The sequence below is a fragment of the Eleutherodactylus coqui genome, chromosome 4, assembly GCF_035609145.1.
Source record: "Eleutherodactylus coqui strain aEleCoq1 chromosome 4, aEleCoq1.hap1, whole genome shotgun sequence".
NCBI classification, from domain to species: Eukaryota; Metazoa; Chordata; class Amphibia; order Anura; family Eleutherodactylidae; genus Eleutherodactylus; species Eleutherodactylus coqui.
The window spans coordinates 291,180,064-291,252,152 of NC_089840.1; the positions used below are offsets into that span (position 1 = coordinate 291,180,064).

General features: G+C 47.1%; 1 protein-coding gene across 1 annotated transcript; it reads right to left on the reverse strand.

The window, feature by feature from the left end:
• Positions 1-2,780: 2,780 nt before the first annotated feature.
• On the reverse strand, positions 2,781-36,969 carry LOC136626784 (alpha-2-macroglobulin-like protein 1). The gene is made up of 8 exons (XM_066601788.1): positions 36,882-36,969; positions 33,346-33,421; positions 32,058-32,241; positions 31,693-31,858; positions 25,629-25,681; positions 4,516-4,536; positions 3,585-3,738; positions 2,781-2,785 (listed from the first exon to the last, which is right to left on the reverse strand). The coding sequence occupies exons 1-8, from the start codon at positions 36,907-36,909 to the stop codon at positions 2,781-2,783; spliced, it is 687 nt and encodes a 228-aa protein (XP_066457885.1). The 5' UTR covers positions 36,910-36,969.
• Between the last annotated feature and the right edge of the window lie 35,120 nt (positions 36,970-72,089).

A 72,089-nucleotide genomic window follows, 5' to 3' on the forward strand; every position in this document is an offset into this window, starting at 1 on the left:
TTGCCGGCTCCATTGAATTCAATGGGCTAACATCGTTCTTCTCTGCCACAGCTGTTGCAGCTGTGGCAGAGGAGAACGATCTTCACGCTGACAGTGGGGGGGGGGGGGTCTCACTCTTGCCGCTATTGTGGCTTAATAGTGGGACCTGGGAACTTGAGATGCAGCCCAAAATGTAGCTCCTCGCCTGCCCTATTCGTTTCTGTGTCGTTTCCATCACTTTCTTGTGTTTTGCAGATTTTCACAAATGAAAACCTTAGCGAGCATCGGCGATATACAAAAATGCTCGAGTCACCCATTGACTTCAATGGGGTTCGTTACTCGAAACGAACTCTCGAGCATCACTGAAAGTTCGACTCGAGTAACGAGCACCCGAGCATTTTGGTGCTCGCTCATCTCTAGTTATGATAGACCCACACACACTTTATTATGTGGAGGCTATCAGCCCTTGATTTACATATTCATGTTCAACATCTCAAATTGAGGGGACTGAGTATTGGTCTGATGGACTTAGATTTTTTACCCATCAGGACTCTCTCTAACCCCTTTTTTTTATAGTCATATTCAACATCCAAAATTTAGGGGATTGAGTATTGGTCTGATGGAATCAGATTCTATCATCCATCAGGACTCTCAATAACCCCTTGTTTATCCCTATAAAACACCATCAAAGTTCTGGGGATTGAGTATTAGTCTGATGGATTCAGATTTTATAACCCATCAAGACTCTCAATAACCCCCTATAATTCATATAGAAGTGATGGTATAGCTGGTATAGGGTTATGATAGACCCACACACACTTTATTATGATTATCACTTTATTAAGTGATTTATTATCATCAACGCGTTTCTACAGCTATCATTGATAGAGCTGCTCATCAGGATGGTATAAAGTGCTGTAGATGTGAACAGCCTGACCGGCTGTGAATGAATGAGCAGAGATGGTCTGTAGCCTCACTAACAGGCTTTAAATAGCTCAAGCCACGCCTCCCTTAGCAGGGGGCTTGTCACTGTTGCTCCAATGAGCTCGTTCTGTCAGAAGCAGAGCGCAGGACTTTGTTAACCCCTGATGGGATGATATTATTAATCTGTATGTATGATAAAACTCTTCACTCAGACAAGCACTTATGTTGGATATACTGCCTTTTCAACGCACTGCCGATGTTGTTATTCAAAATGCATTTATAGCACCACTCAATTGATGTAGTTATGAATATGGGGGATTCCAAAGCGAGTCATTCATTGATTATCATGTCAACTTTAGAGGAAATACTGAAGCTAATAAATGTCTCTTATTTGTAGAACTTCCGATTATTATATATACTGGATTGTACAACAACATGCATAATGTTGAGGAGTCTATAAAAATCATTCTAACATATAAATGCATGTTTGGCAATAATGTAGCCACTAAAGATTACCGTGTCATGTTTGCATGTACTTTGTTCGAATGCATCTAGTGACACATATTGTATTATATTCTATTGTATCACTGGAACATATAATCCCTATAATTATTCTAATATCATTGCTACATGTTCAGTCAATCTGACAGTTGCAGGTATATCGACCACGGATGTATGCAATAATATCCCTATCTATTATTGATTGGGACAGATCACTGATGTCCTATATTGACACATGTGATATATGATATCACATATATTATAGATGGTTGATAGATTGTATTGAATGTAATGGGCATTCCGTTTATTCACATGATGCATGAAGTATGCACTTATCTGAGAATCACATTATGGTCATCTCCACATATTAGGGCCGTTACATAATGCCATGTCAACAGTATATGTTCTTGGAAGTCAAAAAGCTCCACTAAATAAAGAGTCATATCAATAATCCAGTGCTATGCATGTATCCAACACCGTGTTCATGTACCCTGATTAATATTAAGCCCTCGGCCATAAGATGGCATAAGTTGACTGTACCTATCGGGCACTTACGCAGAAGGTATGAGACATTTATATAAAGGCTGCGAATGACAGTTTCTCATTTAAACCTCTAGGAGAACAGCAATCCATTCTGTGGATCCATCGCGTTTCTTTTTTTAATAATTTTTGATCAACATTTCCTCTCCTTCCATTGTCCAGGATTTTTTCAAGGCCCTGAAATTTTATGGATTCTGGGTCATTATTATGTTTTTCTCGCACGTGTATGGCCAAACTTGTATTATCTCCCCTATTGATGTTTCCGACGTGCTCTAAAACACGTCTCCGTAGTTGGCGTATGGTCTTGCCAATGTAGTCAAGTGGGCAAGTACACGTGGCTTTATGAATGACCCCTGTTGTTCTACAATTTATAAAGTCTCGTATTTGGTAAACTTTACCAGTGGACGAACTGGTAAATGAGGCATCACGTTTAATAAATCTGCAGGCTTTACATCTGGTGCATCGATATGTGCCTTTAGGAAGTTCGGAGCCTAGCCAAGTGTTAGTTGCTGGTTGAGATGTGAAATGACTGTGCACCAGTCGGTCCCGCAGATTGCGTCCACGTGTCTGGTCTATATTACACTACAGTCTTTGACCAAATCACTGGTGGAGTGAACATATAGAATAATCGGTGACTGATAATCTGCTGTTCACTAGATAAACCCAAGATGGTGAACAGAGCCTTTATTTACGAAATAGAAGAATAAAAGTAATAAAGGAATTTTTCTTGTTCCAACGCAACTAAGTTGAGTGTGGGGTATCTTCTATTTCCAAATTCACAGTGAGCGTCAAACACCAGGACATAAACATAACAAAGAAATATCAATATATCAGTGTTACCCTAGAAAATAAAAAAGAGGCACACAATTCACGAGTTTGATCACGCACATTTTTTAATTTTATTTGAATAAAACTTATATTTTAGTAATCATTGGTTCCCTTCGGTGAGACAGTTCTAATATATTAAGCTTAGGGAATATTGGCTGTCACGGTGATAAATCAAAGTAACATCGTCAGAAAAAAAAGAAAGAACGCTACAAATGTGCTTTTTTGGTCACCATGTCTGCAAGAAAAAATGCAATAAAAAGCAATCAGAAAGTCGTATTCCAAAATAGTACCAGCGCAAACTGCAGGACGTCCTGCAAAAAAATGAGCGCTTCAAAATCTATTGTGTGCAGAAGATGGCGGCAGAAAAGAATTACAAAAAATTAAATATCTTCGAAAAAAATACAAATACTATCGCAAAAAAACCTATATAAATTCGGTATCGTAGTAATCGTACTGGCCCATAGAATAAAGTTATCATGTCATCTTTGTTGCAGTTTGTGCACCATAGAAAACGGCGGAATTTCATTTTTTTCCATTTCTCTCCACAGAATTTTTTTAGTTTTTCATTATATGGTACATTAAATAGTAGCATTTAAAAATACAACTCGACCCGCAAAAAACAAGCTTTCAAACAGCGACGTCGGTGGATAAATAAAGGAGTTACGACTTTAAAAGTGGGGAGGAAAGAAAATGGGAAAACAAAGAAAAGCTTGGTCACTAAGGGGTCAAGGGATTATGACGATACGCAAACAGTTCAGCCCCACCGTCAGACACAATCAGCTCTGCTTCATTTGTGATCCACGTGTACTTACCATATTTGTCCACAATGAACTGCATGTTTGTACCATCAGCCTTTATTGCGTAAGTTCCCAGCGCTGCATCAGGGGACAGCTGGTATGAGAGGTCTGTAATCCCTGAATCATCGCTGACATTTTTCCATTGGGCTAAACGGTTTTTTCGGGAATCCTGCAGATCAGTAATAAAAATAGAACAAATGGAATATTGAGGGGTTTAGATGGAACAACTGCCCCCTACCCAGATAATAAAACTACCCCCCCCCCCCTGCAGTTCACTGAGACAACTCTCAGCCCAGGAGCAGCGCTGTCTGCCTCTCTCAGAGCAGTATATCCTAGCACAGCCTGAACCACCTGTCAGACACAAACACCAACACCCCCCCCCCCCACACACACAATCACACCCAATCAGCTGCCTGTAAACCCAAGGCTCTATAGGGCAAATTTATCAAGGGTTGTGCACCAATTTTCTTGTCTCAGAAAAGTCGCATGTTTGACGTTTGTGGGTTTTTGCTTAACAATGTGCAACTTTTAGCTGTTCTGCACTGCAGCGGCGAGAACAAGGGACATGGTTTGCGTGGTGTAAGTTTTTTTTAGACATATTTAAGAATGGTGAATCTTTAAAAAGTCGTAAGATTAGCCATAAATACAATCCAGTAAGTGGGAAGCATAAAATAGACTCAAAATGTCTAGAAATAAAGATGCAGCACTGTGATAAACTTGGTGCAAATAATGCAACATGGTGTCCAACAAAGAAAAATCATACACAATAAATCTTGCCTTCTGTGTACAGTGGGGGCGGAGCCTAGAACTATCAAGGAAAGAATCTATGAAGTTTATGTCTCTCAGTGCTCCCCTCTATGATATCATCTCCTGAGTGTGGCTCCCTCTATGTCGCCTGTGTGTTATGTGTGATGACATAGCCAAGACTCCACTGATAATAACTTACCAGGAGTTCAACCAGCTGATACTGAGGAGACAAAATATAAAAATCACATTAAACATGAGACAATGAGTAATTACATGCAGCAGAGTCATATATAATGCGTTCAAAGAGACAACGAGGTCATTATGTACAAAGGGGTTTTAGACAGAGCCGAGTCACATTATTATGACCACCAGCTAGTATCCAGAGTAACCACCGTGTGCCGCACAGACAGCAGCTAGACATGCTAAGAGAGACTCAGTAAGGTGGAGGTAGGTGGTCTCAGATATCTGGAGCCATACTGACTGCATCCCACAATTGCTGGAGGGTCTATAGAGCGAACATGATGATCGGGGTCTCATAGAGGCTCAATTGGGTTCAAGTCTGAGGAATTAGGGGGCCAGGTAAGTACTTGGAAGTCTTGGTCATGCTCTTCCAATTACTGTCGGACATTTCTAGCCGCGGACATGTTGAATTGTCTTGCTGGAAGATCTCATCTGCTCCAGGGAAGACAATCAACATGTATGGGTATAGGTGATCTGCAAGGATGGATCCATAACTAGAGATGAGCGAGCACCAAAATGCTCGGGTGCTCGTTACTCAAGACAAATTTTTCGCGATGCTCGAGGGTTCGTTTCGAGTAACGAACCCCATTGAAGTCAATGGGCAACTCGAGCATTTTTGTATATCGCCGATGCTCGATAAGGTTTTCATTTGTGAAAATCGGGGCAATTCAAGAAAGTGATGGGAACGACACAGAAACGGATAGGGCAGGCGAGGGGCTACATGTTGGGCTGCATCTCAAGTTCCCAGGTCCCACTATTTATAAGTGTGTCTGCCACAGGAAAAGCAGGCACACACTGCAGAGGGTTGGCACGGCTTGGCAGCGACCCTCTTTAAAAGGGGCGGGGCGATAGCCCACAATGCTGTACAGAAGCAATGAGAAATCCAATCCTGTGCCACCTCCATCTGGAGCTGCACACGTGGGCATAGCAATGGGGAACCTATGTGCCACACACTATTCATTCTGTCAAGGTGTCTGCATGCCCCAGTCAGACCGCGGTTTTTTATAAATAGTCACAGGCAGGTACAACTCCGCAATGGGAATTCCGTATGCACCCACAGCATGGGTGGCTTCCTTGAACCCACCGGCGGTACATAAAAATATCCCATTGCAGTGCCCATCACAGCTGAGGTAGTAATGTCATGTTTAATGCAGGTGGGCTTCGGCCCACACTGCATGCCCCAGTCAGACTGGGGTTCTTTAGAAGTGGAAACAGATGCATTTACAACTCCCTGTGGACCCACAGCATGGGTGGCTCCCTGGAACCCACCGGCGGTACAAAAAAATATCCCATTGCATTGCCCAACACAGCGGATGTAACGTCAGCTGTAATGCAGGTGGGCTAAAAAATCATTTGATTACACTGTAGGCGAGGGCCCACAAAAATTGCTGTATCAACAGTACTAATGTACATCAGAAAAATTGCCCATGCCCAACCAAGAGGGCAGGTGAAACCCAGTAATCGCTTTGGTTAATGTGGCTTAATTGGTAACTAGGCCAGGAGGCAGCCCAGTTAAAATAAAAATTGGTGGAGGTGAAAGTTTCAACGCTTTAATGAGCATTGAAACGTATAAAAATTGTTTAGAGAAATTATATGACTGAGCCTTGTGGGCCTAAGAAAAATTGCCCGTTCGGCGTGATTATGTGAGGTTTCAGGAGGAGGAGCAGGAGGAGGAGGAGGAATATTATACACAGATTGATGAAGCGAAAAGGTCCCCGTTTTTGATGGAGATACAGAACGATGCTTCCATCCGCGGGTGCAGCCTACCTATTGCTTAGGTATCGCTGCTGTCCGCTGGTGGAGAAGAGAAGTCTGGGGAAATCCAGGCTTTGTTCATCTTGATGAGTGTTAGCCTGTCAGCACTGTCGGTTGACAGGCGGGTACGCTTATCTGTGAGGATTCCCCCAGCCGCACTAAGCACCCTCTCTGACAAGACGCTAGCCGCAGGACAAGCAAGCACCTCCAGGGCATACAGCGCGAGTTCAGGCCACGTGTCCAGCTTCGACACTCAGTAGTTGTAGGGGGCAGAGGCGTCACGGAGGACGGTCGTGCGATCGGCTACGTACTCCCTCACCATCCTTTTACAGTGCTCCCGCCGACTCAGCCGTGACTGGGGAGCGGTGACACAGTCTTGCTGGGGAGCCATAAAGCTGTCAAGGGCCTTAAAGAGTGTTGGCCTGCCTGTGCTGTACATGCTGCCTGATCTCCGCGCCTCCCCTGCTACCTGGCCCTCGGAACTGCGCCTTCGGCCACTAGCGCTGTCGTATGGGAATTTTACCATCAGTTTGTCCGCCTGGGTCCTGTGGTATAGCAACACTCTCGAACTCCTTTCCTCTTCGGGTATGAGAGTGGAAAGGTTCTCCTTATACCGTAGGTCGAGCAGTGTGTACACCCAGTAATTCGTAGTGGCCAGAATGCGTGTAACGCGAGGGTCACGAGAAAGGCATCCTAACATGAAGTCAGCCATGTGTGCCAGGGTACCTGTACGCAACACATGGCTGTCCTCACTAGGAAGATCACTTTCAGGATCCTCCTCCTCATCCTCCTCAGGCCATACACGCTGAAAGGATGACAGGCCAGCAGCATGTGTACCCTCACCAGTGGGCCAAGCTGTGTCTTCCCCCTCCTCCTCATCTTCCTCCTCCTCCTCCTCACCGCGCTGAGATATAGACAGGAGGGTGCTCTGACTATCCAGCGACATACTGTCTTCCCCCGGCTCTGTTTCCGAGTGCAAAGCGTCTGCCTTTATGCTTTGCAGGGAACTTCTCAAGAGGCATAAAAGAGGAATGGTGACGCTAATGATTGCAGCATCGCCGCTCACCACCTGGGTAGACTCCTCAAAGTTTCGAAGGACCTGGCAGATGTCTGCCAACCAGGCCCACTCTTCTGAAAAGAATTGAGGAGGCTGACTCCCACTGCGCCGCCCATGTTGGAGTTGGTATTCCACTATAGCTCTACGCTGCTCATAGAGCCTGGCCAACATGTGGAGCGTAGAGTTCCACCGTGTGGGCACGTCGCACAGCAGTCGGTGCACTGGCAGATTAAACCGATGTTGCAGGGTGCGCAGGGTGGCAGCGTCCGTGTGGGACTTGCGGAAATGTGCGCAGAGCCGGCGCACCTTTCCGAGCAGGTCTGACAAGCGTGGGTAGCTTTTCAGAAAGCGCTGAACCACCAAATTAAAGACGTGGGCCAGGCATGGCACGTGCGTGAGGCTGCCGAGCTGCAGAGCCGCCACCAGGTTACAGCCGTTGTCACACACGACCATGCCCGGTTGGAGGCTCAGCGGCGCAAGCCAGCGGTCGGTCTGCTCTGTCAGACCCGGCAGCAGTTCGTGGGCCGTGTGCCTCCTATCTTCTAGGCTGAGTAGTTTCAGCATGGCCTGCTGACGCTTGCCCACCGCTGTGCTGCCACGACGCGCGACACCGACTGCTGCCAACGTGCTGCTGCTGCTGACACATCTTGATTGCGAGACAGAGGTTGCGGAGGAGGAGGAGAAGGGTGGTTTAGTGGAGGAAGCATACACCGCCGCAGATACCACCACCGAGCTGTGGCCCGCAATTCTGGGGGTGGGTAGGACGTGAGCGGTCCCAGGCTCTGACTCTGTCCCAGCCTCCACTAAATTCACCCAATGTGCCGTCAGGGAGATATAGTGGCCCTGCCTGCCTGTGCTTGTCCACGTGTCCGTTGTTAAGTGGACCTTGGCAGTAACCGCGTTGGTGAGGGCGCGTACAATGTTGCGGGAGACATGGTCGTGCAGGGCTGGGACGGCACATCGGGAAAAGTAGTGGCGACTGGGAACTGAGTAGCGCGGGGCCGCCGCCGCCATCATACTTTTGAAGGACTCCGTTTCCACAACCCTATACGGCAGCATCTCCAGGCTGATAAATTTGGCTACGTGCACGTTTAACGCTTGAGCGTGCGGGTGCGTGGCGGCGTACTTGCGCTTGCGCTCAAACACTTGCGCTAGCGACGGCTGGACGCTGCGCTGACAGACATTGCTGGATGGGGCCGAGGACAGCAAAGGTGAGGGTGTGGGTGCAGGCCAGGAGACGGTAGTGTCTGTGTCCTCAGAGCGGGGTTGGATCTCAGTGGCAGGTTGGGGCACAGGGGGAGAGGCAGCGGTGCAAACCGGAGGCAGTGAACGGCCTTTGTCCCACCTTGTGGGGTGCTTGGCCATCATATGTCTGCGCATGCTGGTGGTGGCTCCCCGGCTGATCTTGGCGCGACAAAGGTTGCACACCACTGTTCGTCGGTCGTCTGCACTCTCAGTGAAAAACTGCCAGACCTTTGAGCACCTTGGCCTCTGCAGGGTGGCATGGCGCGAGGGGGCGCTTTGGGAAACAGTTGGTGGATTATTTGGTCTGGCCTTGCCTCTACCCCTGGATACCGCACTGCCTCTTGCAACCTGCCCTGCGGCTGCACTTGCCTCCCCCTCTGAAGACCTGTCCTCAGTAGGCGTAGCAAACCAGGTGGGGTCAGTCACCTCATTGTCCTGCTGCTCTTCCTCAGAATCCTCGGTGCGCTCCTCCCTCGGACTTAATGCCCTTACTACTACCTCACTGATAGACAACTGTGTCTCATCGTCATCGGCCTCCTCACCCACTGAAAGGTCTTGAGACAGTTGCCGGAAGTCCCCAGCCTCATCCCCCGGACCCCGGGAACTTTCCAATGGTTGGGCATCAGTCACGATAAACTCCTCTGGTGGGAGAGGAACCACTGCTGCCCAATCTGAGCAGGGGCCCAAGAACAGTTCCTGGGAGTCTGCCCGCTCCTCAGAATGTCTCATTTTCATGGAGTGAGGAGGCTGGGAGGAAGGAGGAGCAGCAGCCAGAGGATTCTGAGTTGCAGCAATGGACGGCGCAGAACTCTGGGTGGATGATAGGTTGCTGGAAGCACTTTCTGCCATCCACGACAGGACCTGCTCACACTGCTCATTTTCTAATAAAGGTCTACCGCGTGGACCCATTAAATGTGCTATGAATGTGGGGACGCCAGAAACGTGCCTCTCTCCTAATCCCGCAGCAGTCGGCTGCGATACACCTGGATCAGGAGCTCGGCCTGTGCCCACACCCGGACTAGGGCCTCCGCGTCCTCGGCCGCGCCCACGTCCTCTAGGCCTACCCCTACCCCTCAGCATGCTGTATTACCAGGAATGCAGAAACACAACACTGTAATTAAATGTGCCGCTTATTGGCCTGTGGTTGGAGACTGAGTTCGCTTACGGAACGCCAGGAAATAATTTGGCACAAGCCTGCTGTAACACTTAGCTGGCTGCGTATTTATTTGGAGAAATACTACCCCCAGCAGACACGGACCCAGAACACTGAGCAGAGTGACAGGCAGGCCAAATAGATTTTTTCCAAATATTTTTTTCTAAAGGACCACTGCGTATATTCAATCTATAATATATGTCTTCTGGCCCTGCCTACACAATTCTATTCCTGGAGTATTACTGCAGGGCGCAATGCTCTGCACGGCCGATATACCAAAAAAAAAAAAAAATGTGCAACACTGCTAAAAGCAGCCTCAACACTACTGCACACGGTTAGATGTGGCCCTAAGAAGGACCGTTGGGGTTCTTGAAGCCTACAATAACTCCTAACGCTCTCCTTGCCTCCACACTTCTGTCCCTGGACTATTACTGCAGGGCGCAATGCTCTGCACGGCCGATATACCAAAAAAAAAAAAAAGTGCAACACTGCTAAAAGCAGCCTCCACACTACTGCACACGGTTAGATGTGGCCCTAAGAAGGACCGTTGGGGTTCTTGAAGCCTACACTAACTCCTAACACTCTCCCTACAGCAGCTCCAACACGATAGCACTGTCCCTCAGCTATCTCACAACGCATCTGTGGCGAGCCGTGGGAGGGGCCGATTTTTATACTCGGGTGACACCTGATCTCCCCAGCCACTCACTGCAGGGGGGTGGTATAGGGCTTGAATGTCGCAGGGGGAAGTTGTAATGCCGTCCCTGTCTTTCAATTGGCCAGAAAAGCGCGCTAACGTCTCAGAGAGGAAAGTGAAAGTAACCCGAACATCGCGTGGTACTCGTTACGAGTAACGAGCATCTCGAACACGCTAATACTCGAACGAGTATCAAGCTCGGACGAGTACGTTCGCTCATCTCTATCCATAACCAAATGGGTTCAGTGCCTTCCACATAGGTGAGTGTAGTGGCCCAGAGTTGGGGTGTCTATAGACTAGATGCATGCCCGTTTTGTGTAAACTGTCTTGTGTATATTTGTGTGCTCTTGTTTTGGTTCCTGTTCTGTGCAAATGCTAACAAGCTTTGTTGGGGCAAACTGTCTCCCCCTAACTAGTTGTTGAGTGTGGTATTGTGGGAGTTTAGGAGAAGTTTGGGGGCAGAGTTCAGAGTAGCCAGGAGAGAGAACAGATATGTAGTCGATGTAAGAGGACGTGTCAGCGAGAGTCTGAAGCTCCTTCTTGCTTCTGCCTGTTTGTAGCCGTGGGCCTATCTCATTTGCCGTGGGATAATTTCCCCTCCGGGGACTGAAGCACTGAGTAATGGCTCTAGCATTGACAAGTCAAAAGGAGTAACTAACAAGCCAGAAAAGGCAATAATTGTGTGTTGATCCACGGTGTCAGGAGTGTTTATCCCCGAAGATCGTCAATCAGATAACTTAGGACACCTAGATTACAGGAAGAAAAGTGCCTCCTAGAAGAACGTGTAACAGAGTTGAGTCAAAAAGGAAGCCTGCCAGAAGTGTTGTGTCTGGGACTATTGTTTACATCTGCCTGTTCTTTTTTTTGCACCGTGCATAGCTGGGCTGGGCCACGTTCCGCCATTGCTGAGAAAGGGATCACAGAGCCACCCATGACAATCCATCTTGAGAATCCCATGGTCTCACCCGTAATGTCCGGCCTCCGCTTGGACACTGCACGAGCGACCGATAAAATACTAGGAAAAACTCCCATAACGCTGCCGCCACCGGCTTGTGGTCTCCCAGCAATGGTTGCAGGGTGTTTGTTCTCTGATATTTCTCGCCAGACACGCCAACGTCTATCCATTTGAGGAAACAGAAAACGTGACTCATTGGAGAAGGCAACCATTCACCAATCAGCGGTGGTTCGATTTCAATACTGACGAGCAAATTGGACTCTTTTCTTCCGATTGGCACAATGACCATCAGAGGTAGTGTTTTCTGATCTGTTGTGTTAGACACGTCTGGTAGCCCCCCCCCCCCCCCGGGTTCATGGTGAGTGGCTCCGCTGTAATGTATCAGTCAGCCTTCCGGGATTACTTTGCGGGGGTCCAATGACGTCCCTCTGTGAGCCCTTCACATGCTGCGATCTACATAGATGTGGTGTCCCGATGTATCCCCGCTGTTGCAGTGGGAGGTTGGCTATCGGTGACAGCTGGCTCCCGCTGTCGGATAGCACAGGATCTCTGCTGATCTCACGCTACCCACAGGATGTAAGCGTATGTCCTGTTGTGATAAGTACCCCGCAGCCAGGCATATATATATATATAAATGTTCTGCTGCCATAACTTTATCTTCATTAATATAGCTGTGAGGAGCTCATTTTTCGTCAAGATGACCTGTAATTTATATTGGTACAGTTTTGGAGTACATACGGGTGTTTCATTACATTTTTTTCTTGGAGACACGGTGACTAAAAAATGCAATTCTGATGTGTATTTTTTTTCTTTGCTGATGATTTTTACCATGTGGGATAAGTACTCTTACTGTGATAGATCAGACATTTATGGATGCAGCGATACTAAATATGCTTTTTATTTAGAGTATTTTTATGTATAAATATATAGGAAAGGAAGGGGCGTAAAAAAATCTTTTTACCACCTTTTATTTTTTTCTAATTGATACTTTTGTTTTTAACTTTTAAATTTTTTTTAAGTCCCCACAGGGGATTTACACTTGCGATTTATTTTATCACTCATACAGTATAATATAATACCATAGTGTTACATTATACCACATCTTGTCAGGCAATCTATTTGGCTGCTATGGCCTCTATTTGGCTTCTGAAGGCCCCCATGACTAATTGTCTATGAATCCATACCTCTGACATGGCTTGATAGACTGCCTGTCAGGATGCAGTATAGTGCATCACAAGTTGAAATCCCCAATAAGGACTAAAAATACGTTTTAAAAAGCTTTATCAAACTTTTACAGAAAATGCTCTTCCATATTTATAATAAAAAAATTTAAAAAATCTAACATCTTGGGCCCTATGGTTACTGAAAAAATGTTGTCAAAGTCATGAGTGAACCGATTGGTTTCCTCAAAAGTGAAGGAATTAAAGGGGTTCTGACACAAATAATGTTTTTATGCTTTAGCAGCCATTGTTCCCTGGTCTGCCTAATGGACCCAGGGAACCCATGGTTTAATGGCTGCTAAAGCATAAAAAGATAATACTTACCTGTTCTTCTGTTGTTGTTGACATCGGAGGGTCATCTCCCGGCAGGCCCTGCTCCTCCTCTTCTGTCTGCACGAGCCGCGCCGCTCCGGGATCGCGCGCATGCGCAGTGGAGAGGTGCCCTCTGACAGGAGTCAGGACGGGCTGTGTCTCCACTGCGCATGCGCAGCACTCCGGAGTTCAGCCGGACGGACGGGCCGCCCACAGCAAGCACTGCTTGTGACGTGCTTGCTGTGGCGGTCCGTCTGTTGACCTCGGAAGTGCCTGACGGACGGAGCAGAGCAGGAAGCAGTCTTTTTGACCGCTCCTGCTCTGCTTTAAAGGCACAGAAGAAGATGCCGGCTGGAGGGGACATGCCTGGCGATCGGGCCAGGCCAGGCAAGGTGAGTACAATTTTTTTTTTTTTTATGTCAGAACCCCTTTAATATAATTACTTAGATGATTTGTTAATAATCTCAAACAATTCCCGCACGGTGGAGCTACACCTGGGGGAGATGCTCAAACTTATCACCCAGCTAGGGTTGCTTATAAATTTTGTAAAATCTAGCCTAAAACCAGATACTAAGATAGGTTTTTCACAGAGTTCTTTTGGGCTCTTATAAGGCCGCCTGCAGACGGGCAGAAATTCCGTGACAGGATTTCCGCCGCTGGAAGCCTGCATAGGATTGCGTTAACAAAAGAAGAAAGAGCTGGCAGCATAAATGGATGTAAAAAAATACAAAACTGTAATTTTATTACCCCATTACATGTAACATGTTAACAAACGCAATCCTATGCAGACGGCCGCGGTTTGGCCGGACGAAATCTCAGGCCGCAAACAAACCACGGCATGCTCTATTTCTGTGCGGGGCTCGCAGAGCGCCGCACAGAAGCGTCACTCACCCGCCGCCGGCCCCGGTCTGCGCATGCGCCGGCAGCCGGCACATGAAAGAGCTGGGGCCGCGGGACGAGGGTGAGTACGTGCTGTTCTCTGCAGGCGCTCGGGTCGGGTCCCGCGGCGAGAATTCTCGCTGCCGAATCTGACCCAGCCGTCTGCAGGCGGCCTAAATGTTACTCTTTTTTACCTCCTACTAAGGCCGCCTGCAGACAAGCGGGTCGGATCCGGCAGTGAGAATTCTTGCCGCGGGACCCGACCCGAGAGCCTGCAGGGACGAGCGCGTACTCTCCCGCGCCTGGCGGCCCCGGCTCTTTCATGTGCCGGCTGCGGCGCAGCCGGCGCATGCGCAGACCGGAGCCGGCGTGAAGCCTCCAATACAAGTGAATGGGTGCGTTTTTTCACGCAGTACATTCGCAGTGCAGCTGCGGATGGAGTCACTGGTTGCTATGGCTGCAGGAAGTAGGCATGGTAGGAGGCGTCCCAACACACAGCACAGAGCTTCACAGGCAAATTTGTAGAGGGAGATAGGTAGTATTTCTTGCCAATGCAGGATGTAAGAATGCAAAATCTGTAGTAATGAATTCCTCTTGTGAATTTTTTTGCAGTGACTGAAATAAAGTCACGCTGGAGAAGTGCCTAAAAAAAGTTACATGGATCAACCATGCCCACAAAGACATCAATAATTTAACAGTGCTCGCACAAGCAAGAGGGACAAGACGGAGTCTGGGTGTTGGTTTCTCCAGGGAGAATCCGTAGCGGGTCCCTTCTGCCCCGCGGACAAGAGGGCTGAAAATAAGAATAAATCAGAATAAACTTACCTCTCGCACGCTCCGGATACTTCCTTCAATGCGGCGTCATCTTCTCTGCGTCACGGCCGGATCTTCTTTCTTCGGCCCGGTGGATGCGCAGGATGATGTCGGTGACGTGCCCTGCGCATGCGCCGTCCCGAAGCAAAATGATCCAGCCGCGACTGAGAGAAGATGACGCGGCGGCGAAGAGAAGAAACGAAGCGGGTGAGTAAATTCTGATTTTTGTCTCCCGCGGATCCGGATGGCTTCCATAGGCTTCAATAGAAGCCCGCGGGAGCCGTCCCCGCGGGAGACCCGCATGAAAATGGAGCATGGTCCAGATTTTTTCATGCTCCATTTTTTTTAAAATCACTTTTATTGACCATCCGCGGGTATTTATCTACCCCTCGGGTGGTCAATGCATCCCTATGGGGTGCGGATCCGCGTGCAGGAGAAGAGTTAAAATCTGCTGCGGATTTTAATTCTTCTTTTGCCCGTGGACATGAGCCCTAAGGGGTGTCTGCTGGTTTTTCTGCACGTTTTTTTCCGCAACACATCCGCGTATATATCCGCGCGTGATTTTTCACGCATCCGCACCTATCCGCAAGCACATTTAGGTACCATACGCGCGTGAAAATCTGCTAGCGGAATGCGGAACGCTCGTGTGCAGGCGGCCTATAAGAAAGGATTTGATCCTCTCCGTTAGTAAATTTAAGAGAAAGGACTTGGTCTCTATAAGAGAGAGCATGAAGGTCCTCGGGCAAATGGCGGCTTGTTTGCCAATGGTCCCTTGGTCTCAAATCCATTCCAGACTCTTAGGCCGCCTGCACACGGGCGGAAATCCCGCGGCGGTATTTCCCGCGGGATTTTCGCCACTGAAAGTCTGCATAGGAGTGCATTACAATACGCATTCCTATGCAGACGGCCGCGGTTTGGCCGCGCAAAATCTTGCGCGGCAAAAAAAAATGTGGCATGTCCTATTTTTGTGCGGGGCTCGCACTCACCCGGACGCCGGCTCCGGTCTGCGCATGCGCCGGCTGCGCGGCAGCCGGCACATGAAAGAGCCGGGGCTGCCAGGCGCATGTGAGTACGCGCTCGTCCCTGCAGGCTCTCGGGTCGGGTCCCGCGGCGCGAAAACTCTCGCTGCCGGATCCAACCCGCTCGTCTGCAGGCGGCCTTACAGCAGGAAATTTTGTCGGCCTGGGATAGGAGGCAACTCTCACCAGATAAAAAAGTTTAAATTGTCAGCTATGGGGAAAAAGTCTTTAGATTGGTGGTTAGCACCTCAAAACCTTAAAAAGAGGGGTGCGGTGGTCCCCATCCCTGTCCATTGTGGTAAATACCGATGCTAGAAGGTCAGGTTGAGAGGGCAAAAATAGCGAATGAGAACCTGCAAGGTTCCTGGTCGGTCTATGTCAGCTCTCTATCTTCTAATTATAGAGAGCTTAGAGCAGTGTGGGAGACTTTAATTCAGGCCGTAGACATTGTACATGAAAACACGTGAAAATACTATCTGACAATATGACAACAGTATCCTTTATTCGTCACCAGGGCAGTACCAGACACCCTCATCTACAGCAGTTGTCAGAGAGAATATTCTTCTGGGCAGAAGACAACATAAAGTCACTATCAGCAGTGCATCTAAAAGGAGAATGGACTTTAAACATGGACGTGTTCCAGTTCTTGACGTCTTAGTGGCGGTTATGTGATCATCAGATTGCTTAGTGAAGTCTTACTTTCACTTTTTAGTGCATAGCTCTCATTAAACGCTATGTACCCGAGAAAGGAGAAGGCAGAAGTGGTTAAAAACTGCTTCTCCTCCAGATTCTCAGCTGTAACTATCATCGAAGGACCTGACCTGCTCATGCTTGATTGCAGAACAGAGGCTTTAATCTTGCACCTTTGTTTTTTTTGCCATCTGCAGGATTAAAGCCCAGGAGCAAGCGCTTTATATTTACCAATTTACCACACTTGGTCCTTAACCCCTTCGTGACGAAGCCTGTTTGCGCCTTAATGACCAGGCCAAATTTTGGAAATCTGACATGTGACACTTTGACATAGCATAACTCCGTAAAGGTTTTACATATCCAAGTGATTCTGACAATGTTTTTCCACCACATGTTGTACTTCATTTAGGCGGTACAAATAGGCCGATACAATTTGTGTATATTTAATAAAAGTGCCAAAATTGGGAAAAATTTGAAAAAATTGTATTTTTTTCACATTTTTAACCGCAATATCTCAAATATGTGGACAAATACTGTACAAATTTTTGATAAGATATAAATTCCCATTTGTTTACTTTATTCTTGATACACATTGGAAAAACGTCAGGTTTTTTAATGATTTAAGAGACGTACAAATTTAACAATGATTATTAACGGAACACTTTGTTTTCCTGCACTGAGCCAAGATGGCAAAGGCTTATAGGTGTAAGAATTATAGACACCCCCACAAATGACCCCATTTTAAAAACTACACCCCTTACTCTATTCACTGAGGGGGTCGTGTGTATTTTTACCCCACAGTTTTTTTCATTAATTAATGCAAGTTAGAGGACAAAAAATAAAATTTTATATTTTTGCAAATTTGCCTCTTGGAAGACAGGATTTTTTTTCCTATAGTGCACATGAAATGAGTATTTGCACCCAAAATGGATACCCATGTTTGTCCTGTATTCAGAAACATCCCCATTGTGGCCCTAATCTTATATCTGGATGCACAACGGGGCCCAAACCGAAAAGAGCAGCCGGTGGCTTCCAGAACAGTCATTTTGCTTGAAGGTGTTTTACGCCCCATTGCCCACTTGAAGAGGCCTTGAGCAGCCAAAACTATAGAGAACCCCCACAAATGACCCCATTTTGAAAACTAAACCCCTTAACGCATTAATCTAGGGGTGTACTGTGGAATTTGACCCCACAGATTTTGAATGAATCTAAGCAAAGCAGGAGGAAAAAAATACGATTCATTTTTTTTGGCAATTATGTCACCTTTAAAACAGTTTTTTTTGTACAGTGTACATAGGAATGAGGACTTGTACCACACAATGGAACTTCCTGTTTGTCTCATGTTCAGAACCATACCTATTGTGGTCCTAATATGTACGTGTGCACAACGGGGCCCAAAGTGAAAGGAGCAGCCAGTGACTTTTAGAACAGACATTTTGCTTAAGACGGTTTTAGGCCCCATTGCCCACCTGTAGAGCCCTTGAGAGGCTAAAACGACAGAGAACCCCCACAAATGACAACATTTTAAAAACTAGACCCCCTATTACATTCCTCTAGGGGTGTACTGCGTATTTTTACCCCCACAGTTTCTGAATGAATCTAAGCAAAGCAGAAGGAAAAAATTATGATTTTAATTTTTTTGGGCAATTGTGTCATTTTAAAACCATTTTTTGTACAGCACACATATAATGGAAGACTTTCACCCCAAAATGGATCCCCCTGTTTGTCCCGTGTTCGGAAACATACCCATTGTGGCCCCAATATTATGTCCGTATGCACAACGGGGCTCAAACCGAAAGGTGCATCAAACTTTAACTGTCTGAACCTTTACGTAATCGCCATTATCCATTGGATAGCGGCAATCATGTTATCGGGGACCGCTCACTGCCGCCCTCAGTCACTGCTCTAGGCTCACGGCTACCTTTAGTACCCAGGAGCAAGAAGACTTTAAATTTCCCGGGCCCTCCGTAGTTTCTGCATTTGCGTCTGCCATTTTGCTGATGGGCACATGTGCCAAAGTTGGGGAAAGGTCAGCGGATAAAGATCCCATCGGTGACATCGCCAGAAGCTTTAGGTAAGTAATTTTACTTCCCCTCATGTATCTGACCCGTGACTGGAGGTGAAACTTTTAACTTTTTTTTACTTTTACGTGATTGCCGTTTTCTATAGGAAAGTGGTGATCACGTGACCAGGGGCCACAAACTACGGGCTCCCGTGTAATGTCCAAGCTCTGGGCTATGTTTGGTAGCCAGGCGCGGGGAGATTTTAAATTACCCTGGCAATCTGTGGCTTTTGCACATGCGTCCGCCATCTTGGCGGGGGGCGTGTGCGCTGAAGCCATGGTGAGGTCCACGGATAAATCCGGGGCCTTAGGAACATCATTTCATCTTCCCTCACGAATATGATCCATGAGGGTAGATGCAACTTATTTTTTTCTTTTTTTTAAAACTTTTTTTTACTTTACAGGATTGCTGTTATCCATTGGATAGCAGCAATCATGTGACCAGGAACTGCATATGGCGGCTCCTGGTGACATCTCTCGGCTACACATGGGAGCCAGAGAGTTTTTAAATTTCCCAGGCTGCGTGCAACCGACATATGACGTCTGGCGCGCATGCACAGAAGGTGCCGTCGGGACCCGGGAGGCCAGGACAGCGCAGGACATCATGGAGAAGGCGAGTGAGTACTTTCAGCTGCTCTGATGGATCCGATCCATCAGGGCAGCTGAATCTTTAAATTTTTTTTTTACTTTTTGCTAGCTTTTATATGATCGCTGGCATTCGGTAAATGACGGCAATCATGTGACTGGGGGGAGGGGTCTCGCAGCCTGGAATGGAAGCTCCAGCTTGCCTGCTACCTCCGGGAGCCGGCAGCATGGAGCTGTCACGTCCTCAGCTTGCAGGGCCTTGATCCCTGCAGGAAACATGTTTCTACGTCCTCAGTGATTAAGGCCCAGCAAGCAAGGATGTAAAAAGGCAATGGGCTCGTCACTAAGGGGTTAAAAGGGTTTCAGAACATCATATGGAACTTAATTGGCACCATTGATAAATACAACTGGTCGCACAAAAAACAACATGCCCTCGGACAGCTACATTGATGGATAAATAAAAGGCTTTTTTGTTTGAAAGTGAAGAGGAAAAAACAAAACTAAAAAAAGGTCCCCGTCATTAACGGGTTAAAGATGAACGACTGCCTGTTTATATTGAGTGGGAAGTCACCCACTAGTCGCTTTGTTTCACTGAGCTGAAATTAAGTGACTAGCGACTAATGAACTATTTCTCGTTCATCACCCTGTTGGGTCCAGTGTTTACATGGGACAACTATCAATCAGACTCACTCGTTTGAGCAATTTTTCACCCGATAGTTGGCCGATGTAAATCCACCCTTAGATGGTTGGTTGGATGGATGAATGGATTGTTGGTTGAGTGAATGACTGTATAGATGGATCTATGAATAGTTTTTGGAAAAATGTTAAAATGGACGGCGTAAAGATGATTGTACTTGTTGTTTAATGATATCTACACTGACGGTCAAAAGTTTTAAAACGCCTCAATCTTTCCAGTTATTGTTTATATTAATGCAGTTCAAATAACGTGAAATAGTTCAAAGCTTCTAAAGTTAGTTAAAAACATAAAAAATATCATGACATTTTAACCTAATTTTTTTCAGGGATCAGCACATCAAGGACGGGCTGCTCTGCAGCATGGAAAGCAAATTATGGTTTAAAATTGGATGCAAACTATTCCTACAGGTGTCTAAACCTTTGTTGATTACTTTTAAACCCTCTGATCATATATTACCAGTGTTGAAACAGACTGCTCTAAGGAAGGACTTGCAGTTTTTCTCCTCAACACAGAGCTCATTGCTATGATAATGGCAAGAAAAAGGCACTTAACCAAAGAAGACAGACAATCATGTGCAGGTCGGACAAGACGAGTATCAGTAAGAAAGCCAGTGCTAAGATTGAAAAAGAAAAGAGTTGCCTGGGCCAGGAAGCACTTCCAGTGGACTACTGACAAATGGAAGAAAGTATTATGGACCCATGAATCAAAATGTGATATCTTCAGATGGATTTGCTTGGTTGAACACAGATTGGAATCACCATCATTTAACCTAGAAAGAACTTTCATTGATCAAGGATAATACCTCCTTTGGACCAGTAATAACTAGAGATGAGCGAGCGCACTCATCGGAGCTTGATGCTCATTCAAGCATTAGGGTACTCGAGATGCTCGTTACTCAAGACGAACACGAGTCAATTCCATTTCCTTCCCCGCATGTTTAGCGCCATTTTCTAGTCAATAAACATGCAGGGGAGGCATTACCACTTCCTGCTGTGACGTGCCAGCCCTATCCCACCCACCAGCAGTGAGTGGCTGGCAAGATCAGGTGACCGCTGAGTACTTAAACTGGTTTCGCCCATGGCTCGCCTGAGACACATGCTGGCAGAGGTTAGGGAAAGTGCTGCTGCTGATATAGGGAAAGTGTTAGCGTAGGTCCTGTCTTCAAGAACCCCAATGGTCCTTCTTAGGGCTACTCCTCATCGTGTGCATTACAGTTGTTGCTGGCTGGGAGCAGTAGTGCACCAATTTTTTTTTTAAGCATCTAGGGCTGTGCAGGCAATTTTAGCTATAGTGTTCTCAGTCTGCAGTGCATTAGGCAGAGTTTAGGGACAGAGCTGCTTATATAGGGAAAGTTTTACAGTCATGATTCTCTCTACAAGAACCCCAATGGACCTTTTTAGGGCTACTTCTAACAGTGTGCATTATAGTTGAGTCTGGCTGGGAGCAGTAGTGCATCAATTTCTTTTTTGCACATCTAAGCCTGTTCCCAGCCTTCAATTTATAGCGTTCTCAGGCTGCAGTGCATTACACCAAGGTCTCACCGCGAAACAGTACTGTAATATTTCCGGGGCCACTGCAAACTATTTCAGCTCTGCCGCTGTGCAGAGCGTCTCACAATACCCTTTCCTTGGTGGGGTGGAGATAGCCGCAGTTACCAGCACTATCCACTGGCTTTACAGTCTTCTCCCACTCCATACAGCCTCTGTTATCTACAAGTCTCTGTGAGCAGTAAATTACCCCTAGGTATCAGCGCAAGACAGCGAGTTAATTTTTTCAAGTTACAGTATAGAGCCTCCGCTATCTACAAGTCTCTGTGTGCAGAGAATTTCGCCACAGTTGTCAGTGCTGTACAGTTGGGTAATTTATTTGGGCCCTGCTCTATACTTAAACCGCCATTATGAGGAGTAGGGGTAAGCGTCGAGGACATGGACGCGGGCATCCAAGTGAGGGTGTGGGCACAGGTCGAGTTTTTGGTCCAGGTGAATCACAGCTGGATGTTGAGGGATTAGGAGAGAGGCAAGTTTCTGGGCTCCCCAGATTCATATCACAATTTGCGGGTCCGCGTGGTAGACCTTTATTACAAACAGACCAGTGCGAGCAGGTCCTGTCGTGGATGGCAGAAAATGCGTCCAGCAATGTATCGACCACTCATTCTTCTACGCAGTCCACTACTCCCAGCCTAGGGACTGCAACTCTGAATCCTCTGGTTGCTCTTCATCCTTCCCAGCCTCCTCACTCTATGAAAATGACAGATTCTGATGAGCAGGCAGACTCCCAGGAACTGTTCTCAGGTCCCTGCCCTGAGTGGAAAAAAACGGTTCCTCTCTCACCTGAGGAGTTTGTTGTGACCGATGCCCAATCATTGGAAAGTGCACCGTGCAGAGGGCTATGTGTTCAAAGTGACATGCTTACACTCATAAAGATGAACAAAGGCTAGATTTCCCCAGACTTCTCTTCTCCACCGGCGGAAAACAGCAAAACCTAGTGATTCTTTTCGCTGCAATAGGAGAAAAATGCATTCTCTATCACCACAAAAAATGGAGGAATTAGCTTTGTCAATCACTCTCGGATATTATTACTCCTCCTCCTACTACTCGTCCTAAAACAGCATGTCATCATGCTGAACTGCCAATTTTTCAGCGGCCCAAAGGGCTCTGTTTTAAATTATTTTTACAATTTTTAAAAGTTTCAAAAGTTTTTAAACTTTAACTGAAACCAATTTTTTTCGGAGGGCTGCCTCCAGGCTCTGTTACAAATTAAGCAACAGCGAGCTGTATCTTTAAAAAAGGTTTTTGGGTTTCACCTGCCCTCGCAGTTGAGCAATTTTTAAGGGGTAAACTTGTACTCTTGGTACAGCAATTTTGCAGGCCCTCGCCTAGACTGTTATCTAACTAATTTTTCCAGCCTTCGTCTACACTCTTGGTAACCAAATGTTTTCAGGTTTCGCCTATACTCTTAGTACACCTATGTTTCAGGGGTTTGCCTACAATCTTGCTACAGAAATGTTACAGGGGTCCGCCTATACTCTTGCTACAGTAATATTACTGGGGTCCGCCTACACACTTGCTACTGAAAGGTTTGAGGGGTTCGCCTATAGTCTTGTAACAGAAAAGTTTCATTGGCCCGCCTATACTGTGGGTGCACAAAGGTTTCCCATTGCGGTGTTCAGCTGCCTGACACATACACAGAATGAAGTATGTGGGGACACATGGATTTTTCATAGCTATTTAACTCACGGCACTTTGAGTCAAACAAGGTGGAGGCTGGGACCGAGCCTGACCCAGGGCCCGCCCACACAGAGTATTGCGGGTCCTACCTCAGTCATGGTTTCTCGGGCTTATTATGCAACCTCGTCCTCCTGCTTGGGGTCTGGGGATCAGTGTAACCACAGTTGTCCGAGATACTGGATTGGAGCATTCACAGGAAGCGTTTGTGATTTCATGAGACTTTCACAGGGTCACTGTATACCTGTCGTGGCTACTTTTGCGACACCTTTTGCTTCAAACCAATCTTTGGTGTTAGTATGTGCTGCTGCATTGTGGAGAAGTGTAGAAGTGCTGGCACCTGAGTCCCCTTTATGCCCACGTTTGCGGCTCCAGACAATTTTGTGACAGAGGTGGCACAGGATTGGAATAATGATCGTACGTTAATTTATCATCAATTTTCATCAGCATTGCGGGCTATCGCCCACACTTTCAAAGAGGGTCGCTGCCTGGCCCTGCCAACCCTCTGCAGTGTGTGTCTCCAGCTCCTCCTCATCCAGTATGCACTTATAAATCGACATGAGGGTGGTGTGGCTATGAAGCGAGCGTGTGGCATGAGGGCAGCTGAACGATGTGCAGGGAAAATTTTGTGTGCACTGTGGACGCAGGGTCGTGCGGGGGGTTGCCAGCATGTAACCCGGGTGAGGAGGCAGCGGTGTCACTCGCAGGCGGTGATTGTCCTTGGTTGTAGCTAGTGTGGTGCTTAGCCAAGATGTGCCAGCGAGTGTGCCTTGCTAATGAGGATCTGTCCCAAGTAAATAGTTAGGGGGGTGACCACCAGGCTCTTGTCCCCATTTTGGCTTAATAGTGGGACCTGGGAGCCTCAGATGCAGCTATGCATGCTGCCCCTGCCATTCCCTATCCATTTCTGTGGTGTTTCGATGACTTTCTGATGTTTTCAGGTGTTTCACAAATCATCCCTTATGCGGAGCATCGGTCCCATACAAATATGCTCGAGTCGCCCATTGACTTCAATGGGGTTCGTAACTCGAAACGAGCTCTCGAGCATTATGAAAAGTTTGACTCGAGTACCGAACACCCGAGCATTTTGGTGCTCGCTCATCTCTAGTAATAACTCATTATGTAGAACGCAAGCACTGAGCCCAATTACACAAGGCACAATCAAAGTTATATGTTCCATTAGGTCAGAAGGGAGCGACCACCATAAACTGGCACCGATGACATCTGCATCTTTAGTTCCCTCTATCTTGGCTAACAAACTACTGAAAGCAGTGAACCCATAAACAAAACTCCATTCCTTGGGGCTAAGATTACTAACTTATCTCACACTGAGTCACTGTTATTACCTTGTTTTCCTGATAATAAGCCCTACCTCAATAATAACATATATCCCGATTTTCAGGGGAAGGCTTGAAATATAGGCTAAATGTGAAAAAAAATAAATACTGAACTAGCAGCCGGCGTTCGGGTCACTCTCGCTGGGCTGCGGCACTGCTGCAGGCTTCCATGTCCTCCGGCACGCTGACAGAGCAGCTCTTCCTGGTAGCGGGGCTTGAATACCCCGCTTCCAGCAAGCTAATGCTCTGATTGGTTAATCCAACACTGCGTCAGCTGATGAAAGTCGGCGCTGGATTAACCAAACACAGCCATTCAATGAATGGCTGTGATTGGTTAATCAAGCGCCTGCTCTCATTGGCTGAGCCATAGTGCTTGTGAGACAATCACAGCACTTGCTTGCTGCAGGCTGGGTATTTAAATCCCCGTCACCAGAAGGAGAGTTCTGTGTGAACACCGAGGACACTGCAGCCTGCCGCATCGCCACCGGAGATCTGCAGGTCTAGGGACCAGGTGAGAATAAGCCTCCCCCCACAAAAAAATAGATATTGCACTGCTGCTATGCAACCTTTGCCGACTGAGAAGTACGGCCCAGGGGATTCACAATAATGTTTTATGTACTCGAGATAAATAGCTGCAATTCCTGTCACGCTTAATGAATATAAAGGGGTATTAAGCTCATTAATGCTTAACTATCTTCATTTAGCTATTTACTGATTGTCAACTTACAAAATCCTGTGATTCTATGATCGTGCTTGCCATAAAAAATGAGATTGTTCAAAAAATGTGATATCTTTGCTACATCATGCAGGGTTTTTGTGTCATCAGGGTTCATACCATCAAGTATATAACCAACACCAACTGTCAAACATGAAGGAGGAGGCATGATGGAGTTTAATATGCCATGCAGTACCCTCTGGTGTTCATCTACTTGGTCGGGGCTTTAAATAAATGATACCAAACATACTTCTAGGATATGCCAGAACTACTTAAGAAGATACAAAGAATCCAGTAGTCTACAAAGAATACAATGGCCTGCAGGGTCTCAAGACTTAAACCACATTGAGCTTGTTTGGGGTGAACTGGACAGAAGGGTGAAAGCAAAGAAATTGACAAGTGCAGCACATTTATGGGAACTTCTGTAACAACGTTGGGAAGACATTTAAGTATCTGAATGTAATTTTATAAAGAATGCCTCAATGGTGGAAAACAACATCTTATAGGTGAGCGCATTATTTTGTGTTTTTGAATACATTGAAATAAGACTCTTGAAATGGAATACCTCTTTAATGTAATTGGATTTGATGTAATACAATAGATATAATAAGGTCACAATGTCATACAAAAGAACAGTTTTACATAATATATTAAACTTACCGTTTTTTTTTGTACTTCCATGTCCTGATCCAGTGTTACCATACGGATATTAACTGAGGGAGTAGATGAGAAGTGTGTCAGGTATGTATGACATGTTACAGTGCATTATCGAAAAACGAACGTTCAATATCGTGTTAGCCAGCAGAACAATATGTGATTGTTCTCAGTAAGGCCTCATGTCCGCGGCACATGCGGATTTCCCTATGAGTCAGTTGGGAAATGATTTTTAAATGTTTGACGGCGATCGTGGATACCGTTTTTTTTTTTCGTGAAAATGTACGCAGATGCGCCGTGGATCATCTGCGTGGGAAAAATCACAAGCCCAAAGTGATTGCCTTCCCCCTCCTCCCCACCTCTCTGTTTGGTCTACAAGCAGAGAGGTATCTGCCTACAAATCTGCAATTGAATTGCGGATGAATTGCCGATTGCTCGCTTCCATAGGGATTAATAAAGCCAATCTGCGCAGAATCCGCAGTAAAATGGAGCATGCTGTGATTTCTTTTCCACATGTGGCATCCGCAAATTAAATCTGCATGTGTTTAATTGAGGTGTGGACACCGCATGCTTCCCTATGGACAGCTTGAACTGCCGATCTTCCACGCATATTCTGCAAATCGAATCAGCCTGTGAACAGTATAATGTATCTCTAGTCCCTCCTCCCCTGTATACAGTACAATGTATCTCTAGTCGCTCCCCCCTGTATACAGTCTAATGTATCTATAGCCTCCTCTTTGCTGTAAACAGTCTAATGAATCTATAGTCCATCCTTCCCTGTATACAGTATATATATATATCTCTAGTCCTTCCTCCCCCGTGTACAGTGTAATGTATCTATAGTTCCTCCTCCCCTGTATACAGTGTAATGTATCTATAGTTCCTCCTCCCCCATATAGAGTATAATGTATCTATAGTTCCTCCTCCCCCATATACAGTATAATGTAGCTATAGTCCGTCACTGACTGATTTGCCGCGAATTCTCTAATTTTCCGGTGACGAACAAACATGAAATTTGGCACAACCATTCTTTAGATACTAAATAGGAAAAGTAAAAGGGTCACAACTTGATTATTCAATTCTAAGTGCAAAAGTAAGTGACCCCCATATGTTATTTACCTAATTTAATTCTCTAACTTCCCAGTGTCATACAAACGTGAAATTTGGCACAACTTTTCTTTAGGTCCTAAATACTAAAAGTAAAGGGGCCACAATTTGATTATTCATTTCTAAGCATGAAAAGCTGTGAAAATCCGCGATACATAGGAATTTTTTCAGAAACTGTAAAGCCGAGGGAAATGATTTGTATATTGAGGAGAATCTACGTTACCTCTATGTGTATATACTGAGGAGAATCTACCTCACCTCTGTGTGTATATACTGAGGAGAATCTACCTCACCACTATGTGTATATACTGAGGAAAATCTACCTCACCTCTATGTGTATATACTGAGGAGAATCTACCTTACCTCTGTGTGTATATACTGAGGATAATCTACATCACCTCTATGTGTATATACTGAGGAGAATCTACCTCACCTCTATGTGTATATACTGAGGAGAATCTACCTCACCTCTATGTGTATATACGGAGGAGAATCTACCTCACCTCTATGTGTATATACTGAGGAGAATCTAACTCACCTCTATGTGTATATACTGAGGAGAATCTACCTTACCTCTGTGTGTATATACTGAGGAGAATCTACCTCACCTCTATGTGTATATACTGAGGAGAATCTACCTTACCTCTGTGTGTATATACTGAGGATAATCTACCTCACCTCTATGTGTATATACTGAGGAGAATCTACCTCACCTCTATGTGTATATACTGAGAATATACTCCACCTGTATGTGTATATACTGAGGAGAATCTACCTTACCTCTATGTGTATATACTGAGAATATACTCCACCTCTATGTGTACATACTGAGGAGAATCTACCTCACCTCTATGTGTATATACTGAGGAGAATCTACCTCACCTATGTGTGTATATACTGAAGAGAATCTACCTCACCTCTATGTGTATATACTGAGGAGAATCTACCTCACCTCTGTGTGTATATACTGAGGAGAATCTACCTCACCACTATGTGTATATACTGAGGAGAATCTACCTCACCTCTATGTGTATATACTGAGAAGAATCTACCTTACCTCTATGTGTATATACTGAGGATAATCTACCTCACCTCTATGTGTATATACTGAGGAGAATCTACCTCACCTCTATGTGTATATACTGAGAATATACTCCACCTCTATGTGTATATACTGAGGAGAATCTACCTCACCACTAAGTGTATATACTGAGGAGAATCTACCTCACCTCTATGTGTATATACTGAGAATATACTCCACCTCTATGTGTATATACTGAGGAGAATCTACCTCACCTCTATGTGTATATACTGAGGAGAATCTATCTTACCTCTGTGTGTATATACTGAGGAGAATCTGCCTCAGCTCTATATGTATATACTGAGAATATACTCCACCTCTATGTGTACATACTGAGGAGAATCTACCTCACCTCTATGTGTATATACTGAGGAGAATCTACCTTACCTCTGTGTGTATATACTGAGGAGAATCTACCTCCCCTCTATGTGTAAATACTGAGGAGAATCTACCCCACCTCTATGCGTATATACTGAGGAGAATCTACCTCACCTATATGTGTATACACCGAGGAAAAGCTACCTCACCTCTGTGTGTGTATACACTTAGGGAAATCTACCTCACCTCTGTGTGTGTATATACTGAGGAGAATCTACCTCACCTCTCTGTGTATATACTGAGGAGAATCTACCTCACCTCTATGTGAATATACTGAGGAGAGTCTACCTCCCCTCTATGTGTATATACTGAGGTGAATATAACTGACCTCTATGTGTATATACTGAGGAGAATCTACCTTACCTCTATGTGCATATACTGAAGAGAATATAACTGACCTCTATGTGTATATACTGAGGAGAGTCTACCTCACCTCTATATGTTTATACTGAGGAGAATCTACCTCACCTCATTGTTTATATACTGAGGAGAATCTACCCCACCTATATGTGTATATACTGAGGAAAATCTACCTCACCCCTCTGTGTATATACTGAGGAGAATCTACCTCACCTCTGTGTGTATATACTGGAGAGAATCTACCTCACCTCCGTGTGTATAAACTGAGAAGAATATAACTGACCTCTCTGTGTATATACTGAAAGGCTGTGAAGCACATAAGAAAGCAGCCATGGACTGCAGGGATGAAGCCTTTAAGGCTAACAAGGGGCTGCAACCTCCAGTCTGTGTGTAAATTTAAATTAAAAAGGGGCGTTACCTTTAAGGGTAAAAAGTAAGGGGAGTGGGAGGGTGGCACATTCTGCAGAGGGACATCGGTACATGCAGCCTGAGGAGAATCTAACACTCCTCTATGTGTATGCATATTTTATTACTCGGTTCTTCTATAGTAACTATGACTTCATCAAATTTTCCGTGCGAAGAACACGTAAACACCAGTACCAAATTAACTTGGGTGAAGTCGGGTATATCAACTACCTATCCCGAAAATTGATAAGAGTTCTGTAGGGAGTGCGACAAGACAGATTTATTGCTGAGGTTAAAAGTTAGCGTTCTGGTCCTATTAATGCGAAATCCTGATGTACCAAAACTGTGCAGCAGCACACAATTACAAATTTCACACCGGGGGCGAAACATTGTAAGAGCCACTGTTATAACCGGGATAGCAAAAGGAACAAGTATTTCAATTCCACGCATTCCGATAATACCAACGGATGTGCCTTTTCAATTCAAAAGGATGCAATTCCCTCTAAAAACAGCATTTGCGTTGATGATCAATAAGGCTCAAGGGCAAACACTTAAGGTAGCAGGTGTACATTTAGAAAAAACATGTTTTTCTCCTGGGCATCTGTATGTGGCGGCTCAGGTGTATACAGCCCACAAAACCTTTATATCCTAGCAAAAGATGACAAGACCAAAAATCATACAGAAGTGCTGACAGAATATTACAGTTACACTCCTCTCACATCTCAACTTTTTATGATTTAATATACAGCAAAACATGAATTAGTTTAAAAAATACAAATTTGCAGGTGACAAGCTAGTGTATCGATAACCCCTCCTCCCCTGTATACAGTATAATGTATCTATAGTCCCCTATCCTCTGTATACAGAAAAATGTATATATAGTCCCCTATCCCCTGTATACAGTATAATGTATCTATAGTCCCCTATCCTCTGTATACAGAAAAATGTATCTGTAGTCCCCTATCCCCTGTATACAGTCTAATGAATCTATAGTCCCTCCTTCCCTGTATACAGTGTAATGTATCTATAGTCCCTCCTCCCCTGTATACAGTGTAATGTATCTATAGTCCCTCCTCCCCTGTATACAGTGTAATGTATCAATAGTCTCTCCTTCCCTGTATACAGTATAATGCATCTATAGCCCCTCCTCCCCTGTATACAGTATAATGCATCTATAGCCACTCCTCCCCTGTATACAGTGTAATGTATCTATAGTCCCTCCTCCCTGTATACAGTGTAATGTATCTATAGTCCCTCCTCCCCTGTATACAGTGTAATGTATTTATAGTCCCTCCTCCCCTGTATACAGTGTAATGTATCTATAACTCCTCCTTCCCTGTATACAGTGTAATGTATCTATAGTCCCTCCTCCCCTGTATACAGTGTAATGTATCTATAGTCCCTCCTTCCCTGTATACAGTGTAATGTATTTATAGTCTCTCCTCCCCTGTATACAGTGTAATGTATCTATAGTCCCTCCTCCCCTGTATACAGTGTAATGTATCTACATTCCCTCCTCCCCTGTATACAGTGTAATGTACCCATAGTCCCTCCTCCCTGTATACAGTGTAATGTATCTATAGTCCCTCCTCCCCTGTATACAGTGTAATGTATCTATAGTCCCTCCTCCCCTGTATACAGTGTAATGTATTTATAGTCCCTCCTACCCTGTATACAGTGTAATGTATCTATAACTCCTCCTTCCCTGTATACAGTGTAATATATCTATAGTCCCTCCTCCCCTGTATACAGTGTAATGTATCTATAGTCCCTCCTTCCCAGTATACAGTGTAATGCATTTATAGTCCCTCCTACCCTGTATACAGTGTAATGTATCTATAGTCCCTCCTCCCCTGTATACAGTATAATGTATCTATAGTCCCTCCTCCCCTGTATACAGTGTAATGTATCTACAGTCCCTCCTCCCCTGTATACAGTGTAATGTATCTATAGTCCCTCCTTCCCTGTATACAGTGTAATGTATCTATAACTCCTCCTTCCCTGTATACAGTGTAATGTATCTATAGTCCCTACTCCCCTGTATACAGTGTAATGTATCTATAGTCCCTCCTCCCTGTATACAGTGTAATGTATCTATAGTCTCTCCTCCCCTGTATACAGTGTAATGTATCTATAGTCCCTCCTCCCCTGTATACAGTGTAATGTATCTATAGTCCCTCCTCCCTGTATACAGTGTAATGTATCTATAGTCCCTCCTCCCCTGTATACAGTGTAATGTATCTACAGTCCCTCCTCCCCTGTATACAGTGTAATGTATCTACAGTCCCTCCTTCCCTGTATACAGTGTAATGTATCTATAGTCCCTCCTCCCCTGTATACAGTGTAATGTATCTATAGTCCCTCCTCCCTGTATACAGTGTAATGCATCTATAGTCCCTCCTCCCCTGTATACAGTGTAATGTATCAATAGTCTCTCCTCCCCTGTATACAGTGTAATGTATCTACAGTCCCTCCTTCCCTGTATACAGTGTAATGTATCTACAGTCCCTCCTCCCTGTATACAGTGTAATGTATCTATAGTCCCTCCTCCCTGTATACAGTATAATGTATCTATAGTCCCTCCCCCCCTGTATACAGTGTAATGTATCTACAGTCCCTCCTTCCCTGTATACAGTGTAATGTATCTATAGTCCCTCCTCCCTGTATACAGTATAATGTATCTATAGTCTCTTCCACTGTATATATATATATAATGTATCTATAATCCTTCCTCCTCACCTTTTTGCCCTGGTTTATACATAGCTTTGTCGGTTTGGATGAGGGTCCCGGTATTTTTCTCCTGTGCGGTCAGCTCCTTTGAGCTCAGCTCCACCTTCTCGCCATCGCTCCTGTGTCCGTGGACGGCGATGGTGACTTTCCTTGTGAAGCCTGAAGGTGCAGGAGGCTGCGGGACATTACGGTGTTACTTCAGTAGTGTTAGAGATGTGAGACCACCAGTTATATACATGTCTATATGTGTCTATCTATTGTATCTACAGAGCAGATACACTGTACAGATCCATATAAAGCCGCCATATACTGCTGGGATGCGTTGCAGTGTATTTCCTAGGATGTTAGTATGAGGGGCAGATGGGGCTCCGTACCTGGAATGACGTGCAGTGCCATGTGGGGCTGTCCGGCTGCACTGTATACAGGGTCTCACTTCCAGATGAGGTCTTCAGATCCACTGTCATCTTTGTGAACCCCTGCAGGTCCGGGGAGGAGTGCATGCAGAAGAGGTTGTTTAATCCGTGATACACGTCAGGAGGGATGAACAGTGCAAAGCTTCTGTAATGACAAGAACACAAGCGATTCCCTGACCGTCAACCAGAGCAGAGACTCAGGATAGAGAGGCCGTGACCACAGCCATCCCTGATATGTGCTCTGCACTGCACATAACAGGAACGTATCTGCACCAGACCCCCTCAACCCTCTGCACATCAGTGTCATCTCTTCATCAGACCCCCTCAGCCCTCTGCAAGCTACAGTGTCATCTCTGCACCAGACCCCCTCAGCCCTCTGCACATAACAGCGTTATCTCTGCACCAGACCCCCTCAGCCCTATGCACATCAGTGTCATCTCTTCATCATACCCCCTCAGCCCTCTGCACATTACAGGGACATATCTGCACCATACCCCCTCGGCCCTCTGCAAGCTACAGTGCCATCTCTGCACCAGACCCCTCAGCCCTCTGCACATTATAGTGTCATCTCTGTACCAGACCCCGCAGCCCTCTTCCCCTAACAGTGCCATCTCTGCACCAGACCCTCTCAGCCCTCTGCACATTATAGTGTCATCTCTGTACCAGACCCCCTCAGCCCTCTTCCCCTAACAGTGCCATCTCTGCATCAGACCCTCTCAGCCCTCTGCACATTATAGTGTCATCTCTGTACCAGACCCCCTCAGCCCTCTTCCCCTAACAGTGCCATCTCTGCACCAGACCCCCTCAGCCCTCTGCATCACAGTGTCATCTCCACACCAGACCCCCTTAGCCCTCTGCACATTACAGAGTCATCTTTGCACCAGACCCCTCAGCCTGCTGCCCTGTACACTGTAATCTTATCTCTGCATGCTTCCCCCCCCCTTTTATCCGTGATCATCCTTATATTGCTGGGATCTATAGTGGGAGGAGCCTAAACAAGTCTGTGCAGCGTGGGGATGCAGTCTCCTGTATGTCAGAACTATCTGGCAACCTCACTGCATGTACAGGAATGGCAGTCGCAGAATATACGAAGGGAACCGCAGGAGCTCACACTCTTCACTGTGCTGCGAGAGGAGCTCTATTGGGTGTGATCTAGCTAATAAATGGCTGAGGCAACGATCACACAGTGGTTCATTTTGTTTATTTAGTAGAGGCGCTCACACATATTGAAGCCACTGATTGCACTTACGGGATTTTGCTGGACTGTACCAGAATTCCATCCATGCTGAGGAGCAGACACAGCAGCCACATCCTGGAGCCCATTCCTGGGGAGAGACACAAATATATTACCGAAACCTCTCGCAGAAGACGCGTTTCAGGTGGATAACAATCTGTCGCATTCTGGATGCAAAACGCGTTACCTCATCCGTAAAGTCATTAGAGCGTAATTGCCAGAATACCGATTGGTGCTGACTGTGCGGGCTTATCTGGGTTCTCACTAAGAGAGGCGTCTACACAAGAGCGTGCGGCACATTGTGATGTTTAATGGGGTGCGGTGTGTAAAGGGGGGTAAATACACGTTTTCTCAAAAATACATCCTTCATATACACAAGGCTTGTTAGCAACGACTCACTTCAAAAGGACGTACCCTCCACAAAAGACTGTCCCTCTCCCAAAGGTGTTTGCCCCACTGCAAAATTGTCTCTCCTAAATAGTTTGCCACCCCCCCCCCCCCAAAAAAGAAAGCTGCCACATCCTTTAAAAAGTATATGCCCCCAATAGGTATGTCTCCTGTCCAAAATGTATTTAACCCCCTGAAAAGGACATGCCCCTGGAATACACATCCACCCCCACCTCAAATAGTGTGTCCTGCAAAAAAAATAAGTGTCCTCAAAAAATATATCCATTCTGCCCAAAGGTGTATGTCCCTCTTTAAAAGTGTTCCCCCCTGGAAAGATATGTTCTCTCAGCGCTTGACAAAGTATAAAGAAGCATGTTATCCATCCAAAAGTTTGTCTCTTCCACTCAAAAGTTTGTGCCCCATCCCAAAAAGTATGTGTGCCCGGAAAAGGTATTCACCCCAGATAAGCATGTGCCTCACAAAAAAGGAAGCATCTAGTCTGCCTCCCTCCTAAAAGCCTACAGCCCCCCCCCCCCCCCCCTTACAAGTAAATTCCCCCACAAAGAATGTGCTCTCTGTCCAAAAGTATGTCACTCCTAAAATGTACGCACCCAAAAAGTACCCACACCTCATGAAAAGTCTGTGCCCCCCCCCCCCAACAGCGCCACAAAAATAGTTGCATTCCTCCCTCCCGCCCCTTTATAAAGTATGTATTTCCCTAAGAAAGTATCCTGTAATGGTGTAAATCTTCAAACTGCCCACAGAGCAGAGCCACAGGGAACACACAGAATGGGGTCCTCGAACCAGGAGGATCATCCCCCTGCAGACCCTTCCACGTCTCCTGCCCCAAAGATTATCCCCCTGCAGACCCTTCCAGGTCTCCTGCCCCAGGAGGATCATCCCCCTGCAGACCCTTCCACGTCTCCTGCCCCAGGAGGATCATCCCCCTGCAGACCCTTCCACATCTTCTGCCCCAGGAGGTTCATTCCCCTGCAGACCCTTCTACATCTTCTACCCCAGTAGGTTCATCTCCTGCAGACCCTTCTACATCTTCTGCCCCAGTAGGATCATCCCCCTGCAGACCCTTCCACATCTTCCCTGCCCGTATCACAACCTGCACACTCGTCTCCCATCATGATGCTTATTCTCTCCTCCCAGGACGGATCCGTCCCTCTGACATGTCATCACCAGCAGTCATCTATAACGTCCATGTTTAATCGCCCACCGGGTGTGGAGCGGGGTCTAAGGCACAAATCCTATAATCACAGGGACAGCCACCAACAAATCCCAATGATCAATCCCCGTGTCTCAAATTCTCGCCTCCTTGAAAAACTCTGCTTGCTATCACTGAATAGAAACATTTGTAGTTATAGGCTTATAACCTGTACAGACCTAACACTGCTCACAGCTGAGGGTTTGTTACAATTGTATCTAGTTTAGGCCATATTTACACTGTTGAGCACGTTATCCGACCAAGAAACTTGGATCAACACCGCTCTCTTAAACCGGCGATTTTTATGCGATTGATGCATTTCTGTGAGAAAACGGCTCGGCGGTACAAGCGCAAGAAAATCGCATGTTGTTACAATAGTAGCAAAATAATAATCACATCACAGTCCCATATACAGAGCAAATAATGGCCGAGTTTTTGGTGATATCGCAAAAAAATAGAACCTGCTTCATCTTTTCCAATTACCAGCATCCCCGTGAGAGGAAGAACGCCGGTGTAAATTAACCCTTTGGAAACAGTGGGTTAATACATCACACGAGTTCTGTGCGTTAAGCAGAAAGTGTAAATAAGTTTCTATGAAGTAAACACATCAACACATCTCCTGTGCTGATAGTTTGTTACAGTGTATCAGTGCAGGTAACATGTATCAGCCTGGAGTCCAGGATGTTTATATCACACAGCATTGTGGAGACTAGATACAATGTAACAAACCCTCAGCTGTGAGAACTATTCAGGACGCATGCACAGGTCTCACAGCTAAATCTGACCCAGTGCCGGCCAGTGACCCCCGCGTACCTGTCTCGGATGCACTGCGGATGTGCCGGCTGTCACGCCGCCGCACATGAGCAGTGCAGAGAATGACGCGCTGGCGATGACACAGATCTGTGGCGATTTCAATATTGACATTTCAGAATCTCCGCGGCACGGACGGCTTCCATTGACTACAATGAAAGCCGTCCGTGCGAGGCTCACACAGAAATAGAGCAAGCTGCGATTCTTTCTCATCCAAAGTGATTTCCGCTCGTGTGCGCGGCAGAATCATTTTACATTGCGTGCTATGGATGGATTCGCAGCAGGGGGCGTCTGGCCAGAAACTCTGCAGCAAAAATCCATATGCATTGGGTCTTAGAACACGAAGGGCTTTCAGCCTCTAGATCTGAATAGAAGTGTTACCATTCACTGATGGCAAGCAGAGATTTTATGAATATTGGGAAAGGAATCACAAAGTCCCTTATTAGTGAATGAGATTCGTGTATAAAGCTGCGCCAGAATTAAGGCGCAGGGAGTCTTAGACAAATTTACAGATAGTTTGCGCCAAACTTTTGCGCCCGATTTGTGGGTGTAGCCAGCTTCTGTCTGCCTTTGTGACACATTTATGAAGCGTTACTACAAGAAAGTGTCAGCAAAAAGTGGCGCTAATAAAACCTAACCACAGTTGGTGTCAATGACAAGGTAGAATAGTGGCGCATGTAGCGGTGTTACATGCGAATTAGTGCATTTTGGGGCGCAAAATAAACTACATGGGCGGGGTGCTTTTTACGTTTTTGTCCCCATTTGTGGTAAAATCAGTAATTGGACTGCGGATTATTTTCTTTTTATCAGCAAATGATGCAGAATTTAGTTTTTGGTGCAAAATATATTTCAGAAAACAAATTGTCGCATTTTTGGCGCACACAGAACTGCGATGCAAAAATTGGCCCATCTTTCCTATTTCTGGTGCAGCGTAAATCGTACCAAATTTACAAGTCTGTGCGCCACTTTTGTAAATTTAGCACAATTTGTCTGTCTATGGCGCCATATTAGACAATGTTCATAAATACGGCGATGTCTGTTTGGGAAGAAATCACAATAAATAAGAGAAAAGCGAACGTAAAGCGACGCCACGTGAATCCTCTACTGCAAACACATCATCATGGTGTCTACCGTTCCTCACCTCGTCCCATGTCGCCGCTCCTGCTCATCTGTCTCCGTCTTCCTCCTGCCTCGGCCTTTATAATTTCTCATCAGGTGATGACAAGCGATTTCTTTCTTTACTCTTCCCTTTAATATAAAACCTTGGCTGAGTTCCTGCCACTAAACCCGCAGATCAACTGTTACTATATGTCAGCTGTGATGGCGTCACACAACAATTAGAAGGAGCTGGAGTGTAATACAGAGGTAATGTATGTATACAGTGACTGCACCAGCAGAATAGTGAGTGCAGCTCTGGAGTATAATGTAGGATGTAACTCAGGAGCAGTACAGGATAAGTAATGTATGTACACAGTGACTCCACCAGCAGAATAGTGAGTGCAGCTCTGGAGTATAATACAGGATGTAACTCAGGATCAGTACAGGATAAGTAATGTATGTATACAGTGACTCCACCAGCAGAATAGTGAGTGCAGCTCTGGAGTATAATACAGGATGTAACTCAGGATCAGTACAGGATAAGTAATGTATGTATACAGTGACTCCACCAGCAGAATAGTGAGTGCAGTTCTGGAGTATAATGTAGGATGTAACTCAGGAGCAGTACAGGATAAGTAATGTATGTACACAGTGACTCCACCAGCAGAATAGTGAGTGCAGCTCTGGAGTATAATATAGGATGTAACTCAGGATCAGTACAGGATAAGTAATGTATGTATACAGTGACTCCACCAGCAGAATAGTGAGTGCATCTCTGGAGAAGGTTATGTGTGTGAGAGCTCTGCAGGATCCAGAGTGTGGTCAGCAGTGAGAGGAATCTTACCCAGCCAAGTCTACAGGTGCTGGGCTTGCTCCAGCCATGGAGTCCCGGACCTCCTCCCTCCGGCTTCGGTCGGGGGGAGGGAGGACTGCACCCCAGGAGGGGAGAACACCTGGTCAGAGTGGCAGCAATGTCACCCTGACTCCCCTGGAGGAGCGCAAGATGACTCGCAGCCAGAGGAAGAGCGTAGAGGAACATGCTGAAAAACAACGTATGCAGGCAAGTTGGGCTGATCGCAAGGAGGGCGAGTCAGTGACCGATGTGGCAACCCGTATTGCCAAATATATGAAAGACTTTGGGCATGTCGGGAGGCAGCTTAATAAATACAGGCAGGAGCTGCGCGTTGCCCGCTATGATGCGGAGCGGGCTAGATCTCGTACCAGAAAATTGGCCATATCACGGCAGATTGAAGCCTGTGAGGAGGCTATTGACTTTTATGCGGAGGAGAGGGAAAGGATCCTGGAAAGAAGTGGGCCTTTTAAAGAAAAACTCTTAAATGATGAGAGGTTTATCAAAATGGCGTCTGTGAACAGCGCTGCTATTAAAGAGCGCTCTGCCAGGAGCTCAAGCAGCAGTGCGGGCGAATCGGACGGTGCTCAGGATGGGCGAGCTGGGTGCTCTGGTGAGCAGCAATCTTCGCTGCCAGGTGGGACTACCGGGCCCAGCATCCCAGCTGAACAGGTAAGCCTGCCCCTCAAGTCGGGCGAATCTGACCCGGAGGACAGTGATGACAGCTGCAGCAGCAGTGGAGAGGGGGCGCTGATAATGCGGCAGATACAGCTGCAAGAGTCCCCAGAGAGGCTGCAGTCCTTCTATTTTGGGAATGATCGTCCCCCGGAGACCTCAAGCAAGAAGAAGAGGAAAGGGAAAAATACATATATTCAGGAAAAATTTGTTTATGTCACCAAGCACTCTGGTTTGGCTGCAAAGTCAGACCAGGGTGGTAACCCTGAGCTCCTAGTCCCGGGGGTCTGTGGTGGGTCCGGTGCAGGGGACTGGGGAAGAGAGGGTTAATGCGGCCCAAAACTCCAAGTCCGCTTGTGCCAGTAGTGGGAATGGAGGAGTAAAGGAGGTAGAAAAGAGTGTCGGGAAAGCAAAGGGTCGCGACCAGTCCAGAGGTGCTGGTGCTGTCGGTCACGTCCCAGTGGGAGGGAGGCGTGATCCGGCACCAGGTCCCACCTGTGGTGGCCTGGCTGTCCCGCCTGTGTCCCTAAAGCGCCTTTCAGGTGCAGAGGGGGCGCAGTGGGTGGTGGCCGGGTCTACCGATCCTCCCACCCATGGTAAACATGCTCCTGTTCCTGGAAGGGAAGCTGAAGGAACTACAACTCCCAGAGTGGCTAAGGTGGGCGGAGCTATAGCAACTAAAGTAAGGAAAAATGTTAAAAGGCCAGACACTGAATCCGCTGAAGTGCATCTCCAACCACCCACTGGAGGTGCCATGGACCTGCCCTCTGGGCAAAAAGGGAAAAAAGAGGGTAAAAATAAGGGTCCTGGTCCAGCAGCTAATGGAGAGGCGATTGAGGTAATGGATGTGGCTGTTGGTACCCCTGTTGCCCCTGTCCCTGCAAGGATCCTGGGAACTCCAGGTGTCCCTGGTTCCCCAGTTAGTATGCCATCTTGTGTACAGGTGGGTGGGGCTTCGGAGGGTAGTCAGGGGGTGGGTCAGGATCCAGTCGCCCCTCAGGCGGCGACAACAGCTGGTAGAAGTTATGCCAGTGTCGCCGCTGGAGGGAGGGGGGATGCGTCCTCCTCGTCTTTGGGCTCTGGGGACGGCGTTTTGCAACAGCGCCTCCTGGAGGCCTTGAGGAGGGGGGAGAGCTCAATGAATGTAGGGGGAAGAGTTGTGGATTTGTCTCTCTGGGTGGAGAGACATGGTCTTGGTGCCTTCCAAGAACAAAGGGGGGAGACCGTCTGGTCCCTGCCGACAACCGGGCAGGACATTGGCCGTAGGAATGTGGCTCGTCTTCAGTGGAGAGGCAATGACGCATGCCCATCCAGGAGTAAGGTGGTGGAGCTTCTGCTGAAGATGGGTTTCAGGGCAAATGACATCTATGCCCTGATCCATCCTTACGGCACGTCTGAGTTCGACATCAGCTTTGCTCGCCCGGAGGGCCTGGAGCTCTTCTGGGGGAATTATGAGCTGATGAAGGACGAGCCCGGCTGGCGCGGTTTCGCTGCACAAGTGGTAACCCGCCAGACTGGAGTCAAGAGAGTGACCGTTTTGACTCGTAACGAGTCCCTCTCTTGTTACGATATCATGACTTGGATAAGTCGGTACGGAGAGGTGGTGGATATGCCCAATAAGAACCGGGACGAACACGGCATCTGGTCCGGAGCCTGGACGTTTATGGTGAAACTTAAGCGTTCAGGGAATTCGATGGCCCACATACCATCCGCGGCCTTCCTTGGCAGGGATCGTATCTTGGCCTTCTACCAGGGGCAGCCAAAGCTCTGTCACAAGTGCGGCGACCCCACACATTTGAGTGCAGCCTGTAACGTCATCAGGTGCGCTCTGTGTGGCGAGGTAGGTCATCTTGCGGCATCTTGTACAGAGATTAGGTGTCACCTGTGTGGTGACCTCGGTCACCCATTCAGTCGCTGTCCGCGCTCTTTCGCCAATGCGGTCATGGCCCCAGCGGAGGAGAGCCGTGAGGTTGCTTCTGCAGGGGAGGGGACCAGCAGAGGCGATGGAGCCCAGGAGCCAAGGAAGAACAAACATGCTGGGGCAGCCAAGCTAAGGCGCCAAGAGAAGCGCGGAATGGGCAGGGAGCTGGTGGAAACCCAGGTGGCAGGTGGGTCAATGCTGGCCCCTGCTCCGGACGCAAATCATGTGGCTGAGGCTCCAGGGGACAGGGAGCTGGATGAGGAGGTCAGGAGGATCCAAAGGGAAGAGGATGCCACTTATTCAGATTCTTCCCACTATGAAAGTGTGGGTGAGGGCAAGGATGAGTGGCAAAAGAAAAAGCGCAAGCAGGGCTCCAAGAAAATGAAAAAAGGGAAGGGAAATCTTCCCCTGCAACGGGCCAGGTGCAGGAAGGCAATCCAAACTCTCCTCTTGTTGGGCTCTCCAACAGGTACCAAGCTCTCTCGTCCTCGGAGGGAGAGGTGCCTAGGACAAGCGTGGGGCCTACAGGGGGTGCTGAGCCTTCCTCTTCTGGGGGTTTGGTGACCTCCAGCGGGAGGGCTGGCCCAGAGCCCAGTGGCAAGGAGGACGAGGTTGAGGAGCCCCTTGCCATGGACCTTTCAGTGTCCAAGAAACGTGGCAAGGGGTCATCCTCAGACCCTGATGAGAAGGGGGGTGGGAAGAAGAAAGCCATCTAACTCAATCACCAATGATGGCGGCACCCGCTCCGTTGACGCTGGCATCCATTAATGTAGCCAGCATTAAGTCTGATATGGCTAGATTTGCGGCCTTTGATTTTCTCGGCCGCGTTGAAGCCGACATTTTGTTTTTACAAGAGACCAGGCTGCCAAATTTGGCAGCTGTGCATAAGGCAAGGAGGGAATAGAGGTCTGGTCCATCTTACTGGTCTCTTGCGGCCGAGCCATATAGCGGAGTGGCGGTACTTTTTACCGCAGCGGTTGAATGCCGACGGGTTATCGAGTTAGAAATAGGGAGGTGCCTGATCCTGGATGTTCTCATGAAGGGACAAGAGCTTCGGCTAATCAACATCTACGGTCCCCAAACCAAGCGGGACCGCAAGGATCTCTTTATGAGGATCAAGCCGTACCTTTTTACCAGTCGGCAGGTGATCTTTGGGGGTGACTTTAACGCAGTCACGAGGACCCGTGACAGGGGAGGCTCCCTAGGCAAGCTGACTTATGATAGCGTCGCGCTTAATAGCATAGCTAGCGAAGCACGCCTGGTGGATGTCCACATCCGGCACACCCCAGGCCACGCGGGTTTCACCTATTATAGAGGCGAGTGCAGGTCTAGAATAGATAGGTTTTATTTGAAGGAGGAAGCCATCTCTTCACCAGTTTCTGTTGTTGAGGTGGAATTCTCCGACCACTGTCTGATTTTGTTTTCCCTGAATGTTGCAGAGACCCCCCGGATGGGTAGAGGCTTATGGAGGCTGAATTCATCACTCCTGGAGGAAGCAGAGATAAGACAGTCCTTTGAGGATTTTCTGCAGAGCCAGGTACCATTACTGGATCTTTGTAGCAGTAAGTCAGAGTGGTGGGAGATGTTCAAGATCAGGGTGGCGAGGTTCTTCCGCCAGCTCTCTAGCCTCAGGAGCCTGAGTAAGTACCGTCTTTATCAGGGCCTGAGGAGGAAACTCGAACATCTTGTCTCGACTGGAGGTAGCCGCGAGGAGATCTCCAGAGTGAAGTCTTTGCTCAAAGGGTGCCAGTATAATAGGCACGCATCTTTGGTTTTTGAGAGGGACTTCGGGAAGTACCACTCACCTGACCCTTACAGAAACTGCAAGATGTCAGTGAATCGTAAAGTTGTCACTGGACTGATCGACGGTACGGGATCTCTGAACAGGTCCAGATCAGGGATTCTGGAAGTCATCAGATCCTTCTACTCGCACCTTTTGAGAAAGAGGGATCTAGATCGAGATGTGATGTCGGCTTTCCTGGCTGAAGCTGTTCCTGAGCCAGGGGATGACATCTCCCTTAATATTTTGACAGAGGAGATCAACATAGAGGAAGTTAAACTGGCGATTGATGGGCTTGCGCTCAAAAAATCGCCAGGACCGGATGGCTTAACATCTGAGTACTATAAGACCTTTAAGGACCTCTTGAGTCCCCTCTTGACTGAGGTTTTCAATGAGTGTCTTTCCTTGGACACTCTCCCAAAGTCAATGAGGAGGTTGGCTTTGATCCTTCTGTCAAAGGGTAAAGACTCGAGCCGTATTGAGAACTGGCATCCCATAGCGCTTCTCAATACGGACAGGAAGGTTCTGGCAAAAGTGCTGTTTAATCGGCTGGTGAAGTTTGCACCCCGGCTCCTCTCGGGCGCCCAGCATTGCTCTGTTCCAGGCCGTAGCACCTTTAGTGCTGTTCTAGGTGTCCGGGAGGCAGTGGAGCAGGGTAGGGCTGGTCACTGGGAGGGGTACCTGCTGTCCTTGGATCAGGCCAAAGCGTTTGATCGGGTTAATCACGAGTACCTCTGGTCTGTTCTTCTGAGATATGGCCTGCCAGTGGGGTTTGTCAATTGGCTCAAGACATTGTACGCGGGGGCTGAGACTTTCCCGCTAGTGAACGGTTGGGTCGGCCACCCATTTGAGGTTGGGTCTGGCGTCCGTCAGGGTTGTCCTCTGAGCCCCTTGCTGTACGTGTTTGCCATTGATCCTTTCCTTAGGATGATTGATGGTGGGCCTATGGCGGGGGTCGGGATGAATCGGGCGGTGCCGGAAGCCGCCCTCAGGGTGGCAGCGTACGCTGATGACGTCACCGTCTTTGTGTCCTCGAGGGGGAAGGCAGAGTACGTGATGGCAGAGGTGGATCGCTACTCGGAAGCATCTGGGTCCGACATCAACTGGGATAAGTGCGAAAGTCTCTGGTTAGGAAGGGGAGATCCTACATTTAGTCTCCCGGACACCCTTCCAGTGCCCCAGGACTCGGCTAAAGTTCTCGGCATCAAATTTGGCCGGGGAGATTACCCCATGCAAAATTGGGTGGTCAGGCTCGATGGTGCCACTCAGAAGGTGGCCCAGTGGAAGGGTTGGTCTTTGACCCTTCGGGAAAAGGTTAACCTGATCAAAACATACCTGCTCCCTTTATTCATCTACCTGGGCAGCGTATGCATTTTGCCAGAACCTCTCTGGACCCGGGTCTACAACCTGTTCTTCCTAATGTTGTGGGGGAACAGGTTGAACCTAATTAGGAGAGATGTCACATATTGCACGAGGAGACTAGGGGGGTTATCTATGGTCAACCCCGTGGTGTTTCTCGTAAACACCTTTGTTAAGATCAATATAGGCAACCTCTGGCAAGAGAGGGCTCCTCCGTGGGTATTCTCCTGTTGGGGATGGCTTCGGCCTTTCTTCCAGGAATGGGAGACAGGAGGGCGAGTGAAGGATCTTCGCACGGGCATCTTCCGGCTTACGCTACCGTGGTTCTGAAGATGATACGTCGGTGGGGTCTGGGGATGTGGGAGATCAGAACTCTGTCGAGGAAACTCCTCGATAAGAGGGTTCTGTTGACCCATTTCCAGAAGCCCCTGGCGCTCAAGGACTGCCCAAGTCGGGACCTGGAGGGAGGGTTACGTTTATTGAATTCTGACAGGATCCCCTTGAAGTTTTGGGACTTGACTTGGCGCTGTTTCCACGGGAGACTGTATGTAAGGGGCAACTTGAAGAGCAGGCCACTGGTGGATAGGGGTTGCCCCCGCCAGGAGTGCAGCAACGTACTGGAAAGCATGGAGCATTTCCTGCTTCAGTGTCCCTTTAATACAGAGGTGTACAAACGGGTGGGAGCCTCCATTGGTTGGCCCAGGTTGGCACGCCTCTCGTATGCGGAATGGGTCTATGGGGCATTCGGGGACCTTGGTCGCAGGGACCGGTGCACTTTATTCTTAGTCAGCCTAGTGGTCAGGTTTCACATTTGGAACGCACGGTGTCTAGTTTCGACGGAAGAGAAAATCCTCCCCGTGGATGAGGTGAATAGAAACATCCTGGGTGACCTGGTGAAGGTGCGCTCTCTGGATTATGAGAGGTTGGGCACGACTAAGGCCTCTCTCCTATGGAGAGGGTTTGTATTTCGTTAGGGACAGTCTTCTTATTGCTAGGGTCTTTGTAGGGACAGAATAGGGAGAGGTAGGGACAGTTTCTCTGAGGGTAAGTTTTAGGGAAGGAGTAGGGACATTGTAGGGACAGATTAACTATAGGGATAGTTTTTCTCTATTTGGTCGGTGCCCGGCTTATCATATCCAGTCCTTGTGGAGGGCTGAGTGTGACACTAGTAGAGTTTTTGTTTTCGGTCAAAGATCAGGTATGTACGGCTGCAGGTAACTGAACCTTAGGCTTTCGGGTACTAATATGTAGTGTTGGTTTGTAGTTGTGTAGTATAAGAGATGTTATATGTTTTGTTTTGTATATAGGGCTAGGGGTTATAGATAGGTTGGGTGGGGGTTTATTGGGGGGAGGGGGGGGGGGGGATTTATGCCTCAGCCGTAGCTTGACACGTCCCGGACAATGAACACTGGGCACGGACTGTTGGTGCGGGCGTGGCCCTCAGGCTGCGGCGGGCAGGGTGTGTGTATGCGGTGCAGCTCGGCTCGTCCTGGACATAGACATTGAGCACGGACTTGGGATGCAGGCGTGGCTCCCAGGCTGCATCGTAGGGGGTTGTTTGGGGTGTGTGGTGGTTTGGTCTGGATATAGGGTTAGTTTAGGATTATGTAAGGTTTTATTCTTTAGGTGGTGGGCATTAAAAAAAAAAAATTTAAAAAAAATGTAAAAAAAAATTAATAAAAAAAAAAATAGCAAAAAAAATATATATATAAAAAAAAAGGTATTGGGTTGTTCTTATTATTATTACTTTTGTTATTGTTTGCATTATTGTTATTATATAATTGCTTCGGTTATTAGTCGTTTTCTTTCTTCTTTTTTTGGGATTTCAGGCTGGATCCTGTGAGTTAGGGATGTTTTCTCACATGTGGGTATATTGTTATATGTAGTATGTAGTGTATATGTATTGGTGAGGATGAGTGAGTGTAGTTTTGGAGTGCAGGTTGGTGTAGTGTGCGGTGTGTATTGTTTGGACCAGATGGACCTTTTGCTTTTGTCCCCTTTGTCCTGCAGTAAGGCAAAGTACAGATAACACAAGTGATTTGGTTTTGTTTTATGTTTATGTCTTATGCCAAGAGAGCGATATTTATGTTCTGTTTATTGTTATGTTTTTCACTTTTATAATAAAAAGATCTACAGGATGTAACTCAGGATCAGTACAGGATAAGTAATGTATGTACATAGTGACTCCACCAGCAGAATGATGAGTGCAGCTCTGGAGAAGACTGCATGCATGAGCGCTCCTAAATCACCTTTGCTGCATCCCAGACACATTCACTCCACACCTTTAACTTGGGATGAAGTGGGATAAGCCACAGCTTTATTAACATATTAACCTTTAGGCGACTCGCACACATGCACTCAGCAGAATGACACGATTTTACTTTTGTTTTCAGAGGCAGGTTCCTGCGTCCGATAGCGGGTTTTAGCATATACCATCATTGTGATGGGTGATGAGATGTGCTAAATGTGGAAAAATAGAGCAGACAGTGCTTGAAAATTGCGATGCTAGAGAGCGCCGTGATCGAGTGACATCAATAGGAGCGTTATATAGGAATTATCGTGGTGTTCAAAACTCCATGGTAATCACGGTAAAAAGCGTATATGTGAAAGAGCACTTAAACTGGCAAAAAACATTGTTCCAAACATCAGCCTTCTCCAAGATGCTTACATTAACTGTGACTGTCCCTAGAACCTTCTGCACTGCCCGGCTTTAGGCCTCATGTCCACTAGCTAAATGGAATTGCGGATTCCGCAGCGGATTTTGCCCATAGGGAATCATTGGCCATCCGCGATCCATTAAATTGATTTTTGCACCCGTGGATGGCATTTTAAAAGAATTGCGTTTTTCACGCGCAGGAGAAAAAACGCGGCATGCTCCATTCTGCCGCAGTTTCCCCGCTGATCGGCAACATTGCTATCACATTGATAGCAATGTGTGCGGATATCTGCATACAAAAAAATACCATTTAAAGCAAATCCTGCGCGGATTGTATTTTTCAAGTGGACATGAGGCCTTAATAGCGGGCATGTAGACCTCCAGTTCTTAATGCTAGCATGGAAACACCACCAAGAAGGGCACCAGTGTAACTCTACACTGTGCTCAGACCTACCCCACCAGCCAGCACCAATGCCTTTTGGATGCCATCCTGCAACCTGGACAGAAATATATCCATTCCAATACGATTTAAATGAACCCCACCCTGTAGTAACAAATAACTCCTTATGCTATATCGCCACCCAACTCAGTGACCGGACAAAATTTGAAATCCTCATGTTCAGCGGCCTTCTTGCCTTCTCTGTTGCAGAATGTCTTCTAGCTCCCCTCCACATCTGTCATGACACCACTTCTGATCCTACCAAAATCACGTTTGTCAAAAATTCCCCAAACATGCCATGTCTTGTTTTATGAGGGCAATTAACTCCCCAGCTTTTACCTTCCCCAAGTCATGACCTCCAGCATGCAGAAGTAATATGACTTTGCCCCACGAAAACCTACTAATTTAGACCACTTCGGGAAGCACTTTTGGCCAGAAACCCAATGACACAGCACATGGATGGACCTTCGCTCTTGGCCCAATATATGAACGAGTGACCAAGCAGCCAAATAGTCAGCAGTGCCACAACTGAAAGAAAGAAAAACTAAACATTACATGTAATCTTACAGTCTACCTAACAAACTGAACTACTCCTAACCAGTCATCAAATGTAGCCTGACACGTGACCTGTAACAGTCTGACTTCCATCTGCCTAATCGCTTGACCTCATATATTCACCATAATGGCAGCGGCGATTTGAAAAGAAAGCATACCAAACTTGGCAATGACCATCCCCCGTGAGCTTTTCTTTCTTCCATCCCTTGGCAATCTGCCTCACCACAAAACGTTTCATAACGTCACCTAATTCATGCAAGCGAAGTAAAAGAGCCACCCTGGAGAGATGTTTTTGAACCGCTCCTGAGGAAGCACCCCTCCTGCAGACAAGAAATAAAAAGTCTACTAAAGTCTGTAGTAGACTGTCGGGGGTTAGTCTGCTCAAACAGACTGGTCAGTGATGTTGTCCGTTTCCAAATTGACCTAGGTAGGAGCGCTCCGAGAGGCAAAGCATAGACCAATACGCACCGTATAGGTTGAAGCAATGAACTCTGTTTATTTTCTGTATGTCTTGGTTTTTATAGACAGTCGCCCTTGCAGGATGCGACGTGGTTAAACAGGGAAAAACTTGTGATTTCCACATATGACTTAGACTTGTGATTTCACATATGACTTAGACAAGCACATTCTTTTTAGGGACTGATAACTCTCTGTGGTTAAGCCATTTCTTGACAGACTAAGGAACATCTGCTCTGGTGACCTTCCTGATTCCACTCAGGTCAGGCGTAGAGCTCAAGACAGGAAACCACAGGCTTGTTCCTCAAAACAGTCATCAGTCCTGTTACACATAAAATATTGCAGTATTCATCCTTATTGATTCAAATGGATTGCTAAGCAACATATATTAACCCTTTTAGCCCCTATCATTCCCCCATTTTGGACATCAGGAAGACACACGCAGGGTCCAGTTCTATCGCCCGATGGCGCTGACGGCCTAGTCAGGTCCCTGGACAGTATGTCTAACCTTCATCCAGCAAGGGTCGGCCTACACAGGGGCTGGAAAGGCTTTTGCCGTACATTTGCCCACACAAGAGATTATGACTTTGATTACTATATATATACACAACAGCATGACAATTATCTGTACTATACTTTGTAGGATTCCCATGAACCATCCTCCCAGACCAGAAAACCAATTTGCAGGGTTAAGAAAACTAAACCATCCCTGGTCTTTATCCTGTTTTATGCTAGTAGCTATTTTTCCCAAGGTATTGATCCTTTGGTGAATGGATTCTGAGTGATCAGAGAGGTTGAAACAACACATCCCCTCAAATTCCTCACATCCGTGGTTTACTGCGAGCAACAGGTAATCTATGGCGGCTCTATTTTGTAAAGCTGCTTTCCTGACTCCTTGTATGTCTAGTAGGAGAAGGTCCAAGGCCTGTGATGTAGCATTCAGGCCCTTTACCATATTGCATGCTAATCCATTGATTACTCTTGCGTTATATTGTGCCAACCCGGGAACACCCACAATACTGACCGCCAGTGCCGTATGTTCTGTGTAGCTAAGTAGAGTGGGTGGTCCTTCACAGTTGCTATCCAGTCCTTCTACCTCCCTCTTTTGTCTTTTGGTGAGTTGTGGGCTGTTAGGTTTTTGGTACATTAGTATACTTAATCTGGCCAGTGCACACGGCCCACCAGAGATATTACCAGGGATGTATGTGTAAGTCAGGTTACCGCAGGACAGGACCCAGCCTAATGGTAATTTGACGTGCCTAAAATGGCTGGGGCTTCGGACTGTGTGGTTACAGAGCATAGGAGTCTGTACCTTTCTACATTGCTCGACTGTGCGATTACAGAGTCTCTGGGAATCACTAGTCACCCTGGTTCTCTGCGCACAACCTCCCATATGTTCTTTATTACACGTGAAGTTATAGCATACCTCAGCCGGAGCGACATTCCTGACCCGGAAACGAGTCATATTTGACCAAAGTGTATGTTCGACCGCATCACAATGGGGACAATATTCATATACATTAAGAAAGGTATTTTCCTGGACAACATTGCTCTCCTCCACATCACTATCGTTATGCACTATTGAATATATATCGCGAAGTGTCTTTATTGGGGTGGGGATAGACAGTAAGCAAGTCCGTAAAATATCTTCCCCACTCCGAAGGTTGGGCATGCACATGTGGGAGATATTCAGTACGTCTTTTGCAAGGTATTCCCACATGTTGGGGTGTCCTTCCGCCCAACCAGTCCATCTTCTTCTTACATTGACAGTTGGTGAGGAGTTGTCCCGAAAAGAGAGTAGTCCAAGAAGACAAAGGGTAAATAATACACCTATCCAGACTATCAGTGCTGGTGTCCAGGTTGCCATCCCCCCCCCCCACCACCCTGGGTTGGGCTTATTCTCCACCCCCCCTCGTGGTGCTGAGGCGTTGGAACTTTCTTGCAGTGTGAGGCATGAATCCAAGTGGGTTTGCCTTCTAACTTGACCGAGGTGGGAGTGGTTAACAGTACCTGGTATGGTCCGTCAAAGTGAGGTTCCACTGATTTCCTGACGTGTCTTTTTACCACCACCCAATCTCCAGGTTGCAGAGAGTGGGATCCTTCCAAACTATCAGGGTCTGGAATAGAAGAGAAAACTAGGTTGTGTGTTATTTTTAGTTTTTTGGCATAAGTCCTGCACAAAGGAAGTGACTTTATCATGACCCAGGGATAGAGCTTGTGGGTGATACAGCCCTAACCTAGGTATGGAGCCAAAGAGAATCTCATAAGGAGACAGTCCTGTTTTCCTATTTGGCGTCGTCCGTACTGAGTAGAGGGCCAAAGGTAGGCACTCGGGCCAGGGTTTTCCTGTTTCAACCATGGCTTTTTGAATTTTTAGTTTTAGTGTACCTTTCATGCGTTCCACCTTTCCTGAACTTTGTGGATGATAGGGGGTGTGGAACGCCTGCTCTACTCGTAAGGCGGACATGACTTCCTTCATTACCTCTCCAGTGAAGTGAGTACCACGGTCGCTCTCAATGGTCTCTGGTACCCCAAATCTACACACTAACTCTGACACAAGTTTTTTTGCAGTGGCCTGGGCGGTGGCCTTCAGGACCGCATAGGCCTCGGGCCACCTGGAAAAGAGGTCAACGCATACCAGAACGTACTCATACCTTCCTGACCTGGGCAGCTGGATGTAATCTATCTGTAGTCTCTGGAAGGGGTACAAAGGTCGCGGAGTGCACTTCCGAGGGGTCTTTACTACTTGACCGGGGTTGTGTAGTGCACAGATTTCACAAGCCTTGACATATGCCTTTGCCATCCTGTCAAATCCCGGAGCGTACCACATTTTCTCCACCAGGGCTACCATAGCATTGCGCGAGGCGTGCACCTTTCCATGAGCCAAAAGGGCCATACTAGGATAGGCAGCCGCAGGTAAACACATACGGGAACCCATCATCCAACCTTCATTTCCTTTTACTGCCCCTGCACTTGCCCAGCGCTCCTGCTCTTTCCCTGAGGGGAGTAGGTCCACCTCCTTCTGTGGTGGGACAGAGTCTGGTCCTTGGCAGGGGGCTCAGGATCCTCCTCCGCTGGGCAGGACCTGGTCTGAACTCTGCACACGGGTGTCCTCCAGTCCAGCAGGGCTGCAGCCTTAGTTGCTCCGTCTGCCTTCTCATTGCCTCTGCTTTCCAAGGAGTCCCCTTGGGTGTGTGCTTTTACCTTTATTATGGCTACCTGCTTTGGGAGCATGATAGCTGACATTAAACTACTTACTGCCTCACCATTCTTTATCGGTCTGCCTTGAGCTGTTAAGAAGCTCCCCGTGCGCCAAATCGGCCCATAGTCATGCGCAACGCCAAACGTGTACCTGGAGTCCGTGTAGATATTAGCAGTGACTCCCCGGGCGAGCTTACAGGCCTCGGCCAGAGCGCACAGCTCCGCTTCCTGTGCTGACATATGTGGGGGCAAGGCGCGGCCTATCAGTACTTCATTCATTGATACTACAGCAAACCCAGTCACAAATCTGCCCATCTCATTCTGGTATCGTGATCCATCCACAAACATTTCAAGGTGGGGGTTTAGGAGAGGTTTATCAGTGACATGTGCTAACCCAGCTATCTCCTGCTCCATGAGTGCTGCACAGTCGTGCTGGTGTTCTGCGTCAAAGGCCTCCTCCTCATCAGTCAGGGAATTCGCGAAAAGCTGGTCCCCTGTACTTACTCCCCCATTTGAATCAGTGTCACCTAATGGCAGTAAGGTGGCCGGATTCAAAGTTGTGCAACGTTGAAATGAGACATTGGATGAAGAGTGTACTGCAAGTTCCATTTTGATCTGTCTAGCAAGAGACAGATGTCTACGGCTCACCTGTGTCAGAATTCCATGTACGTCATGGGGCGTGAGGACCACAAGTGGGTAGTCTAGGACCACCTCAGAAGCTTTCTCAAGCAGTGCTTGTACGGCCAGAACTGCTCGTACACAGGAGGGTGAACCCCTGGCTACTGCATCAAGATGTGCACTGTAGTATGCTACAGGGCGCTTTTTGTCACCATGCTCTTGTGTGAGGACGGCAGTAGCATGTCCCCCCATCTCAGTCACAAACATCTGGAAGGGTTTATCATAGTCTGGCAGACCCAGTGCCGGAGCAGTGGTAATCTGTATTTTCAGCTGATGGAAAGCTGATTCGGCTTCCGGGGTCAAAGCAAATGGCTTAGAACTCAGGCAGTCGTACAGAGGCTGCATGGTCATGGAGGCAGAGCGAATCCACGGCCGACAATATGACACTAACCCCAGAAATGTCCGCAACTGAGCATGGGAGGCGGGGAGTGGCATGTCCTCCACCACCTTGGTACGTTCTGGCGTGAGGTGTTTTGTACCAGGACCTAGGCAGTGACCAAGAAACACAACATGAGATTTGCAAAACTGTAATTTGTCTTTACTGGCTTTACACCCACTGTCTGCAAGAAAACAAAGGAGGCTGAGTGAGGCCGCAACGCAGGCAGGTCTGTCCGGTGCACAGAGTAGGAGATCATCAACATACTGAAGCAGGGCCACACCCGGCGGGACCGTCCATGCATCAAGTACAAGCATCATACATTGGGTGAATTGATTTGGGCTGTTTTGTGCCCCTTGTGGTAGGACAGTCCAGCAGTACTGTTTTCCTCGGAACGTGAAGGCAAACAGGTACTGGCAATCGGGGTGTAGGGGGACAGAAAAGAAGGCATTGGTAAGATCGACCAGAGTGTACCAACAGGTTCCGGAGGGTATGGTGGACAACAGAGTGTATGGATTGGGAACCAGAGGTGTCTCTAGGATGGTCACCTTATTAATTTCTCTTAGATCGTGAACCATCCGGTAGGTATCAGGTTCACCTTTCTTGCCTTTCTTTTTAACCGGGAAGAGTGGCGTGTTAGCGGGTGAGACGCAAGGTTTTAAAGCATTCAAGGCACATAACTCTGTAATAGTGGAGGCTATTGCATCTTCCTGTGCCATGGCTAGGGGATACTGGCGAATCATGGGGGCTTTTTCCCCATCTTTGAGATACACCATGACTGGGGGTACGTGGAGACGCCCCAAGTCTGTCTTCCCTTTTGCCCATAGGGTCTCTGGTACTGCTGAGAGAACCTGTGTATCTTCTGGGGTCAACACATATACAGTACAAGAAGGAGGCGGAGTGACCAAGTCTGCTGCCATGAGACAGAATACCTGGTGGTCGGCCGCGGAGGTACTGACATGAGCCTCACCGGAAGGATGGAGCTGAATACAGCACCCCAGGGGTCCCATCACATCGGTTCCCATGATGCAATCCCCAGCGGGTGACACCAGGAAGCGAGTGAGGACTCGTGATCCTTGAAAGGAGACTTCTATGGGTTCGGTCTCATGCATGGGTGTTGGTTCACCGGACACTCCAACGGCTATGGCTATGGAGTCTGAGAGGGGAATACTAAGGTCATTGACTTGTGAGGTACTGACACATGATTTAGTGGCCCCTGTGTCAATTAAAAAGGGCACCTCCTTCCCCTGGATTTTTAGAGGCTGAAAAATTTGTGGTCCACTTGTGTCAGTAACTATAAGGGACACGGGGGAAGGAGTGCCAGACCTTCATTGGTAATTGGTATACCCGTTGTTTAACTGTGGGCGGGATGATGTGGTATTGGCCGTACTTCCCTGTTGCCCCCTTTCGTCTGACATGTTCTGTCTAGGGCGTTTAGGGGCCCGACAATTACGGGCCAAGTGTCCAGTCTTCCCGCAGTTATAACACTTACGGGTCTCCCGCCTGGGGTCTTTAAGTCGGACTGTGTCCCCCTCCATGGTGTAATGTTTAACCATAACACCCTTTGCGTGGTCTTCTGTGTCCATGACAAATCCTACAGCTTTCTTATATAGATCACGCGGTTTGGCCTGTCGCCAATCGGGGGTACATGCTTTAACGCGGTCGGACAGGCGCTTATCTATTCCTTGCATAAAGGCTTCACAAAAAGCAGCATTACGTATGGCCTTTGGACAATCATACAAACCCAGATCTCTGCCTACTTCCTCTAAACGGCCAAAGTAACATTCAATAGACTCGCCCTTGTTCTGTCTACACTGGGTTAGGGCTGTACGTCTTTCTTGGGCTTTATCCTTAAACCAGGCCTTAACCTTGTCCACATATTGAGTACCACTAAGTAATGTCTGGGGGTCATCTGGGCGTTCTTCAAGACCACAAAATTGAGTAATACTATTGTAAAGGCCCAGAGGACATTTTACATTCATAAGACATTCCATGTCTGTCCAAGTGGCAGAGTAGTTTTTCTGTATGACTTCCAACTTTCTATGGGAAGCTGCTGGCTCTGTCTGGGGATCGGGCAGTTGCTGACACAGTGCCATCTGGTCTATGGCGCTCCAGGGTCGCCATGTAGTGACTGTAGACCCGGGAGTTGGTCTATTTGCGTCCGTGGGTCTGTCATTAGAAGACGATGGTCCGCCGGTGTCCTCTTGTCTGACCGTGCCCAATGGTGGACTCGGTCTGTTTGTTTCTCTATAATGGGTAGTGGAGGTTGTAACGGGGAACAAGGGAACCGGTTGTCTACACTGGTCCCTGGGACGTGGAGTCCCACATACCGTACAGAGTTCTCTAAAACAGGCATTCTGTTGACCACAACGTGGACAATCCCAAGCCGGACCCCTTTTTTACTTCAGGGCCCGGGGGTCCTGATTGAGGGCTGTAGGGAGGTGTATCCATCTGGGCAGTAGCCTGTGGATACGTAGGGGGCGGCAAATTGGGATACAGAGAATTAAAGGGATTATTTGGAGACATTGGTGGAGCGGCCGGGACGACAGGAGGGGCCAATGGAACCGTAGGGGTTTCCATGGGAACGTCTATTGGTGGCCGGGCCATAGGACAATAAACTAAAATGCCCTCGCCTCGGGACTCGGAGTCCCAGTGTTCGTCTTCTGCTGTTTTAGAGCAGTCCAGGATGGCCTTCATGCCCTTTTCCAAACCCTTATTTCTTATTTCCTTTCTATGCTTATCCTCATATTGTGACCAAAATTCATAATTGAATGTTCCCGCCTTCTTGAGGCCTATACGTTTGTAAACTTTATAGGCTTGTCTGCAAATGTCCTCCCCTTCTCTATCTTTAATTATTTCAATAGGAGTCTGATATGTCTTAGATTGTTCAGACCCCATGTTTGACCAGTTTCAACTATTCTTCACTAAGTATACAGGACGTATATTTCACACAGTAAACTAAGATAATCACTGAGATTATCTGGGAACACACAGTTCCCTGTCCCGGAATAGATTTACAGAACTAAAACGTGGTCAACTTCAAACACTAGGATTCAGGGGAGACCAGACTTCGCCTCTTAGGGAACTTTTAGTAATATTATAACAGATCCAGAGTAACAATATGACTGCCAGAAATGAGACTATAATAATAACAATTATTTCAATCTCCAATACAGACAACATGACTCTTTAAGTCCCAATGAGTGAGTTCTTCCGTCTAGGACAGTTAAATGAACCTTATTCACTCTAAAATATGGGCGGGGCAGTAAATATATTGAAACAGGCAACAACTAACCTCTAGTCCGTTAGAGACACAGATCTAAAGAATCCAGACTGTATAATAGTAAGACAATCTCTTACCTTTACACCGGTGTTTTCAGTCTGGGGTCTCAGGATCCAGTGTCCACGTCAACGGGCCAGGAGTTTGTTTCAGTCTACTGGTTGCGATGTCCCATAAAGATAAGCCCCGCCCCACGTTTGGGCGCCAAGAACTGTCGCGGGTTAGTCTGCTCAAACAGACTGGTCAGTGATGTTGTCCGTTTCCAAATTGACCTAGGTAGGAGAGCTCCGAGAGGCAAAGCATAGACCAATACGCACTGTATAGGTTGAAGCAATGAACTCTGTTTATTTTCTGTATGTCTTGGTTTTTATAGACAGTCGCCCTCGCAGGATGCGACTTGTGGTTAAACAGGGAAAAACTTGTGATTTCCACATATGACTTAGACTTGTGATTTCACATATGACTTAGACAAGCACATTCTTTTTAGGGACTGATAACTCTCTGTGGTTAAGCCATTTCTTGACAGACTAAGGAACATCTGCTCTGGAGACCTTCCTGATTCCACTCAGGTCAGGTGTAGAGCTCAAGACAGGAAACCACAGGCTTGTTCCTCAAAACAGTCATCAGTCCTGTTACACATAAAATATTGCAGTATTCATCCTTATTGATTCAAATGGATTGCTAAGCAACATATATTAACCCTTTTAGCCCCTATCATAGACTATCTGGGATTCCTCGAGAAAACTTGATTGCACAAACCATAAGTCCCAAGTTGCACCATATGTCTTCCATGTTGACTCTCATACTGAGCATTGAACCAAGTTTAGCAATTCAGCTCTACTAAGTCCCACAAGAAAGCCGGGAAACAGACCTCTTCCGTCTCCGCTGATGGAGGCAGGTCCTGCAAAGACTGCAAACTGAGAATGAGAAAATTCACCAGCAACAACAATTAGGTAACCCAGGACAGGTTTGGAATGGAAATAAATTTTGAACAGTAAACACTATTTTAAATGCCTGACCAACGCCAAAATGAGCAGCGACACCGAGGACTGTGTTGATCACCCGTACCACTGCTGCATTGTCTGGCAAGAAACAAATTCTTTTATTTGTCATCTCCTGCCCCATAACTCCACTGCTACTATGATAGGGAACAGTTGTAATAAGGTCAGTTTTTTGTAGACGTGTGATGCGGATAGGTTGCTCAATTTGGCATTACTACTTCGAATTAACGCCTTTGTGATCCAACCCACTGGCCAAGGAGACCTGCACCAGTGATTGTCAAAAATCATTCTAAAACCAACTGATGATGCCGCATCCGAAAACAAATGAAGCTCGCCGTTTGTCACTTCCAGCTCCTGACAAGGAAGGTCTGTCAAGTCTGACGCAGTTTTTTGTCCGGCAACAGAAAAACTATCTGGACCATGTCGATTTCAATTCCCAGAAAAGCTGTAACTGGGCTTTGTTTTTTCGGTAGACAGTGAGACTCCTATCCGTTGCATCAAAACCTGAAACGTCCACAATAAAAAAAAAGCACAAATCTGTGAATTACCTGGACCAACAATCAGGAAATCGTCCAGGTATTTTATCACCTGAGAAATGCTCATCTCATGGCAAAGCATCCACTTCAAAAAAGAACTAAACAATTCAAAGTAGTAATCCAAAATTGAGCAACCTATCGGCAAACACACGTCTACAAAAAACTGACCATCCAAGCAACAACATTGTAAATGAAAACAGTCCATGTGGAGCCAACTTCTACAGGTACGTCGGATCCCCAATGATCAAAGGATTGATGTGATATTAGAGGAAATCTGTTGTAAATTTATACATAGGGGTTATCCATCTGAACTTGTTAAGAAATCTGCAGCAAGGGCCAAGGTTATTCCCCGTATGGAATTGTTGACCCCTAGGGAACATTCTAAAGATAAACCATGAATACCTTTCATTTCGACTTATGGTCCAAATAGTGAATTCATTTCTGGCGCCCTTCAGCTCCTCTTTCATTGTTTTATGTGTTTACTAGAGATGAAAGAGCACCAAAATGCTCGGGTGCTCGTTGCTCGAGTCGAGCTTCCCGCGATGCTCGAGGCTTCTTTTCAAGTAACGAACCCCATTGAAGTCAATGGGCGACTCGAGCATTTTTGTATATCGCCGATGCTCGCTAAGGTTTTCATTTGTGCAAATCTGCAAAACCTACAAGAGTGATGGAAACGACACAGATACGGATAGGGCAGGCGAGGGGCAACATGCTGGGCTGCATCTCAGGCTCCCAGGTCCCACTATTAAGCCACAATAGCGGCAAGAGTGAGCCCCCCCCCCCCTAACAATTTTTACTTCGGACAAGCCCTCATTAACAAGGCACACCTTAGCTAAGCACCACACTACCTGCAACCAAGCACAAGCACTGCCTGCGGGACACACCGCTGCCTCTTCTCCTGGGTTACATGCTGCCCAACCCCCCGCACGACCCTGCGTCCACAGCACACACAAAAGTGTCCCTGCGCAGCCTTTAGCTGCCCTCATGCCACACGCTGGCTGCATAGCCACACCACCTTCATGTCTATTTATAAGTGCATCTGCCATGAGGAGGAAGCAGAGGCACACACTGCAGAGGGTTGGCAAGGCCAGGCAGCGACCCTCTTTAAAAGGGGCGGGGCGATAGCCCACAATGCTGTAGAGAATCAATGAGAAATTGACATTCGATCTTCATTCCAATCCTGTGCCACCTCCGTCAGAAGCTGCAAACGTGGGCATGAGTTACATAGAAAAAAGTTATCTCACCTTCTGAAGAGCTTGCGGTACTTGTGGTCTGTACACGCATAGAAAATCAACCTCCGGTCCGTTTAGCCATCCGGTCCTGTGGCGTGTTCAATAGCAGAGAGATATGTAGGAATCCGGACACATGAGTTGAATTTTCTTTGCTTTATTTTCGTTTAAGCTTGCATGATCAGGTACATGGTATCACAAGAACGCGTTTCGGCGTAATGCCTTGTTCACCTCAATGTATGATCCATAGCTTACTGATTTATAGGTTAAAAACAATTACTACTGATTCCAAATACCTGATGTATTAACTCCTTCATTACATTTTGTTCACTGCTGGTTCTCTTCCCACAGAACCCGCTGCTTGAATCTTACTTGGTAATTAACCCTTGCAGATCATTATATACTGTGTACTCATTTCTTATCCCTTATGGCACTAATAAACATTAATGCGATCGTGTTATGCACAAAACCTGGTACCTGGTTATTTGCGTGATAGTAAAATGGTTATACAGCAATTGGAAAAATTTAATTGGAATTCCGACTCATGTTGGATTGTGTGTGACGTAGTCGATTTATATTCAAGTATACCACACCACGCGGCCCTGCTGGCTGTCAAACATCATTTAGATTTTCATAGTAATTATACAATGGCATTAAAAGAATTTATTCTATTATCTATTGAATTTCTTCTCACACATAATTTTTTTTATGTTTGACAGTAAATATTATTTACAGATATCGGGAGCACCTATGGGCTCCCGTTTCTCACCAACTATCGCAAATCTAACAATGAGTTTCTGGGAAACCAAATTCATTTTTTGTTATGATAATCCATTCAGGGACCGCATGGTGTGGTATGCGCGCTATATCGATGATATTAGTATTATCTGGACAAAGAAAGCACAAGAGGACATGAACATCACTTTGAAAGAATTTGGGGCTTATATCAATAAAAACAGTTATAATTTGAAGTTTACCAGTGAATGGAAGGAAAACACTGCATCCTTTTTGGATCTAACTATAATAGGATCCAATGCAGATGGAAAAATTATTTCCAAACCCTTTAAAAAAGAAACTGCAGGCAATACAATACTACATGCACGTAGTGCACATCCACAGCACGTAATTAATGCTATACCAATAGGAGAAATGATTAGAGCTAAACGATCTTGCTCTTTAAATGAAGATTATAAAAGAACCAAAGTTGAAATAACTAATAGATTGAAAGAAAGAGGATATAAAAAAAGTCTCCTTGAAAAAAACATCTCGTAAAATGAAAAATAAACACAGAAATCAATTGTTAGAAGATTCACACAACAAAAAGAAAAGTGGAGACAATCCATTAGTGTTCTCCACAAGGTTCAGTGAACTATTTCATAGCATTAAAAAAATATTTGTAAAATATCTACCTATACTAGACCAAGATAAAATAACTAGAGATATCTTAGGTAGGGGGGTAAGGGTAGTAGCAAAAAGAAGCAGAAATCTATATGACACTTTATCCCCCAGTTCTTTCTCCTCTAAAAAAAGTGGTACCAACAAAAACTGGTTAACACTAGAGATGAGCGAACGTGCTCGGCCACGCCCCTTTTTCGCCCGAATACCGCGATTTTCGAAAAAATTCGGGGGTCGCCGTGGCGGCGCGGGGGGGTGGAGCGGGGAGTGGGGGGGAGAGGGAGAGAGAGAGGGCTCCCCCCTGTTCCCCGCTGCTTCCCCCCACGCCGCCACGCCTCTCCCCGCCCCCCGGCGACCCCAAGTACTTTTCACCCGAGTAGTGAAGTACTCGAAAATCGCGGTATTCGGGCGAAAAAGGGGCGTGGCCGAGCACGTTCGCTCATCTCTAGTTAACACATAATGGATTTGTAAAATGCGGCAGTGCTAAATGCAGCACATGCAGATACGCACATAAATGCAACAGTTTCAGTGATAGTTCGGTGAAAAACATTTCCAGATAAAAGAATACATAAATTGCAATTCCTTCAACATAATCTACATAATAATATGCACAGAATGTAAACTTATGTACGTAGGTTGCACTATACGCAAACTGCGGACGCGTATGACAGAACATATTAGAAATGTAGAAAAAGGTAATAAACAGCACTCAGGAGTAGCGAAATATTTCATAGAAGTTCATGGGGGAAGCATAAAGGATTTGATATATTTTGGAATAGAAAAACTGACCAAACAAAGAAAACAAAAAGTAGATCGTTCGGAAGTACTTAAACGAGAAGGTTTCTGGATACTCACCCTGAATACCAGACAACCAGAGGGGTTGAACATCAAAACAGATCTATTATATCTGTATTGAAGTGAATGTATGATTGTAACAATCAATAGTACAATATATACTACATACAGCATGTCAAAGGTCAAGTGGGTCCCATCACATGCAGTCTACATGTAATTCAAACATTATCATAAATAAGGCTATACTAGGTTTAATACCAAATAAATAAATAAGATAAAGACTCAGTTAAAAGAGATCCTAGGAGAATTTTTTTTCTATGTATAATAGATTCTTATGCAATCACAGCACTATAACATCATAGGTGTAATATGATAAACTGGTACAAAAGTAAAAAAAATAGTAAAAAAGATGAAAGAAAGGAAAGGAAAAGAGAAAGAGGAGAAAGGAAAAGAAAAAAAATATTTTTTTTTTAATTCAGGGAATTTTTTTTTTTTTCATATGCGTTTTTTTATGCGTTTTTCATGCGTTTTTACTGCAGTTGTCATATAATTCACATAAAATTTACCATTATGGAATGTACACTTATAAGTCAGAACTTTAAGACAGTTATCATAGGACAGTTAACATAAGGGGAAAAAAATATTTTGTTTTTGATGGACTCTCAATGTAATTATGATGCGATCATGTTATGACAGCATGTTACTTAACACTTACATCTAGGTGTCATATATTTTATTAGTCCAACAATGCATATTATAAGTTTGTTAATCATGCTTTAACTATTTTTCCCTAATGTGTTTAAAGTGATAATCAATAATGGATATATATCTCAGTATAATGTACAAAGGATTTGTTTAAGTGCATAACACGATCGCATTAATGTTTATTAGTGCCATAAGGGATAAGAAATGAGTACACAGTATATAATGATCTGCAAGGGTTAATTACCAAGTAAGATTCAAGCAGCGGGTTCTGTGGGAAGAGAACCAGCAGTGAACAAAATGTAATGAAGGAGTTAATACATCAGGTATTTGGAATCAGTAGTAATTGTTTTTAACCTATAAATCAGTAAGCTATGGATCATACATTGAGGTGAACAAGGCATTACGCCGAAACGCGTTCTTGTGATACCATGTACCTGATCATGCAAGCTTAAACGAAAATAAAGCAAAGAAAATTCAACTCATGTGTCCGGATTCCTACATATCTCTCTGCGCATGAGTTACATAGCTATGGGGAATCCATGTGCCCACACAGTATTTATTCTGTCTACGTGTCGCATAGCTCAATCGACACCGCAAGGGGAAAGCCATCTGCACTCTGCCCCCTACCCAAGTCAGTCAGTGTCTTTGTGCCAGACAGGTCAAACACCGCGATGGGAAGTCTGTGTGCACCAACAGCATAGGGGGGTCCAACGAAACCCAAGACATGAACAATAAAGAAATCAGAGCGGCCAAACATGGCAGACTTGCACAGCGCCAACGACATAGGCCTTGGCCCACAGCTTCAGCAATCGTAGGCATGAAGCTGACTTCGATGCTAGTTCATCTGCGACGGGCTCATTAAGTCAGTTAGCTTTCCTTTCACCGCTCCAATGACTGGATTAGCAGTAAAAAGCTCCACAGCCCCATCCTGGCGTACTTGCACTTCCCCCGGGACATAGGCCTCAGCCCACACCCTCAGCAAACGCGGGCATGAAGCGGAATTCGATGCTAGTTCATCTGCGACGGGGTCAGTAAATCAGTTACCTTTCCTTTCCCCACTCCAATGACTGGATTAGCCAGGAAAAAGCTCCATAGCCCCAACCTGGCGCAGTTGCATTTCCCCCGGGACATAGACCTCGGCCAACAGCTTCAGCAATCGTAGGTAGGAAGCGGATTTTCACTGCACCCAGGAGTTAGGCCTCCGCACAAACCCTCAGCAATCACGGGCCTAGAGTGGACTACAATGCTAGCGTAGCTGTGAACGTCTCATTAGCGCTGTATCGCTCCTCTTGTTTGTCCCATTGCAGTGCACCGGACAGCTGAGCTAACGTCAGATAAAATACAGGTGGGCTTCGGCCCACACTGCATGCCCGAGTCAGACTGGGTTCTTTTCATTAATAGTCACAGGCAGGTACAACTCCGCTCTGGGAAGTCTGTGTGGACCCACAGCATTGGTGGGTCCCAGGAAGCCACCGACGGTACATTAATAAATCCCATTGCAGTGCCCCGGATAGCTGAGCCAACGTGAGATAACATACAGGTGGGCTTCGGCCAACACTGCATGCCCCAGTCAGACAGTTTTTTTTTTATTAATAGTCACAGGCAGGTACAACTCCGCTCTGGGAAGTCTGTGTGCACCCACAGCATGGGTGGCTCCCTGAAACCCACCGATGGTACATAAATAAATCCCATTACAGTGCCCCGGACAGCTGAGTTAACGTCAGATAAAATACAGGTGGGCTTCGACCCACACTGCATGCCCGAGTCAGTCTGGCCTTTTTTCATAGTCACAGGCAGGTACTACTCCGCTATGGGAAGTCTGTGTGCACCCACAGCATGGGTGGCTCCCTGGAACCCACCAACAGTACATAAATTAATCCCATTGCAGTGCCCCAGACAGCTGAGCTAACGTCAGATAAAAAACAGGTGGGCGTCGGCCAACACTGCATGCCCGAGTCAGACTGGGTTTTTTTCATTAATAGTCACAGCCAGGTACATCTCCCCTCTGGTAAGTCTGTGTGGAGCCACAGCATGGGTGGGTCCCAGGAAGCCACCAACGGTACATTAATAAATCCCATTACAGTCCCCCGGATAGCTGAGCAAACGTCAGATAAAATACAGGTTGGCTTCGGCCCACACTGCATGCCCTAGTCAGTCTGGTCTTTTTTCATAGTCACAGGCAGGTACAACTCCGCAATGGGAAGTCTGTGTGCACCCACAGCATGGGTGGCTCCCTAGAACCCACCGACGGTACTTAAATAAATCCCATTTCAGTGCCCCGGATAGCTGAGCAAACGTCAGATAAAGTACAGGTGTGCTTTCAGCAACACTGCATGCCCGAGTCAGACTGAGTTTTTTTCATTAATAGTCATAGGCAGGTACAACTTCGCTTTGGGAAGTCTGTGTGGACTCAAAGCATGGGTGGGTCCCAGGAAGCCACCGACGGTACATAAATAATTCCCATTGCAGTGCCTCGGATAGCTGAGCTAACGTCAGATAAAGTACAGGTGGGCTTCGGCCCACACTGCATGCCCGAGTCAGTCTGGGTTTTTTCCATTAATAGTCACAGCCAGGTACATCTCCCCTCTGGTAAGTCTGTGTGGACCCACAGCATGGGTGGGTCCCAGGAAGCCACCGACGGTACATAAATAATTCCCATTGCAGTGCCCCGGATAGCTGAGCTAACGTCAGATAAAGTACAGGTGGGCTTCGGCCCACACTGCATGCCCGAGTCAGTCTGGGTTTTTTTCATTAATAGTCACAGCCAGGTACATCTCCCCTCTGGTAAGTCAGTGTGGACCCACAGCATGGGTGGGTCCCAGGAAGCCACTGACGGTACATAAATAAATCCCATTGCAGTCCCCTGGATAGCTGAGCAAACGTCAGATAAAATACAGGTTGGCTTCGGCCCACACTGCATGCCCTAGTCAGTCTGGCCTTTTTTCATAGTCACAGGCAGGTACAACTCCGCAATGGGAAGTCTGTGTGCACCCACAGCATGGGTGGCTCCCTGGAACCCACCGACGGTACATAAATAAATCCCATTGCAGTGCCCCGGACAGCTGAGCTAACGTCAGATAAACTACAGGTGGGCTTCGGCCCACACTGCATGTCCGAGTCAGACTGGGTTTTTTTCATTAAGAGTCACAGGCAGGTACAACTCCGCTCTGGGAAGTCTGTGTGGACCCACAGCATGGGTGGGTGCCAGGAAGCCACAGACAGTACATAAATAAATCCCATTGCAGTCCCCCGGATAGCTGAGCAAACGTCAGATAAAGTACAGGTGGGCTTTTGGCAACACTGCATGCCCTAGTCAGACTGTTTTTTTTTTATATTAATAGTCACAGGCAGATACAACTCCGCTCTGGTAAGTCTGTGTGAACCCACAGCATGGGTGGGTCCCAGGAAGCCACCGACGGTACATTAATAAATCCCATTGCAGTGCCCCGGATAGCTGAGCTAACGTGAGATAAAGTACAGGTGGGCTTCGGCCAACAGTGCATGCCCTAGTCAGATTTTTTTTTTTTTTAATAATAGTCACAGGCAGGTACAACTCCGCTATGGGAAGTCTGTGTGCACCCACAGCATGGGTGGCTCCCTGGAACCCAACGATGGTACATAAATAAATCCCATTACAGTGCCCCGGACAGCTGAGTTAACGTCAGATAAAATACAGGTGGGCATCGACCCACACTGCATGCCCGAGTCAGTCTGGCCTTTTTTCATAGTCACAGGCAGGTACTACTCCGCTATGGGAAGTCTGTGTGCACCCACAGCATGGGTGGCTCCCTGGAACCCACCAACAGTACATAAATTAATCCCATTGCAGTGCCTCAGACAGCTGAGCTAACGTCAGATAAAAAACAGGTGGGCGTCGGCCAACACTGCATGCCCGAGTCAGACTGGGTTTTTTTCATTAATAGTCACAGCCAGGTACATCTCCCCTCTGGTTAGTCTGTGTGGAGCCACAGCATGGGTGGGTCCCAGGAAGCCACCAACGGTACATTAATAAATCCCATTACAGTCCCCCGGATAGCTGAGCAAACGTCAGATAAAATACAGGTTGGCTTCGGCCCACACTGCATGCCCTAGTCAGTCTGGTCTTTTTTCATAGTCACAGGCAGGTACAACTCCGCAATGGGAAGTCTGTGTGCACCCACAGCATGGGTGGCTCCCTAGAACCCACCGACGGTACTTAAATAAATCCCATTTCAGTGCCCCGGATAGCTGAGCAAACGTCAGATAAAGTACAGGTGTGCTTTCAGCAACACTGCATGCCCGAGTCAGACTGAGTTTTTTTCATTAATAGTCATAGGCAGGTACAACTTCGCTTTGGGAAGTCTGTGTGGACTCAAAGCATGGGTGGGTCCCAGGAAGCCACCGACGGTACATAAATAATTCCCATTGCAGTGCCCCGGATAGCTGAGCTAACGTCAGATAAAGTACAGGTGGGCTTCGGCCCACACTGCATGCCCGAGTCAGTCTGGGTTTTTTTCATTAATAGTCACAGCCAGGTACATCTCCCCTCTGGTAAGTCTGTGTGGACCCACAGCATGGGTGGGTCCCAGGAAGCCACCGACGGTACATAAATAATTCCCATTGCAGTGCCCCGGATAGCTGAGCTAACGTCAGATAAAGTACAGGTGGGCTTCGGCCCACACTGCATGCCCGAGTCAGTCTGGGTTTTTTTCATTAACAGTCACAGCCAGGTACATCTCCCCTCTGGTAAGTCTGTGTGGACCCACAGCATGGGTGGGTCCCAGGAAGCCACTGACGGTACATAAATAAATCCCATTGCAGTCCCCTGGATAGCTGAGCAAACGTCAGATAAAATACAGGTTGGCTTCGGCCCACACTGCATGCCCTAGTCAGTCTGGCCTTTTTTCATAGTCACAGGCAGGTACAACTCCGCAATGGGAAGTCTGTGTGCACCCACAGCATGGGTGGCTCCCTGGAACCCACCGACGGTACATAAATAAATCCCATTGCAGTGCCCCGGACAGCTGAGCTAACGTCAGATAAACTACAGGTGGACTTCGGCCCACACTGCATGCCCGAGTCAGACAGGGTTTTTTTCATTAACAGTTACAGGTAGGTACAACTCCGCAATGGGAAGTCTGTGTGCACCCACAGCATGGGTGGCTCCCTAGAACCCACCGACGGTACTTAAATAAATCCCATTTCAGTGCCCGGGATAGCTGAGCAAACGTCAGATAAAGTACAGGTGTGCTTTTGGCAACACTGCATGCCCGAGTCAGACTGAGCTTTTTTCATTAATAGTCACAGGCAGGTACAACTTCACTTTGGGAAGTTTGTGTGGACCCAAAGCATGGGTGGGTCCCAGGAAGCCACCGACGGTACATAAATAATTCCCATTGCAGTGCCCCGGATAGCTGAGCTAACGTCAGATAAAGTACAGGTGGGCTTCGGCCCACACTGCATGCCCGAGTCAGTCTGGCCTTTTTTTATAGTCACAGGCAGGTACTACTCCGCTATGGGAAGTCTGTGTGCACCCACAGCATGGGTGGCTCCCTGGAACCCACCAACGGTACATAAATAAATCTCATTACAGTCCCCCGGATAGCTGAGCAAACGTCAGATAAAATACAGGTTGGCTTCGGCCCACACTGCATGCCACAGTCAGTCTGGCCTTTTTTCATAGTCACAGGCAGGTACAACTCCGCTCTGGGAAGTCTGTGTGCACCCACAGCATGGGTGGCTCCCTGGAACCCACCGACGGTACTTAAATAAATCCCATTTCGGTGCCCCGGACAGCTGAGCTAACGTCAGATAAACTACAGGTGGGCTTCGGCCCACATTGCATGCCCGAGTCAGACTGCGTTTTTTTCATTAAGAGTCACAGGCAGGTACAACTCCGCTCTGGGAAGTCTGTGTGGACCCACAGCATGGGTGGGTCCCAGGAAGCCACCGACAGTACATAAATAAATTCCATTGCAGTCCCCCGGATAGCTGAGCAAACGTCAGATAAAGTACAGGTGGGCTTTCGGCAACACTGCATGCCCGAGTCAGACTGTTTTTGTTTATTAATAGTCACAGGCAGGTACAACTCCGCTCTGGGAAGTCTGTGTGCACCCACAGCATGGGTGGCTCACTGGAACCCACCGACGGTACATAAATAAATCTCATTGCAGTGCCCCGGATAGCTAAGCTAACGTCAGATAAAATACAGGTAGGCTTCGGCCCACACTGCATGCCCGAGTCAGACTGGGTTTTTTTCATAGTCACAGGCAGGTAGAACTCCACTCTGGAAAGTCTGTGTTGACCCACAGCATGGGTGCGTCCCAGGAAGCCACCGACGGTACATAAATAAATCCCATTGCAGTCCCCCGGATAGCTGAGCTAACGTGAGATAAAGTACAGGTGGGCTTCGGCCAACACTGCATGCCCTAGTCAGACTGTTTTTTTTTTTTTAAATAATAGTCACAGGCAGGTACAACTCCGCTATGGGAAGTCTGTGTTCACCCACAGAATGGGTGGCTCCCTGGAACCCACCAGCGGTAAATAAATAAATCCCATTGCAGTGCCCCGGACAGCTGAGCTAACATTAGATAAATACAGGTGGGCTTCGGCCCACACTGCATGCCCGAGTCAGTCTGGGTTTTTTTCATTAATAGTCACAGGCAGGTACAACTCCCCTATGGGAAGTCTGTGTGGACCCACAGCATGGGTGGGTCCCAGGAAGCCACTGACGGTACATAAATAAATCCCATTGCAGTCCCCTGGATAGCTGAGCAAACGTCAGATAAAATACAGGTTGGCTTCGGCCCACACTGCATGCCCTAGTCAGTCTGGTCTTTTTTCATAGTCACAGGCAGGTACAACTCCGCAATGGGAAGTCTGTGTGCACCCACAGCATGGGTGGCTCCCTAGAACCCACCGACGGTACTTAAATAAATCCCATTTCAGTGCCCCGGATAGCTGAGCAAACGTCAGATAAAGTACAGGTGTGCTTTCAGCAACACTGCATGCCCGAGTCAGACTGAGTTTTTTTCATTAATAGTCATAGGCAGGTACAACTTCGCTTTGGGAAGTCTGTGTGGACTCAAAGCATGGGTGGGTCCCAGGAAGCCACCGACGGTACATAAATAATTCCCATTGCAGTGCCCCGGATAGCTGAGCTAACGTCAGATAAAGTACAGGTGGGCTTCGGCCCACACTGCATGCCCGAGTCAGTCTGGGTTTTTTTCATTAATAGTCACAGCCAGGTACATCTCCCCTCTGGTAAGTCTGTGTGGACCCACAGCATGGGTGGGTCCCAGGAAGCCACCGACGGTACATAAATAATTCCCATTGCAGTGCCCCGGATAGCTGAGCTAACGTCAGATAAAGTACAGGTGGGCTTCGGCCCACACTGCATGCCCGAGTCAGTCTGGGTTTTTTTCATTAACAGTCACAGCCAGGTACATCTCCCCTCTGGTAAGTCTGTGTGGACCCACAGCATGGGTGGGTCCCAGGAAGCCACTGACGGTACATAAATAAATCCCATTGCAGTCCCCTGGATAGCTGAGCAAACATCAGATAAAATACAGGTTGGCTTCGGCCCACACTGCATGCCCTAGTCAGTCTGGCCTTTTTTCATAGTCACAGGCAGGTACAACTCCGCTATGGGAAGTCTGTGTGCACCCACAGCATGGGTGGCTCCCTGGAACCCACCGACAGTACATAAATAAATCCCATTGCAGTGCCCCGGACAGCTGAGCTAACGTCAGATAAACTACAGGTGGACTTCGGCCCACACTGCATGCCCGAGTCAGACAGGGTTTTTTTCATTAACAGTTACAGGTAGGTACAACTCCGCAATGGGAAGTCTGTGTGCACCCACAGCATGGGTGGCTCCCTAGAACCCACCGACGGTACTTAAATAAATCCCATTTCAGTGCCCGGGATAGCTGAGCAAACGTCAGATAAAGTACAGGTGTGCTTTTGGCAACACTGCATGCCCGAGTCAGACTGAGCTTTTTTCATTAATAGTCACAGGCAGGTACAACTTCACTTTGGGAAGTTTGTGTGGACCCAAAGCATGGGTGGGTCCCAGGAAGCCACCGACGGTACATAAATAATTCCCATTGCAGTGCCCCGGATAGCTGAGCTAACGTCAGATAAAGTACAGGTGGGCTTCGGCCCACACTGCATGCCCGAGTCAGTCTGGCCTTTTTTTATAGTCACAGGCAGGTACTACTCCGCTATGGGAAGTCTGTGTGCACCCACAGCATGGGTGGCTCCCTGGAACCCACCAACGGTACATAAATAAATCTCATTACAGTCCCCCGGATAGCTGAGCAAACGTCAGATAAAATACAGGTTGGCTTCGGCCCACACTGCATGCCACAGTCAGTCTGGCCTTTTTTCATAGTCACAGGCAGGTACAACTCCGCTCTGGGAAGTCTGTGTGCACCCACAGCATGGGTGGCTCCCTGGAACCCACCGACGGTACTTAAATAAATCCCATTTCAGTGCCCCGGACAGCTGAGCTAACGTCAGATAAACTACAGGTGGGCTTCGGCCCACATTGCATGCCCGAGTCAGACTGCGTTTTTTCATTAAGAGTCACAGGCAGGTACAACTCCGCTCTGGGAAGTCTGTGTGGACCCACAGCATGGGTGGGTCCCAGGAAGCCACCGACAGTACATAAATAAATTCCATTGCAGTCCCCCGGATAGCTGAGCAAACGTCAGATAAAGTACAGGTGGGCTTTCGGCAACACTGCATGCCCGAGTCAGACTGTTTTTGTTTATTAATAGTCACAGGCAGGTACAACTCCGCTCTGGGAAGTCTGTGTGCACCCACAGGATGGGTGGCTCCCTGGAACCCACCGACGGTACTTAAATAAATCCCGTTTCAGTGCCCCGGATAGCTGAGCAAACGTCAGATAAAGTACAGGTGGGCTTTGGCCCACACTGCATGCCCGAGTTAGACTGGGTTTTTTTCATTAAGAGTCACAGGCAGGTACAACTCCGCTCTGGGAAGTCTGTGTGGACCCACAGCATGGATGGGTCCCAGGAAGCCACCGACAGTACATAAATAAATCCCATTGCAGTCCCCCGGATAGCTGAGCAAACGTCAGATAAAGTACAGGTGGGCTTTTGGCAACACTGCATGCCCTAGTCAGACAGTTTTTTTTTTTTATTAATAGTCACAGGCAGGTACAACTCCGCTCTGGGAAGTCTGTGTGCACCCACAGCATGGGTGGCTCACTGGAACCCACCGACGGTACATAAATAAATCTCATTGCAGTGCCCCGGATAGCTAAGCTAACGTCAGATAAAATACAGGTAGGCTTCGGCCCACACTGCATGCCCGAGTCAGACTGGGTTTTTTTCATAGTCACAGGCAGGTAGAACTCCACTCTGGAAAGTCTGTGTTGACCCACAGCATGGGTGCGTCCCAGGAAGCCACCGACGGTACATAAATAAATCCCATTGCAGTCCCCCGGATAGCTGAGCTAACGTGAGATAAAGTACAGGTGGGCTTCGGCCAACACTGCATGCCCTAGTCAGACTGTTTTTTTTTTTTTAAATAATAGTCACAGGCAGGTACAACTCCGCTATGGGAAGTCTGTGTTCACCCACAGAATGGGTGGCTCCCTGGAACCCACCAGCGGTAAATAAATAAATCCCATTGCAGTGCCCCGGACAGCTGAGCTAACATTAGATAAATACAGGTGGGCTTCGGCCCACACTGCATGCCCGAGTCAGTCTGGGTTTTTTTCATTAATAGTCACAGGCAGGTACAACTCCCCTATGGGAAGTCTGTGTGGACCCACAGCATGGGTGGGTCCCAGGAAGCCACTGACGGTACATAAATAAATCCCATTGCAGTCCCCTGGATAGCTGAGCAAACGTCAGATAAAATACAGGTTGGCTTCGGCCCACACTGCATGCCCTAGTCAGTCTGGCCTTTTTTCATAGTCACAGGCAGGTACAACTCCGCAATGGGAAGTCTGTGTGCACCCACAGCATGGGTGGCTCCCTGGAACCCACCGACGGTACATAAATAAATCCCATTGCAGTGCCCCGGACAGCTGAGCTAACGTCAGATAAACTACAGGTGGGCTTCGGCCCACACTGCATGTCCGAGTCAGACTGGGTTTTTTTCATTAAGAGTCACAGGCAGGTACAACTCCGCTCTGGGAAGTCTGTGTGGACCCACAGCATGGGTGGGTCCCAGGAAGCCACAGACAGTACATAAATAAATCCCATTGCAGTCCCCCGGATAGCTGAGCAAACGTCAGATAAAGTACAGGTGGGCTTTTGGCAACACTGCATGCCCTAGTCAGACTGTTTTTTTTTTATATTAATAGTCACAGGCAGATACAACTCCGCTCTGGTAAGTCTGTGTGAACCCACAGCATGGGTGGGTCCCAGGAAGCCACCGACGGTACATTAATAAATCCCATTGCAGTGCCCCGGATAGCTGAGCTAACGTGAGATAAAGTACAGGTGGGCTTCGGCCAACAGTGCATGCCCTAGTCAGATTTTTTTTTTTTTTAATAATAGTCACAGGCAGGTACAACTCCGCTATGGGAAGTCTGTGTGCACCCACAGCATGGGTGGCTCCCTGGAACCCAACGATGGTACATAAATAAATCCCATTTCAGTGCCCCGGATAGCTGAGCTAACGTGAGATTCAGTACAGGTGGGCTTCAGCCAACACTGCATTCCCTAGTCCGTCTGTTTTTTTTGGGGGGGCAGATACGTAGAACACCGCGATGGGAAAACTTACTGCACCCATACTATGCACAGACTCCTGTAGTATTCCTGTAGCAAAGGTATAAGCTGACCCCACTAATAGTTATGTTGCCGAAGTCTAGGTAGACCCCAGTAACATTTCTGTAGTTACAGTATAGACAGACCCCAGTAACATTTCCGTAGCAGCAGTATAGGCAGAGCCCAGTATTAGTAAGATTTCAGTAGTAACAGCATAGACAGACCCCAGTAACATTTCCGTTGCAGCAGTAAAGGCAGAGCCCAGTATAAGTAACATTTCAGTAGTAACAGTATAGACAGACCCCAGTAACATTTCCATAGCAGCAGTATAGGCAGAGCCCAGTATTAGGTACATTTCAGTAGTAACAGTATAGATAGACCCCAGTAACATTTTAGTTGCAGAAGTATACGCAGACCCCAGAAACATTTATGTAGCAGCATTATTGGCAGACCCCTGTAACATTTCTGCTGCTGAAGTATAGGCAGACCCCTGTAACGTTAATGCAGTTACGCTCCTCTCCTTTGGCCCAAACAAGTTTCTCAGATAACTGTGGTAACACGAGAGAGAATACATGATGCGCATTGCTGATCCCCTGACCCCAAGCAGGAGGAGGAGGTGGCATTACAAAGCCAAGAC

Bases quoted from the DNA above. Each gene is read 5' to 3' on its own strand.
- LOC136626784 (XM_066601788.1), bottom strand. From the start codon at position 36,909: ATGAGCAGGAGCGGCGACATGGGACGAG. The intron at 33,422-36,881 runs GTGAGGAACGGT...GTCTCTCCCCAG, and splicing joins GAGCGGCGACATGGGACGAG to GAATGGGCTCCAGGATGTGG. The intron at 4,537-25,628 runs GTAAGTTTAATA...TTGTCTCCTCAG, and splicing joins TGGAAGTACAAAAAAAAACG to TATCAGCTGGTTGAACTCCT.